General features: G+C 36.2%; 4 protein-coding genes, 1 long non-coding RNA gene and 1 other non-coding gene across 7 annotated transcripts; 2 read left to right on the top strand and 4 right to left on the bottom strand.

The window, feature by feature from the left end:
- Positions 1-11,710: 11,710 nt before the first annotated feature.
- Positions 11,711-12,196, bottom strand: LOC147493362 (uncharacterized). The gene has a single exon (XM_086567839.1). It carries the CDS (start codon positions 12,194-12,196, stop codon positions 11,711-11,713), a length of 486 nt encoding a protein of 161 aa, XP_086423965.1.
- Positions 12,197-16,525: 4,329 nt separating this feature from the next.
- LOC147493361 (Galactose oxidase/kelch repeat superfamily protein) lies at positions 16,526-19,956 on the bottom strand. 2 transcript variants are annotated; one of them, XM_086565796.1, is made up of 3 exons: positions 19,530-19,956; positions 18,604-19,445; positions 16,526-17,354 (listed from the first exon to the last, which is right to left on the bottom strand). In XM_086565796.1, exons 2-3 carry the CDS (start codon positions 19,131-19,133, stop codon positions 16,727-16,729), a joined length of 1,158 nt encoding a protein of 385 aa, XP_086421922.1. In that variant the 5' UTR covers positions 19,134-19,445; positions 19,530-19,956; the 3' UTR covers positions 16,526-16,726. The 2 variants fall into 2 exon arrangements, with proteins under 2 accessions (XP_086421922.1, XP_086421923.1); XM_086565797.1 differs by having other exon boundaries at positions 19,535-19,956.
- Positions 19,957-47,500: 27,544 nt separating this feature from the next.
- On the top strand, positions 47,501-51,077 carry LOC147493359 (elongation factor 1-delta-like). The gene is made up of 8 exons (XM_086563902.1): positions 47,501-47,635; positions 47,727-47,820; positions 47,905-48,021; positions 48,103-48,193; positions 48,569-48,692; positions 49,730-49,843; positions 49,953-50,114; positions 50,867-51,077. Coding segments are annotated over exons 2-8 (696 nt in total). The 5' UTR covers positions 47,501-47,635; positions 47,727-47,734; the 3' UTR covers positions 50,869-51,077.
- LOC147493360 (small nucleolar RNA snoR117) lies at positions 49,016-49,089 on the top strand. Its single transcript, XR_015200498.1, has one exon. It is a non-coding gene; the product is annotated as a small nucleolar RNA snoR117 (small nucleolar RNA).
- A 1,213-nt stretch (positions 51,078-52,290) lies between the features above and the next one.
- On the bottom strand, positions 52,291-53,790 carry LOC147493358 (uncharacterized). The gene is made up of 2 exons (XR_015197381.1): positions 53,702-53,790; positions 52,291-53,616 (listed from the first exon to the last, which is right to left on the bottom strand). It is a non-coding gene; the product is annotated as an uncharacterized LOC147493358 (long non-coding RNA).
- A 14,993-nt stretch (positions 53,791-68,783) lies between these two features.
- LOC147493357 (uncharacterized) lies at positions 68,784-70,885 on the bottom strand. The gene is made up of 3 exons (XM_086567834.1): positions 70,744-70,885; positions 70,077-70,180; positions 68,784-69,662 (listed from the first exon to the last, which is right to left on the bottom strand). The coding sequence occupies exons 1-3, from the start codon at positions 70,883-70,885 to the stop codon at positions 68,784-68,786; spliced, it is 1,125 nt and encodes a 374-aa protein (XP_086423960.1).
- Between the last annotated feature and the right edge of the window lie 1,204 nt (positions 70,886-72,089).

Raw genomic sequence — 72,089 nt, 5'->3', positions numbered from 1 at the left:
TTCTAGAAATATTACAAAGAGTTTGACACCGAATAAACATATGATTCAAATCTCTATCCAAACGAACGTGTAAGCCAATATATAAGGCACAAAAACATTAGTTTACATCATCTAGAAAAGTTAGTTTTTGCATCTTAGATCTAGAATTAAGAGAGAAGAAAGTTCAGACCTTTTTCAACATTACTATCAATAAAGATGATTCATTTTCATATTGTGTTCATAGCATAGTATGAGGAGCTAATCTCCTTTCTCTTGGGAGGGGAGATGAAATATTTTTCTTATGTTTTAGTTTAGTTCTTCTTCTATTATGTTTTAGTTTAAATCCCCCATTGAGTTTCTTCTTATGCATTCATTGATCTAATGATCCTTGTGGAGGTTAGAAAGTCTTAGGGTAATTCATGATTGTGTAGAGCCAAATACCACAAACCCTAGATTATTTTCTTCTAGTTTTTAGTGCTCTACTGTGATGATTGGATTCTTTATGGCACCTCAATTAGATGTATGGTTAATGCCACATGTGGATTTTCCATGGCACCTAGAGTTGTATATTGAATGCCACTTAAAACACAACTTGGTTAGATAGAAAATATCATTGGAGATTGAAGAAGTACTGGTGGTAAGATAGAAAACTCGTTGAAATTCAAATACTAACATCATGGTTATGAGCATAAGGTTTGTAGGTATGGCGAGTTTGTATTGGTGATTTATATTAAGCATGATTGATTAATTATTAGACTAATCCTATGATTTTGGTGGATTCATCTCTCCCAAGATACTCTCTCTCTTGATTCATATTTATATATTTAATTTAGTTTAGTTTATGCATAGTTTAAATCTCAAATCAAATCAACCATATATTCATTATTACTTAGCCACATCTTTTACTTGCATATATTAGACTAATTTAGATTAGGAATTTCTATTGTTATCAACTAATTATTTAGAGTAGGATTGATACCTTACTAGCCACTATACTAATCAATATTTAATAGGCTAAGTAAGATTTGCAAAAGAAACATAACACACACAATGACACAAATAATGCGAATTTTATGTCTTTTTCAATGGGTTCATAGCTTTTGCAAGGTTGTGGTAATTGTATTAAAGGGTTATGTGAGTTTGGTAAAAAAAAAATCATCACGAAGAAAATGGGTTTGTTCATGTAATGACCCGGCCCATCCTACCATGTCAATATTATCCCCACTGAGCCACTGCGGACCTCCGATAGTGTGGGGTTTTCGGACTCCTGATAGTAGTCACCCATTCTTGGACTACTCCTGCTTGAGCACGCTTAATTGTGGGGCTCTCACCAATCCCACAGCCAAACGATATAGAAAATGCCTTGACGTTAGGATTTGGTGGATCAATTACTTATAACCAGGATCTTTCAACATTTGCCTAAGCGAAGTGAGATCACACCATGGCGTAACCATCATCACCAAAACTCGGGCTAGGCGCTTTTCCATCATACCCCTTCCTTGGGCCACGCCCAGGGTATTACAGTTAATAAAGGCAATAATTTAATTACTACGCTTTTGAAGAAGCTAACAAGACTTATTTCAGGTAGGGAGCCAAAAGTGAGGTCTTGCGTTGCGCCAGTCTTGGCTAGTTTTTTGCAAACAAGACTTATTTACCATGGAAACTTGTATGAAATTGCAGGAGTCATCCTCGAGAAAATTGGTGATCCTGATACTTCTATAAAAAATGCATTCTTGTTTTTGAAGAAGCTAACATCTCTTTTTTTGTTTAATACTAAAAAAAATCAGGTTTTTGCTTTTTTGAGTTTATACCATGCTTTGTTACAAGTGCCTTCCATATGTACAAATTGTCATTTGTAGAATGTCTCATGTTTGGAGCCCTTAATACTCAACTGATTTTGTCACCATTTTAATCCATATCTCTGCGACAAACTTTCCTATGTCCATTAGTGTGTGAGTATAATAAATTGACTTGTATGCTCAAAATGGAAGAGCACTCATTAAATGTGAGGGTGATGGTTCGAATCCATATGGATCAATATTCGTTTTGATGGTAGTATATGTACAATTGATAGCATTTGTATGTGTTATGATCGAAATTTGTAGCCACAAATAAATGTAGTCAATAGAATCTATATTGTTTTTGTGTATTTTTAGTCATTGATATAATATTTAGGTAAATTTCTAAACTTGAAGAACATTGTATTGTTTATCTTAGTTATGTGATAAAAGAACTCGACATCAAGTGTAATGTGAGAATGCGACCGTATGACTTGAGTCTAATGTTGCAATAGTAATAGCTAGTGCAACATCCATGTTGTAGTAGGGTTCCCAATGTAACATCCATGTTGCAGTGGGAGTTTACAATGGTTGTTGCAGTACTAATAGACAATGCAACATCCATGTTGCAGTAGAGTTGATGATAGTGCAACATTCATGTTGCAGTAGAGTTGCTAGTGCAACATCTATGTTGCAGTAAGAGTTGGCAATGGTTTTTGTAGTAGTAATAGTTAGTGCAACATCCATGTTGTTATAGAGTTGCCAATACAACATTCATATCGTAGTGAGAGTTGACAATGTTTGAATTGTTGAAGTAGTAATAGATATTGCAACATCCATGTTGTAGTATAATTGACAGTACAACATTCATTTTGCAGTGGTTGTTGCAATAGTAATAGATAGTGCAAGTGTGCAACATCCATGTTGCAGTATAGTTGACAGTGCAATATCCATGTTACAGTAGTAATAGATCAACATCAATGTTACAGTAGTAATAAACAGTGTAACATTAATGTTGTAGTATAGTTGACAGTACAACATCCATGTTATAGTGGGAGTTGATAGTGATTGTTGTAATATTAAAAAACAGTGTAACATCCATATTGTAGTGGATATCCAGTTTGGGGGGAAATTTCGGGAGAGAAATCAAGAGAGAATTTTAAGAACAAAATTACCAATCGAAATTTCACAAAATTTCGAGACAAAGTTCACAAGAGAAATTTAAGCGGGGTTTCATATTTGACGTTATGTGTTTTGTCTTAAGGGGCAAATCAGTAATCTAACTAAAAAGTCAACCGGGTGGGCTTTACACAAATAAAAAACCAGGCATCTTTTATCTATAATTAAATTGGAACTGTGGTCTTTAGGCCCAAACTCGGATAAAAATACCACCATCTTGAGGAGGTCTAATTAAGATAAGTATTGTCCTCTGTGAAGTCATTTCGCCCCCTTCAACTATATGATTTGTAGAAGCACAAATGCTTGGTATATAGTTAAGTTGTTACTCTGGCCGAACTTCTTCATGTACAAAGTTGTTTGGAAAGCAGAGTCCATAATCAAATTTGCACTTGATGTATGTGCCTTCTGGACACGCATCTTAACTATAATAAATAATGGCTTGGCTATACTAAACAGGTGTGATGTGTAATGGCAAGTGAGAAAGAAACCATGATGTACCTCTTCAGTTGTACCTTACTTCTCAGTTAAGTTGCTACTCACTACTTCTACCTAATTCTTGATGCAGGACTGTCACATGAGCTATTTATCAATTGTCATAGTGACTTGGGTTCTGTGACTTAGACCTACGCAAAGTTTGTTGGTCAACTGTGGTTGATAAGTAATAAGAACATATTGATACCAACAAGACTACGATAGGATACTGATTATTAAGCTTTCTATGTAAAACTTTCTCGCTTAATAAACTCAATGTAGTGATCAAGAGAAACTAACTAAGATTAATAAGAATGAAGAACTAAAAATGGAAAGTAGAAATTGAATTAAACTAGAAATGGGTTTTGTAATTGAAAAACAGTATCGGTTACAATATTTTCTCTCTCTCTCTCTCTCTCTCTCTCTCTCTCTCTTCTTGTTCTAGTTTTACAGATTTTCTATAATGATTTCGAATGAATCCTTTTCCTCTCTTTCCAGTCTTTATATAGTGCTTTGAGAATAGCCTTCACCAATCATCAACTGCCGCGTGTCCATCCTCTTCTTCTTCCTCCTTTTCATGCCTTAAACCTGCAATACACAAACTACATTTGCGAAATATCGACCATTACATTGATATTTCTCATTAGTCACGATATATGGGCTAAAATATTGGGTTGACGATATTTGCCCATGACATCGCCCCCTCTCAACACTTTCAAATTTCGACCACGAAAAATTTGAATGTTTTGAGAACCAACATAAATTTAAAATTTTCAAAATTCAAAATTTCAAAATATCAAGCAGTTACATCTGAAAAATGAACAGTTATCACGAAATATTAGATAGAAAAGCTTCCAATCGCTTTCTCTCTCTTCATTTATTCACAAAAAGCTTGAGACATTCCAACCCCATCACCATTAACAAACTGGAAAAGCTTCAACTTGGATTTTTCTGCTGTCTCCATCGTCAAAACTTTCTGGAAATTTGTCTAGATTAGTTAACATAAACACTTAAAAAAGGATTTCCTGCAATAACTTCATTGTTGTCTTTAATTTCTTGACAAAAAACCCCTGTTTTCCTTTATATATTACTAGAATTTAGGGTTAGGGTTTTGAGCTTGAATGTGTTATTTGTGTGTCCCTATACTAACTAGACCTTGAATTATAATCTTTGACAGTATGGCTAGGAGAAAAACTTGTGTTAACTTTATATGCATTCTCTCAAAACAATCCTAGCTTCGACGTCAAGAACGTATGCGTTTGAGACACAGTTCTTCACCTCGAACCCCGACATTATCATCTCAAGACCTCGATACGTGCTTAGTAAATAATATACTATATACTTATACTAGATATAGCGATACTGGCTTAGATAAAGGATATAATTCTAATAAAAAATTTATTGTTTTTAGTGATACCGACATGTCGAACAAAAGTATTGAATCTGCAACTCAAAACAACTCGTCCTCTTCAGCTTTGTCATCGCAAAGGACTGAGACTGACGAACCAGAATAGCGCGCCACTTATCTGGCTGATGGCCTAGCCTGCCATCCCTTTGAGACCGTGGAATCTGAATCTAATCTCGAAGTTATGGACGATTATAGTATGTGGAGTAGTAGTTTGAACCCTTGTTTTCCAAAAAGACCCAACTTAGACATAGTTAGAGTTGCCTACTAAATACCAGACTCTGTCCATCTTCGACATTATGCTGGAAGTACAAAAGGAACTCGATGCCAAAGTTGCGATCTTAACACCACCATTATTACTATTGGGCAACTAGCTGCTGGCTTGCGCCTTCCCTTATCTAACCTCGATCGAGAAGTACTGAACTACCTGACCATTTCTCCTGGCCAAGGCACAGGCAATTTTTGGAGATTGCTGTACATTTGTAATTTCTATAATTCTCACCTTGCACCTGATGTCCGGTCATCCAAACGAATTCGTCTTATCGACATCCAAAAACACCATTCCTTTATTGAACGTAATGAGAAGAATAAACATGGTATAAAAGAACCCAGTGGTTATTTTTATCCCCAAAAAAGAATGAACCGCGTAGGCATTATAAGGATAAATCGAGATAGCAATTTCAGATGGCCATTATACCCTATCGTTATATCTGGGCAATGGGAATCATCTGCTGCGATCGCTGTTCCATCCTTGATACATCCTGTCTTTAACACTAGAGGTATGTTATTTTACGACATCTCATCCCTCCTCTATCTCGGAGCTGCTATCTAACTGGTCTATCGTTGTGACTTTGTTTCAGTGCCAAAACCAGTCTCGATGAAAAGTCTTGGAGAATCCACTAGAGTAACGGATCTTCTAAAAGGCACTGATGAAGAAATCACTGCTCGAACTGGCGCTGATAAATACGGCAATCCAAAACTGACTGTCGATCTTCCAAATATCGACAATTATGTCGCTCCTTTATACTTCTTAAAAAGTATCGTCCTATGAGGTCAAGATTCTTTACCTCCCCAATCTGTTATGCCATGCAAAACTACTTCATGCCCCTTACAGCCTTGTTCCTCTGAAAAAGTATTAAGAAAAACTTTTGATTCCACTGAATTACTTGCTAATACTCCTTGATGTTATTTTGAATATATGATTAATTGTTTTAAAATGACTGACGATCTTTTTCCTCAAATCAAACAAGAGATTCCCGATTTCTATAATTATCCTCTTTTGCACGATGTGTTTGACCACCACTGCTTATTGTTCATAGATATGGCATCTCGCATTCCCCAAGTTCCAGTCAAATCATCAAAATCTCTGGACAAGTTTCTGCTCAAGAGAAAACCAACAGATGGCAGTTCTTCCCAAGCTCCCACTTCTTCCAAAGATAAAAATGTCGACACTGGTCTTCATTCAAAAAAAAAGAAAAGAACCTTGCCATATTTCAGCACCACCAGCCTAGAAACCAAGCAAAACTGCAAAAACTACTACTAACATTGCCCCTGTTAATGTGCCCTCCAAATCTTCAACTATTTCAGCCAATCCAAAGACTACTGCCTTTGATTCCTTTTTTTCAGCTGGCGATTTCGAGGTTAAACTCGTCCTTCAAGATCAAACCAAAGTCCCCAAAACTGCTTCTCTATTTTCTGAACCTCCGATACCAGGCCTCGGAGAAGCTCTTATGCTGAATATTATACTTCCTCGAGTTAGGACAGCCATGACTGAGATCAGTATAGATGAACGATTCTAATTTCTGTGTTCTTCTATTGAAAAAGTAAGTATCTATCATTCCCCTTACTTTTATCTTAATTTACTTATTTTGTATTCATTTAACTATATATATGTCAATCCCAAGTTAAAGTTGCTGCTATGGGACAATTTGATAGCGAAATGGCCAGCTTCCACCGTTATAGGGATGAGAACCAACAGTTGAAGAAGGACAAAGAAAATCTTCAACAATCCCTTGATAAAGTTCAGAAAGATCATGCTGTCGAGTTGAAGAAATATTTTGCCGAACACACGGCGCTGCACCAGAAACTGCAAAGCTCTTTTGAAGCTATGGAGAAAGAACTTGCCTAAGCAAAAACCTCCCTTGCCACTGAGAAAATGGAATGGGCAGCTGAAAAGATTGATCTGGAAGCTGAACTGGAGAAGGCCCATGCTAAACTAGCTACCAACACTGAGCATATGCAATATTGTGTTGATACTATGAAGAGCTTCAGATCCTATCTTCCTCCTGGTGTTATCAAGGAGTATAATCTTGATTTTGATGACTAGAGTGAGATGCCCTCCGACGTTGCGGCCCATGACGTGGATACCGATGTTGTAGACTCGACTCCGCCTACTGCTGACTTTTCCAAGATCGACACGGCTACTCCCGTCTTCAACCTCGACTCTCTCATCAGTACACCGAGCTGCCTAGATGATCCTGAAGTGCAAGATGGCCTTAACACCCTTCTTGAGACCAGATGTCTTGATGTAAAGCCTACCAAGACCTCCACCCAGCTCTAGTTTCTTTATCTTGATGTTTTGTAATTGAAAAATTGATACAATGATCTGGCTATCTCTTGAAAATGATCTTGATGTTGAATATTGAATATTGATGTTGGTTAAAATGATCTTGTAACTGCTTAACACTCCTTTTGAATTATGGAAAATAGATCTTTTTGCTTTTTATAACCTCATTTTGTATGCAATACATCTGATATTTATCATACTTAAACAGGAAACAATCTCATTTTCGATACCACTCCTAATCAACATAATATTGATACTTCATATGGGTACTTAATATATATATTGAATTTAAAAATGAGTTTCGATACCACTCCAACTAAAAAACAGTATCGATACTTAACATATACTTGAATCTAAAAAACGAATTTCAATATCACTCCACCTAAAAACAATATCGATACTTAACATATATTTGAATATAAAAAACGAGTTTCGATACCACTCCAACTAAAAAACAGTACAGATACTTAACATATATTTGAATATAAAAAACGAGTTTCGATACCACTCCAACTAAAAAGCAGTATCGATACGTAATATATATTTGAATATAAAAAATGAGTTTCGATACCACTCCAACTAAAAGCAGTAACGATACTTAATATATATTTGAATATAAAAAATGAGTTTCGATACCACTCCAACTAAAAGCAGTATCAATACTTAATATATATTTGAATATAAAAAACGAGTTTCGATACTACTCCAACTAAAAGCAGTATCGATACTTAATATATATTTGAATATTAAAAACGAGTTTTGATACCACTCCAACTAAAACTAGTATCGATACTTAATATATATTTGAATATAAAAACTGAGTTTCGATACCATTCCATCTAAAAATAGTATCGATACTTAACATATATTTGAACCTAAAAAATGAGTTTCGATACCATTCCATCTAAAAACAGTATCGATACTTAATATATATTTGAATATAAAAAATGAATTTCGATACCACTCCAACTAAAAGCAGTATCAATACTTAATATATATTTGAATATATTTCAACATCAACATTGTATTAAAATATCACTTATAAATACATACCTTACTAATTTACCTCACATTGCTGCTAGGAATTGAATATTTGATTCTAGTCAGAAATTGGATATTATTGACCTGAACTCACATTTTGCCAAGAACAGGATTTTATTGACCTGGTATCGAGATGAGGATCTACAGATCACCAGGATATTTTGACCCGAACTTGACATTTCTGCCAAGAACTGGATTTTATTGACCTGAACTCACATTTCTGCCAAGAACAGAATTTTATTGACCTGATATCGAGATGAGGATCTACAGATCACTAGAATTTTTCTTGACCTGGTACCGAGATGAAAATCTACAAATCACCAGGCTTTTGCTTGACTTATTATCAATCATATAATTCTAGAGATACACATATTTTGTTATACATGTATAAATATTGATTTCGAGAATGACAATATCTTTATTGAATATATAACCTTGATAACAAAAATTACACCATGATATTTGAAACATTCTTTATTGATAAAATGCTTTTAAATTGCTTACATTTTGAGGCTTTGGTAATATTACACCTTCAGCCGTTTTTAAGTAATAAGCTCTATTGATTCCGACCTTGTGGATGATATAAGACCCATCCCAGCTTGCTGCTAGTTTGCCAGCCCCTTTTTCTTTAGTAGCTTGAGTGACCACTTTCAATACCAAGTCACCTTCCTGAAAATGCTTTTCTCTTACTTTTTTGTTGAAAGCTTTTCTAAGCTGCCTATGATAGGTGTCGAGCTTTACCCTTGCTTGATCCCTTGTCTCCTCGAGATTTAGAACTTCTGAAGCCATCTTTCATTATTTTGACCATTCTCTATCATCTTTGTTCTGGATGTCGATACCACCATTTCAGATGGAGTTACTGCTTCCATACCATAGGCAAAGTAAAAGGTGATTCACCTGTAGCTGTTCGAGGTGTCGTTCTATAAGCCCATAAAATGTTGTTTAGCTCATCCACCCAAAGAGCTTTCTTGTCTTCTAATTTTTTCTTGATATTATCCATAATGGTCTTATTTGTTGCCTCTGCTTGCCCGTTACCCTGAGCATAGTATGGCGCAGATGTGAAGTGCTTAACCTTGTAAGATTCCAAGAAAGCTTTCACCTTTCCTCCTTCGAACTGCGGGCCATTATCTGATATAATGGCATAAGGCAATCCATATCGACATATGACTCGTTTAAAAAGGAAATTTATGACATCCTTTTCTTTGATATGCTGTAGAGCTATGACTTCTACCTATTTTGTAAAATAATCTGTGACTGCCAATATGAACCTTCTTTTGCCTCTCCCTAGTGTAAGCGGACCGACAATATCCATACCCCATAGAGCAAAAGGCCATGGGTTTGAGACACAATGTAACTCTTCAGCAGGGACATGTATGGCTTTCCCATGAACTTGGCACTGTACACACTTTTTCGCATATCGAAGATAGTCCCTTCGCATTTGATGCTAAAAATATCCTTGTCTCGTGATTTTATTGGCCAACGATCTACTAGCTGAGTGGTTTCCACATTTTCCTTCGTGAAGCTCGACAATGATTAGCTGCGCTTCCTCATACGATATGCATTTCAAATGTAGACCTCCAGGATTCTTTTGATACAATTCATTATCAACCAATACATATCATTGGGCTCCCGACTTAATTCTTCTACATTGATAACATCTTTAGGCTCTTGCAGCATTGCGAATTCTTCTTTTTCCATGCCCCAACTAGCATCCTCAGATGGAAAATCAGCCAATTAAGAAGTCGGCCAGTACCTGACTCTTTTCTGATACGCGGTTTCGATACTCGACTCCAAATTCATTTATTAGTATAGACCATTTAGATATCCTTCCTGACTTAGCAGTTTTCGCCAGAGTTTGCTTTAATGGGAGATTTGTCATCACGATCATCGAATATGCTTGAAAATATGGCTTTAATCTTTAAGACGAGAATAAAAGTGCCAAGGCATACTTTTCTATCATTGAATATCGAGTCTCAGCCTCGAGTATTGTCTTACTTTGAAAATACACTGGTCTTTCCAATCCATTTTCTACTTTCACGAGGACAACACTTATCGCAAAATCTGATACAGCCAAATAAAGAAGCAAACCTTCTCCCTCATCTAGCTTTGTAAGAGTTGGCATTTCTTGCAGATATTTCTTTAATTCAGAAAATGCTTCTTCACATTCCTCCTTCCAACATAATTTGACATTCTTTTTAAGCAACTTAAAAAGTGGCTTACAGCGATCAAAAGTTATGGAGATGAATCTATTGAGCGCCGCTATTCTCCCCATCAACCTTTGTATTTGCTTTCGAGTTGTAGGTGATGGCATTTGTTAAAGCACTCGTATTTGATCAGGATTAGCATCAATACCTCGCTTCGTAACTATGTATCCCAAAAACTTGCCAAAACTAACCCCGAAAGTACATTTTTCAGGATTAAGCTTCATATTAAACTCTCTCAATATTCTGAATACCGTGTCGAGGTCCTTTACGTGATCTCCAGCTTTCATAGATTTGATGACCATATCATCGATATAGACCTTAACAATATGCTTGATGAGTTTCTTGAACATCTTCTCCACTAGTCTTTGGTAAGTCTCTCCCGCATTCTTCAATTCGAATGTCATTCTGATGAAGCAGTATATTCCTCCATTAACCACAAATGCCATTTTTAACTAGTCTAATACAGCCATTAGAATTTGAAAGTATCCTGAATAACCATCGCAAAAACTTACAACTCGAAACCAACAGTTTGGTCGACCAATTCATCAATTCTAGGCATGGGATAATGATCCTTTGGACACTTTTTATTTACATCGGTAAAGTCAACACAAATTTGAACTCTACCATCTTTCTTGGGTACAACCACTATGTTTGCTACCCATTCAGAATGCTCAACTTCTCTGATGATGCCATTATCTAACATCTTTTGTATTTCCGCTTGCATAGTTTCTTCATACATTGGCCTCACTTTTCTATGCTTTTGATGCACTGGAGTTACGTTTTCTTCCATATTCAGTTTATGCGAACATATATCTAGATCGATACCGGTGAGATCCGACATCGACCATGCAAAAACATCTTGATTCTTTTTCAAAAATATCACCAACTCCTTTCTTATACTTACAGACATTTATGTACCAATGAACGTATGACGCTCACTTTCCCCTTTACCGATATTAATCTTCTCCACCGCCTCTATGGTTTTTCTTTCCCATGGTGGTTCTTCATGTTTGTTCATCTTTTGAGTGAACTTTACCTGCTCCTGTATCTGCATGTTGGTATCGGCAAGTAAAGCTTGTTGTAACTGCTAAGTAGATTTTTCCAAGACGCCCCCAGTGTCTTGGCTTTTCCCCTTCATCATTCCCTTTACTATGACGAAATTAAACTTTTCTGATTCGAACTGATCACCCCTAATCTCGTGCAATCCATATACATTTGGGAATCTGAGAACTTGATAAAATGTACTAGGCACAGCACGCATTTTGTGTATCCATTTCCTTTCCAATATGGCATTGTGATCAGATTGGTGCTTGATGACCACGAATTTCGTCATCACCGTTTGAGGCCCAGCTCGAACTGGCAATTTTATCTCTCCAGCAGGTTTGGTAGAAGTTCCATTAAAACCATATAAATTGAACTTTGGCGGTTTTAAATGTGACTCATCGAGACCAATTCCTTTGAACGCTTTCCAAAATAAAATATTAACTGAACTACCACAGTCCACTAATATCTTTTGTACACCATAGCCCGAAATACGCAAAGTGATTAGCAACGCATTATCATGTTGTAACATTACCTTAGACAAGTCCTCCGGTACGAACATGATTGCCCCAGGAATGCTAGCCGATATTAGTTGTTAACTCACTGGTACTGGCTCGATATTGACTTCGAGCACTTCTTTGACCGTTGAGATCTTCCTTATCTTATCTCGAAAAATCTTTTTCTGAGGAATTTCCCCCTTGTAAATCATGTTTATTATGCCCATTGGCTTCTCCCTTATGGTCGTTGTCTCTGCTGGTCTAACATCAGCACGAAACTCTCTCAGCTTCCCATCTTTCATGAGCCTGTCTATCTCTTTTAATAATTGGAGACACCTATTAGTCTCATGGTTCTCGATCTTGTGAAATTGACAATAAGGCTTTCCTTTCATTTTCCTAAGAGTATATTTCGGCCACACCACAAAATCTTCCTTTGCTATCATCCGCAAAATATCTTCCGGAGTGGAATTGAAAGCTATGAAATTGCTAGGATCGAGCTCCTCTTTCAATGTTCTGTCATACTTTCTTCGTTGTTGTGGCTGATTTTCTCGATTTGTATAATGCTCCTGAGGTCTTTTGTTATCTAACCTTTAGGAGTCTCGATTTTCATAGCGATCATTATTATCCTTATCTTTTTTCCCCGCATCGATGATTTGTAATATTGTTTGCACAGTGGCGGCTCTCAACACCTCCTCTACTATGATATTTCTATCCACCTTATCATACAACTCTTGCAATGTTTTAACCTTTTTCCTCAACAGATACTTATGTATATAAGATCCTAGTATTACCCCAGCTTGAAAAGCTATGACAGCTATCATTTTTGATTCATCCAATCTTTCCACTGCCTGCGTTTTAGCCTTAAACCTTGTTAAGAAATCTTTTAATGACTCCTTCTTCGCTTGCTTCAATTGGAATAAGGCTGATACCTGCTTTGGCTTCACCCTTTAGTGACCATAATTAGTGAGGAACCTTTCTTCAATCTCTCTGAAGCATGAAATGGATCCCTTTGGAATTAATGATTTCCCTTTCAAGCTTGACGAAAATGATCGACATAGTACAGTATCCCAATATTCGGTGCCCTGATATATCGAGAACTGGTGTCGATAACTAAAAAGATGGTCCATGGGGTCAGTAGCTCCTTCATATTGGCTCAATTTTGGGTTTTCTTCGGAGGTAACGAGGCCCTCTCTATCTCATTTTTTAATGGATTTCTACCAACATCATCTGCCAGCTTTCTTATCGACGCCGAGACCTTTTCCAATAACTGATCTCCTAATTGCTTCTGCATCATTTCTTGCATCATCTCCTTTATGACTAGTGTTTTACCTTCTTCTTCTTGCACCACTTTCAGTGTCGTTCTCGCTACAGATTGTACTTGTTCAAGATGACTCCTTCTCCTCTCCTCGAGATGACTCTTTCATACTATTGGAGTTCCAGAACTCGACTCCTCATCATCCTTCTCATACATAACATCTTCAGCATGCTTCTCCTTCTCCTCCCTTATTGCTTTATTCTCAGCCATTAACATCTGATTTTGCTTTTCTAACTCATTCATCCTTCTCAACAAGTCTTTCAGAGATACTTCTTTTTTTTGTATTTTCTCTACTTCTTCTATCATTCTACTTGTTGATCTTCGAGTTTTTCGCTCCTCATTCTTAGACACAACATGAGAAGTGCTTCCCTCATTCACCATCATTGCTTTACTTGTTGTAGTACGCTTTGGAGGCATCTTGATTACTTTCTTTAACCCTTCACTGACTTTACCACACAGTTACTCTTTATCACCAATATTTCAATCAACGGATTCGATCAAAGAAAAAAGAAACGAAAGACAAAACAATCTATCTTTGTCTTTGAACCCAGACGGCGCCAATGTAGTGATCAAGAGAAACTAACTAAGATTAATAAGAATGAAGAACTAAAAATGGAAAGTAGAAATTGAATCAAACTAGAAATGGGTTTTGTTATTGAAGAACAGTATCGGTTACAATATTCTCTCTCTCTCTCTCTCTCTCTCTCTCTCTCTCTCTCTTTTCTAGTTTTACAGATTTTCTATAATGATTTCGAATGAATCCTTTTCCACTCTTTCCAGTCTTTATATAGTGCTTTGAGAATAGCCTTCACCAATCATCAACTGCCGTGTGTCCATTATCTTCTTCTTCCTCCTTTTCCCGCCTTAAATCTGCCATACACAAACTACATTTGCAAAATATCGACTATTACATCGATATTTCTCATTAGTCACGATATATGGCTTGGAATATCGGGTTGACGATATTTGCCCACGACACTCAACATTTTATTTAGTGCAAATTAGGTGAGATAAAATAACGGGTGTGCAGAACTACCATTGATTGAGATTCACTTATTAAATGTTCAGTTATACTTGGTTTCGCATCATTTTAGGTTTGTGGAGTCATCAATTCGTACAACTATCAACCGAATCAGTCATCCTTTCCCATTTTTTTTTTCCTTTGCCCGTTCTCTTGGTGAGTCTTGCACTCTTGCATAGTTGTTGAACTCTTCATTGTTCTTCAACTTAACTGCAAATACCAGGGCTACGATTGAAGCACTTAGTAAGCAGTTCGTTTTCCTTGCTGAAAGAAGATGGACGGGGTGCTTTCTTCTTTTTCCAATCAGGTACTGCAGGTTTAAAAGGTCTGCCAGTCTGCCACAAGCAGTATTAAAGTCCCATTGAGGAGGTCCTCAATACAACAGAATGGCACACAACACTACCTGGAGTAACATGGTGCTTTGGTTATTACTAAAACCCAAAGCAGGACTTACTGTGCAAATGCATACCGACTGCAGATCACTTCTTGCTGGACACTTGGCTCTGTGAGACTCGTCAAGCTGGTTGTCCGAAAGCAACATCATTTGATCTTAGACGTGGTGTGGCGTGATAATACACCATTACGTTAATACTCTGGCTGGCATGTCGTAAAAAGGAGGATGTGATCACCAACGCACCAAGGACACCAAGAAAGAAAAGAAGTAAGAACTGAAGGTTCTCTTGTAATGATATTGAACACGGACAAGGAATCAAATTCAATTATCATATCCAATGGTTAGATTAGGAACCAAGAGCTTCAGACTCAACCACCAACACACATGCTGTAGCATGTAGCTAAAGGGATTGAACTGCCAAAGATAAAACCTCCATTATCATCATGCGAAACACAGTAGTACACACCAGCACAGCCAGGATTGCCACGTAAAACAGAAAGCCCAACTGAGTGCTTATAAGCCTGGTCCCTCTGCTGATGGCTTAGCATCTCCTCTGCCAAGTTTGTAGGTAGCATAAATTTTCTTCTAGTTTGTGATGTAAGACACATTTAGCTAGCATAAATTTAATTTTTTTTTTTCTAGTTTCTTTTATCCATATCTTCCATAAAAATGCAAGATAGAGCGATAGAATATACTCATCATCAGTTTGTCTTTCCATTTTAGGTTAGCAATGATTATTCCAATTAGTCAGCCACACTGAAGAATTTGCAGTAGTGTTTCTCAAATTAGAGAAACCAGATCTGTCCCAGACCAAATAGCCTTTGCAAAAAGACATTGCAAGGAGAAGTGCAAGGCATATAAATCTAACGTACCAACCACCTTTCCGACACATTGCCAAAGAAAAAAACGAATCTTCTGGGGAGGATCGTATAGAACACTGCTTTCAACCAGTTCTGCTCAATATACTTAAGCATGGTCAGTCAACCAGATTTAACACTATAGAAACCATGTTCATAAGCAGCAAACATTTACTTCATTTTGCCGTCCATCTACAGTTTTTTACGCTTTAGTTTCATGTGTGATCATCGCGTTTTCTCGATCCCCTATGTGCAGCCAAGGTCCAATCTGGTTCTTGGTAGAGCATACTTGGATTTACTCCTCAAAGGACTTGGCCTGATCCGCACCTGTCATTGAAATCTATCCTATAACAGAACTTATTCGAGATTAGCAGAGCTTGTCAGTAAAACAAAGGACAACAAATGTAATCAAATAGTTTAGACCTTCTGCAATTGGTGCAAAGCAAAATAGGACGACGTATATTTCTCCACTGACAAGGAATTCTGCATTTTCTCTTGCAGAAATTGCATTTGATCTAGTTAATCCCTTGGAGGCCAGAATTAGTGAAGATGATTGGGTTTCAGGCTATATGCGCATGAGGATTCAAATCAAGGAAACTATGCTTTCTAGACATACCATCTGACAGGTCTGTCACCCAGACAACTATCAGTCAGAGCTAGCAAAACACAGGTACTAATTTGACGAATGTATGCCATTAAACAGCAAACCGGTGCTAAGTGACCCTACGATGGAGAATAAATGGCGACTCAACAAAGAGAACAAGTTAAAACAATGAATAAGGTAAAGCAAGACAACTGCTTTCCATTTAAAATTTATCCAATGCAAGCAAATTGTACATTTAAATAGGTAAACAAACAACCAGCAATAACTACTAACATCCAATCATGGATCTGTGCAGTTAATAAGCATACATTGTAGACCCTAATAGTGAGCATTAAATACGATAAGGAAGCAGACCAGAAGGTGAAAGATCTTATTCATGCCTTGATTGTCACACAGCACAAACACAGACCAGATTGTTTAATGGCAGAGGTCTGCCACTCAGATCCTGGTGCTGCATCTGGATCGTATAGCAGAGTCTGGTAACCTGGTTCTTCCTCCAAGGAAAAGAGTAAGAGCTTCTTATCCAATATGCCGAAACAAAACCCTACTCTTGAACTGCCCGCCACTGGAACTGGAACCATCTTCCACGAGTTGTCATCTGGATTGTAAATGGCAAGTTTCCTCTGGTTCTTCCATTCCATGCAAAACAGTTTATTGCCCATCACAGCATGTGCAGTGACCATCACACACCCATTTTTCATCTCACACCAGGAGTGGCACTCAGGATTGTAAATATCAACAAACCTCGAGTTTCCAATAGTGAAGCTAGATCTGCCTCCCATGACATAAAGCTTGCCCTCAATTCCACAAGCAAAGCAACCCCATCTAGGGCGGCGGAGACTCTCTATTAGGGTCCATTCGTTATTCTCAGGGTCATATACCTCGGCACTTGAGAGACTCTCGCCATTGGACCCATATCCCCCTACTGCATACACCATACCATTCACTTCTGCGCATGCGAAGTCATAGCGAGCCACATTCATGGTTGCCAATGTGCTCCAGCTGCAATTAGAGGAGTTACAGGTTTTTAAAAACTAATAGCTCCTAACTGACACTAGCTTACATGTCCTTCAAAGTGGAAAGGAGGTTCGCCTTAATCATGTGAACTACACATGTGTATCTAGTTATCAAGTAACTGAAAATGTTATTTCTGTTTGTTTGTATCTAGTTATCAAGTAACGTGGAGGCTGAGGCTCTAAAAATTCTAAAGGAAGTAAAAGGTTAAGTTTATAATGCTAGCAAGAATAATTTGGAAACATGTGCTTCTAGGAAGAGCATGAAACTAGATGGCAAGAAGCAACAGAACCTTGTCTTAAATGTCACCAGCTGAACTAATCTTGTTTATACATTTGTGCTCGACTAAAATCAATTTCATAAAGTCAACCATATAAGAAGGAAATGCCATTGTATGGACACTAAGGAAAGAAAGGAACATGAAGATTTTTGAACACAAAAGGAAAGGAAGATGCATGAGTTGGTAGGGCAAATCAATGAACTCCTATTTGATTACGGACGTGCTACTCCATTTTTTGTGGGAGTAAAATTTGTTGATTTCATGTGAAATTGGGATGGGCTAGCGAGACGAGAGAGCTTTTGGGGAGGTTAAGGGTGGTCGAGTAGCTCCTTGCTACTTAGACCCTTGCACATTGTAACAATATTATCTTTCTATGAATACAAAGTAAATTTAACAGATTTAAAAAATAAAAAATAAAAATTATGGACACTTTCGGTTTCTTGGAACAACAGTCTGTTGAGCTCCTCAAGAGACTTCAGAAAGTTATGGTCAGTAATATTATGTCAGCTGGTTCTAACGAGTTTGTTTTTAGAAGGATAGGATTTGCCATTCAGAAAGGACTTGTGGCGCAGCTTGTTGCATGCTTGTCCTAATTATTTGTAAAATTCGTTATCATTATCAATAAAATTACCACTAAAAAAAAAAGTATCTTTAGCGCAATTGAAAATTTTGAGAAAAACAAAAGACATTTTTTCAATACAATTAAGTGTTTAACCAACTTATAGCAGAGTTATAAATATTTGGTGAATTCACAACTAATTTACTAACCTAGTCAAACACTCATCAATCAGCTAATCACTTAAAAAAACTCTTGTTATGTATAGTTGAGGATGAAACTCGATGAACTGGAATAAACTATTGATCATTTAATCTTTTCAAAGACGTGCAAAAATTATTTAGCAAGTGAATCTGTGCTGCCAATACCACATTGGATGACACCTGAATAAAGAAGCTGACCTGTTGAGACAGGAATCGTATTGATAAACATCGGTGGAGACACATGCAGTTCCTTCATCCATGAAATAACCAGCCACAATAAGAAGCTTTGCATCGAGGACAACCACTCCGAATCCGGCTCTTTCAGGGCCAGGCATTGTAGGAAGCAGCTGGCGATCATGTCCCAAACAACCCAAGATCTCCCAGTGCCTCCCCTTACCATGGGCATCCGCAGTTAATACATAAAGCCATTCCTCAAGCTTACCTATCTGTTTCCTCACTGACACAAACTCCTTGCTTTGGATAAATGACCTCCATGGCTTGCACACAGCACCCATGGCAGGTAAATTAGAACGAGGAACAAGTGCAAGGCAGTGCTTAGCTACATCATCAGACAAGCCAGGTAAAATGGGGTTGTAAAACTCATCAGAAGCTTGAGGAGTTAATTGGCGGTTCGTTTTGGGGGGAGTGGGTAAAACTTTCTGAACTTTAGTGGAGAAATACATCTCTGATTCTATCAACTGATTCTTTCCAGTTACAAAACCAGGCATGTCCTAATAAAATATTTCCCTCGGATTACAAATAACAAGAGAAGAGAAAAAGATTCTTGAAGAAAATGAGATGTGGTTAGATGAATTCGTGGTAACCATCTCCTATAGGAATTTTACAGGACCAAGGCATGAAAGATATCCCAGAATGATTACTTGTATACGACAAGAAATTTCTTGGTTTTGAGAGTTGTGGTTCAAATGCCATTATTCCAAGGCTTCTTCTGCTTATCAAGTAGTTCCCCGCAGCTGATCTATCAAGGTTTAAATCAATATTGTTGACGTAAGACCCGGTAATCATCGCCCTATTTTTACCTACATACATAGAGTAAAATACCGTAATCAAAATAAATAAAATTTTCGATATAGCAAAAACAAACATACGAGTGCAAAACATACTGAACTTGCACGATTCAGCCGCCTCTAACTTCCATTTTATGCAAGTCTTACATCATCTGAAACATAAACAAACTTTAACAGACAATCTAGCCCACCGGATCTGATTGCAAGTTAAAATTTAAGTTGGGTGGATAAATGGATAGTGGATAGAAAGATATGATGTGATATTTTGGATAGAGGAAAATGTGTATTTATAAAACCAAGACAAGGGCTTATTTGCGGAGAGGATAAAGGTGTCAGATCCTCAATGAGTCGGACAATAAGATCTAAGATTTATTCTATTTTTAGACAATAAAAGGCAGCGGCTCCCGAATATAAAGGGCTGTTAGAGATAAAATTCGTTTTAAATAAATTATGACTTGCGACTATTTGTTCATTTGTTTCTGGTCCAAGGTCTTATCTGTACTGCTGTTTCTAACTGATCTTCAATCGTTCCAAGTCCACCTACGTAGCCTAATAACAACTCTTTCCACTAGCTAAAAAGTTTATTAGTTTGTATCGGGGACAAAGAATGAAGGGCAATTCGCATCATTATGGATTACCCAACACCCGTTCAACAAAAATGTTATTTCTTTTGTGATTTTTATAGGGTATTCAACACATTATAGACTAGGTGTGATGGACATCCCACCAAGCAGGTGATGTGTGTCCACACTATCTCTAGTGGACTCCAAAAATATAAGCATTCGCTCACTAGTCAAAATTGGTTCAACATCAACGACTCGTCACTCGAATTCATCTCGTGACGTCATCACCTGCCACTCTCATCATTGCTATCATTTGCTCCAGGTCTTTACCCACTGCATCAAGTCATTACCATCATCACGCCCTTAAACCACACTCTCATCATCATTACATTCTTAACCACATTCAATCTATATCAGCTAAAACAACGTAATACTTGGAGCTACCGCACACGCAATCTGTGAGGGCGTGTCGCTTATTCTAGCAGCACACTAGTCCATACCACCACACGTGTTCTGCCAGCAACTTACTCACAACACCTATAAAAGTCACCCCCAGAACTACGTTGGCTTGATTCCAGCACACTTAATTCCACTATATTTAATTTCAGTCTCATTCCAAGGTGCTGGATATGTATGCATTTTTTTACTCATGAAGAGCAGTCATTCCCATCAACCAAAACCATCACCTTTCTTCATTTAAATTAGAGTTAAGTCATAAACACTTGGTGTAATGTCCCATTAATCCTTCGTGATAAAAATAAACATTTACATTTGGCGCCGTTTGTAATGGATTTCTTGAAAATCCGATAACTCACACATCTCTCTTCTCCGGTGATCAATATCCTTCACTATAACTTTCATAATGGGTGTTGATCTACCTCTCCCACTTACCACCAGTCACTTCAAGAGCAGTACGATGTATTCAGAGCCACACACCCTGATCCACCAGTCAACGATTCTGAAGCAGAAAACCATGGTGACCCTGCTCACAACCCAACACATACTTAAACTGCTACTGTAGCAGCACAACGTACACCCTCCTACCAACACAGAACCACACGGCAGTAAAGACATGTTTCAAGTTGTTCTCCAAATGCGGCAGAAATTCAATGATTCTCCTCTCACAAAAAATATCTAAGAAATAGTTGCACCACTACATTTCTAGCAACCAGATTTCTCGATGTATGATGGCTCCACTTGTACTTTCGAACACATCAAAAGCTTCCTGCAATGCTTGACAATGTACACTCACCTTGACGGGCTGTTATGCCGTCTCTTCCCATCTACCTTCAAAGGACCCGCTCTCAAATGGTTTTTTGACCTACCTGTTGCCTCCATCGCCAATTTCTACTCTTTCAAAACCATCTTTTCTCAAGAATTTTTCCACAATCAAGCCAAACAACCAACTATGCCCACCATCTTCAAGACTCACCAGCGGCACTCGGAAACACTCAAATCATACCTTCAACGCTTTAAAAAAGTTGTTTTGCCACTCGACCACACTGTCCCTAAATTCGTCATCATCATCGTTTTCCAAAACGGGCTCAGAGCATACCCTTTTCTAGCCTCAGTTGATCACTGTTGAAAGGCAACCCCACCACGTTGGGCGACAAATACAAAAAAGTGGATAAATACATCAAAGAAGAAAGTGGCCTCGCGGCACTTGTTGAAAGAAATGAGCTCGTAGCAATAACATCCACTCATGACACACACCTTAACCGCCCCAAAGAGCTCGATCATGGACCTTTCATCAACCACACCAAAATGCTGCCGTCACACACTTGGTCCCGGCCTCGAGTGTACACACCTTTAAATCGATCATTGTCCCAGATCTACAATCGAATCAAGAATGCCAGATGGTTCAAACCCGAGATCCGACAAATAAAAACTCCCTGATTGTGCTTACTGTCAGTTCCATAACATTCACTCTCATCCCACCGACCGATCCCACAGTCTAAAAAATTACATCCAAGACTTGATTGACCATGGCAAGTTAGGTGATTTTGTCGACTATTCGCAAGATCCACTCTGCCGTCTCTTACTAGCAGACTGCAACCACTCTCGGTCACCACCCAATTGTAGAAATCCTACTCCCGTCCATAGTCGTACTCATTCACCAAGATGACAACCCTTACCACCCCCAGCTCCACAACACAATCACAATCGACTTCCCTAACTCCCGCAGTCAACCAGGAAGACGATAGAGTCATCAACACCACCATCCAAGCTGACAAAGCCACATCAAACTACTCCCACAGCGACAAACATCAATAGATTGGTGATAAGAACCATTGCTTCAACCTTACTCATACCCGAGCTTCAGTCATCCTACCCGTCAAAGGCCTTAGCCCTAGCCCAGCCATATTGTACTTCACCGATGATTATCTCAACAAAATTTACACCCCACATAATGATGCACTCGTAGTCCAGCTAAAGGTCAAAGGCACCCAACTCTAGAGAATCTTAGTTCCTGCAACATCCTTGACTACAACACCTTCAAGCAATTCGGGTTACCGGAATCTGTCTTAATCCCAACAGTCACCCCAATTTACGGTTTCAATGGACTACACACCGATCCCAAAGGTGATGTTTTACTACCAGTCTCCATCACAGATAACACAGGTTTCAAAGTCACAATGAGGATCCGCTTCAACGTCCTAGACATTTCTTTTTCCTACAATGCCATTTTAGGGTGTCGTTGGATCCACAACAAGAAAGTAGTTCCATCAACCCTGCACCATGTCATTCGTTTCCCTAGTCCACACGACATTATGGAACTTCGCGGCGACCAAATCTAAGCACAATAGTGCAGCTGAATCAACACCGTCACTCCCGAAAAAACTCTTTATCAGACAGTGTTCACTCATCCTCCACCACCCGCCACTCCAGCTGAATTGACTCCCGAACAAGGTCAGACTTCAACACCCCAAGCCCCTAAGTTAAGCACTAATGTCCTAGGCGTCCAGGTCAATATAGGTACATAACCAAACCCTCAGCATGTATTCATTGGCTATGACCTAGGACAAACCATCCATGACCAGCTTATAAAATTCTTACGTGATAATAAAGATGTTTTTGCTTTTTCGTATACCAATATGCCTAGTATAGAATTGAAACAAACCTTTAGCATGTATTCATCGTCTCAATGACAACCCCAAATATCAACCCCGCACTTTATCACTTAAATACAAACACAAGGTCCATGACGAGATTAAACAACTGAAAAAGGTTGGATTCATCAAACTTGCCATCATGCCCAGATGAGTAGCCAATATTGTCGTTGTACCCAAAAAGAATGGACAAGTCCGCGTTTGTGTTGATTTAACAGACATCAATAAAGTATGCCCGAAAGATAGCTTCCCACTCCCCACGTATCGATGGCCTTGTCGATCAAACTTGTGGCCACACCTTACTCTCATTCATGGATGCATATAGTGGGTATAATCAGATCCCACTCCACCCAGATGATCAAGAAAAGACCGTTTTCGTAACTGAAGAAGGTTTATTCTGCTACACCGTCCTCCCATTCGGTATCAAAAATGCTGGAGCCACATTCCAATGGTTAGTTAACACCATTTTCAATGACATGATCAGTAAAACCATAGAAGTTTATGTTGACGATATGCTCGTCAAAAACATGGAAGCAGCTGATGCCATTAATTATGCACCTACAAGCTACTTTCGATCGACTCTGCCAATACAAAATGAAGCTCAATCCACCAACTAAAATCGTGGATTTAAAAGTTGAATTAAATGCTGAATTTTTGTAGATATGATCTCCCCACCATGGAGAACATGCTCACAAAAATTCAACTCATTCAAAGAAGTATAAACTTAGAACATGGTCACAAAACTTTTGAACCATTAGATGAAAAGTTTTAAAATGAACACTAATTTTTACATGGTTAGACATATTCAAATATTATAATTTTTTGTGAGAATGATCTTCATGGTGGAGAGATCATCACCACAAAAAACCAGTCATTAATTATTTTGTATGTCGAAAATGTGGTTATAATGAGCGCATATGAATGTGGCTCTATCCCTCCCCGTATATATACGGGCTGACTACGTCAACATACAGAAATGACATACGGAATTGACATACACAATTCTACCTACCTACACAATGAACTCCTTTGAACATGTCTAGCCCTACCAAAAATTGAGTTCAAATTAGAAATTTATTTGACAATCCAGAATTTTAATATTCTTTTGACAAGACTAGATACATCCAATTGAGCTGATTTTTTGTGGAGATACTATCCATGGTATAGAGATAATATCTACCAAAAATCAACCCTTAGAGCAATGTGCAAGTTTGCTTTTGGATTGCGTATGTCAATTCCGTATGTCATTTCTAAAAGGACCTTAAATAAGTACCAAATCTAAAATAACTCACAACTTCACCTACAAAATGATTTAAAACCTTAATTTTTGTGGATATGATCTACTAACCACAAATAATATCTCTACAAAAATTTAACTTGTTTGACAATTTTTAACATTGGCAAAAGATGATTGCAAAAACTAGACATTTCTGGATCGTTAGATATTTTTTCAAAAGTGGACAACAATTTTTATTTAAGTTAGAGGATATCAAATGAGTTGAATTTTTGTAGAGATGTTCTTTATGGTAACTAGATCATATCCACAAAAAATGAGGTTTTAAATCATTTTTTAGGTGAAGTTGTGGGTTATTTTAGATTTGATACTTATTTAAGGTCCTTTTAGGAGCCGGGCTGTATTATATATATACAGCCATTCTCTAAAAAGTAGTTATTTTTTCTTTTTCTTTTTTGAAATAACTAGGGTTTATGGTTCCCCAACTTTTATTTATTGCAAAATATCAAGTGCATCCTTCCTTCTTTATCCCCTTTGATTATGATAGTTTGTTTTCCATTGGGGATAAAATACATTGTTTTATTTGTTACTATAGTCATCACTAAGACTACAACTAGTGGTGCTAACTTTAGACAAATAGTCTGCCACCTGGTTTCCTTCCCTGAACACATGTCTAACATTGAGCTTTGCAAACTTGAGCCTCTCCAAGTTTATATGTGCTACCAAGTTCCTGCAGTACCATGGTGAATCCTTTTGTTTGTTCAAAATATGTGCAACTCTGAGTGAGTCTGCTTGGACTCCCACTTCTAATACATTCATCTCAGTTACACCTTAGATACCTTTCAAAACTCATAGCAGTTCTTGGTGTATGACTGATAGCTTTTTTAAGCTTCCACTAAAAGCCATTTGGACATCTCCATTTCGATCTCTCAGTGCTCCTCCATACCCTGCTCTCCCATGTTGGACTGAGCCATCTGTATTCAATGTCGGCATGTCTAAGTCAGTTCTCTCCCATTTTACCCATTTCTCCTTCTTCTGTTTAAAGTTAGTCCCGATACCCAACTTCATCAAAACAATTCTAACTGCCACATCATTTGTGACTATTGTTTCTAATGTCTTCCCCATGTACTCTTTCATATAGTTCAGAGCTTTAATTTCAAACTTACCACGTCTGGAGTCCTGAATCTCTTTTTCTTTAGGCACTAATTTCTCTCATTCCATATTGCTTGTACAATTGCACAAATTAGCGCTTTTATTACTTCAGAAGCTATCAAATTTGGTCTGCATACCCTTATCAAATAATATCACTCATCATGTGAATTTCAAACTCCTTCTAGTAATCCCATGGCTTTCTTGAAACTTTGCCACACTAATTTCGAGAAAGAGCAACTGAAGAATAAGTGTGCAGAGCTTTCTTCCTGGTTGTCACAGAGACAGCACCTCGAGGCCCCGATTACTTTCTTTACCATCAATCTATTCTGAGTGGGAGGACATCCTGAAAACAGCTGCCAAACAGTAAATGAGTGCTTGGGTACTGAGAGTTTTCCCCAAACAATCTTATTCCAGCCATTTTGCCTTGCTTCGTACATTTTTTAAAACTACATAAGCTGATGAAATAGAGAATTTTCCAGAACTGGAGGGGGTCCAAATAACTGTATCCTCTGACATGTACGAATTTATCTCTGTTTCCAGGATCATATTCTTTACATCACAATTCTACAGGTTTGTTATACACCTTCCCCATCCTCCATTGACAATCACCTCTACCACTAAGGCTTCATTTGGTACAGTATTTGAGAGAAAATATTTGGCTTGAGCATTTAAACTTAGTAGACCTGAACACCAAGGATCGTGCTAGAAGCTAGTACTCTTTCCATCTGATATATTATACCTCACATATTTCCATGCAACTTCTCTGTGCTTTAGAATTCATCTCCATACCCATGAACAATCCATTAGTATCTTTATGGTTCAGAAGTGTTTGCTCTTGATGTGTTGTTCCCATGACCATTTAACCCATAAACAATCATTTTTTTGGCCAATTTTACCACTAACACACAGTAGGCAGCTTTGTTCCAGACCCTCGGATCCACCAATCCCAGACTTCCATGTTCTTTGTCTAATCTGAGTGTATAATGGCTTGCATGGTGCATTTTCTTCTCCATCTTTGGCCATGCCCAGATAAATCTGTTGCATATCTTCGCTACCCTGCCGAGTATTGTTCTTGGAAGCACAAATGTCTTAGACCAATAAGTTTGAAAGGATGAAAGAACAAAATTCACCAGCTGCACTCTTCCTGCTCCATTTAAATCTATGTTCATCCAATTTCAAATTCTTCCTGTGATCTTTTCTATGAGAGGTAGACATTCTCTTATTCCAAGTCTTGTTGCAGTGAGAGGCAACCCTAGGTAAGTCACTGGAGGAGTAACCAGAGAAATGTTCATTGCCGAGGCTAATTCTAGTCCTTCCTCCTCAGTCATACTTCCAGTTAGAAGTGTTGTCTTTGCATTACTCAGATACAGACCTATACCCTTTGAGAAGGACTCCAAGATGTCTTTGATAGCTGTCACAGCCCGAATTTCTAAACAATTAAAAAAAATGAATATTTGAAATATAAATATATCAAATATCACTCGGTTCAATTGTCTAAAAACCCAGGCTATGACGGGGTGGATACAACACATGTCAAAACTTAAAACCCACATCATAAAGAATCTTAACAACAAAAATAATCTCCAAAATTCTCTTTATTATTTTATAAAAGTCTATCTTCCATCCAAAAATCATCAATATAATATTCTAAGAATAATAGGTCCTCAACATCGTATTCTCATTCCATGATGAATATGAAACTACGTTATTACATACTTCCAAAAAGAACAGACCTAATAAAAGAACTAACGGACTGCTCCAGATCAAATCCAAATCAAACACCGCGGTTCCACTGCCTTCCACCTATGTTTCCAAGAACACACCCACGTTGCCAAAACAAAGCAAACATGGGTCAGCAAAAATGGAATTTGCCGGTATGAGTAAACTAACCACATAAAACCATTATCATACTTTAATTATCCAAACGAACACTTTATATTATCCCATAACTTAATCATTCACAGCTTGGAAGACAGGTAGTTCCGTCATTTTAACCGGCATAATTTCTTCCCAAGCAAGACTTCCATTATATAACTCATTATAATAACTCGTTTTAATATCTAAACTATTGAATTAAAACTTACCGATATCCATCATTTGTATAAGGGTAGGACCGGCGTCCTACACAAAATGTTATTAAGTCCTACCCCCCCGCAAAGAAAGTTAGAACTTCTATATAACATATGTAGATATTATATTAGGTATTCAAAAGAAAACCCAAACACTCGCGATAATCAAATTAATACCACTAACCCAAGGCTAATACCTTAGTTCCTCTCTAGGGGTGTCCAAAACAATCCGGTCATTCATGGCACATTCATGAATACCCGGGTCATTCATGACACATTCAATGAATACCCTTATATAACGCTAACGGGCCATTTATGGCACATTCAATAAATGCCCACCTAACATATGACCTCAATAGTCATAAAACTCAATTCCAAAACTTGAGGCGTGGAGAGTTCTAAAAGAGTGCGGTAAATTGTTTACGTATTATTGAAATTTATTACATATATTATTTTAGAGAACGAAGGAGTATCTTGATTCATGTATTTTTGGTTACGCGTTATTAATTAGATTGATGTCTAAGTGTCATATCGTCGTATATAAAACTGAAATATCACATAGTATGTAATACACGTACACACGTATATATAAAGAGTCTTAGCCTAAAGCCAAGCATGCTAATAGCCCTATACCTATCCTAATAACCCAAATCATAATCCGAGTTAAAAGGTCAAATTGGGTCAACTGGTCAAAGTCAACCATGGTCAAAAGTCAACTCTGGTCAAAGTCAACTCTGGTCAAAGTTAAAGTCAACCTGCCAAGAGTCAACAGCAGCCAACTAGTCCCAAACTCTTATAACCCAAAAGCCCAAAGTCTAAAACTAAAAATCCAAAAATTGAAATTTAAAACACTCAAGCCCAAAACTGAGTTCGGCCCAAGCCCAACTATAAACAAAAACGCACTGTTCATCTTCTTCCCCCTCACCAGCGCTACCACCACCAAAACAGCCACCGCCGGCCATCCATCTCCACAATGAACCCAACGGTTTGGTTCATGGAGAAAAACCCCATATACCTGTACCAACAATTTGTGATTCTCTTATATAGTGAAAATCTCGATTTGACGCCATTACTGCTCCTCCACCGATCAGCCACCACCGGATCAGCCACTCGCCAGCCTTCCCTACCTAACCGAAACTACTCCCCTTCAAAACCCCTATAACATTAACCAAAGCAAGAACCTAAATTCTTGAACTCGAAAACTTTCAACCAAATCAGATTTGGAATTCTCGCCACCATTAACGCTCCTCCGGAGCTTCAACAACACACCCAATCTCAACCCAACCGCACCCAATTCAACATCAACAACACCCAATACAATATCAACAATCAAAATCAAACTAACAGCCCACACAACAACATTACAACAACAACACTATAACAATTCATGATAATTTGGTTCTTTTGGCGAAAACGCCAAAGCGCATAGCCAACACATTAAACCGACCAAAATGGTTTACAGCAACCATGATCGATTTATTACCCTCGCTGTATTACTGGATACAGACAAGTTTTCAGAGACAGCCGGTCCAGTTGTATACGCAGAAGAGCAGATGAGCATGTGAACAGTACTGTGCGATCTACAGTAAACGAGAAATCAACAAAACGTAAAAATCTACTCACAGTTTTTAAAACCGAACAGCTTCCCGAAAGCGATACCCCGAAAGATCGACGTCGACTGTCGCACGAAAAGACGATCTTCCTCGTTCAAAACCTTTTTCAGTAAAACTCTCTCTTTTTTTCTAAAACTCCCGCTGTGTTTTTCCCTCAAAAACTCTACGTGAGAAACTCACCGAAAAACAAGGACAACACTTATCTATTTACCTACGGGCTTTTATCCGTAACTGCTGGATATCCTATATCTATTTTATCTATTTTCATTATTATTATCTTTATTATTATTATCTTTATTATTTTTATTATTCTTAGGAAAAATGAAAGAATAAAAACACGGGGTGTTATAATAGCTATGATAGACTCCATGTTTCCTTTACAAAAAAAAAAGCATGTTATCCGCAAAACAAAGGTGTGAGATTTCCAGTTTCTTGCACTTTGAATGTGCTGAGATCCTTTTGGACTGTATGCCTTGTAGAAGAAGTGCACTCATCAAAACTTCCATAACAAGGAAAAAAAGATACGGTGATACAGGGTCTCCCTGTCTGAGCCCTCGTTTCCCTTGGAAGTAGCCTTCAGGTGTCCCATTAACCATGACCGAGAAATATAGGGATGTATAGCACATAAGTAACCATTCTATAAACATAGATGGGAACTTGAATTTATGCAGAATTGCGTCTAGAGCTTGCCATGAGATAGAATCATAAGCTTTCTGAATGCCTAGCTTTATTGCACGTCTTTTCTGCCTTTTCTTCCTTGAATACCCCTAAGGAGTTCATGTGCATGTGCCAGTAACAGATTGTCTTGAATAGACCTCCTAGGTACAAAAGCAGATTGAGAACATGATATCAAAGATGTAATACAATTCTTCATTCTATTTGTTAGTACTTTGGATACACATTTATAAATAATATTATAACATGCAATAGGTCTAAAAGAAGCAACATGTGAGGCATTTTTCATTTTAGGAATTAGGCAAAGAAAAGTGGAGTTTATACCACCCATGAGTTGCTTATGCCTATAAATATGCTGGATGGCTTTTGTGAAGTCCTCCCCAATAATCTCCCAGCTTGACTTGAAGAAAAATAAGTTAAAGCCATCAGGTCTTGGTGCCTTGTTATCCTCCATAGCAAATAATGCTTCTTTGATTTCCACTTCATTGATCAGAGCTATCAAAGATTGACTTGTGACCAAGTCTAGTTCATTCACATGTAAATTATTCCGAAAGTCTGCATCACATTCTGCACTCAATTCCACTCCTAGTAAGTCTCTGTAGTAGCTCAGAAAAGCTTCTACCATTTGGTCCTTCCCTTCTATCTGTATTCCTTGTGCATCAGTTACACTCCAGATGTAATTTCTAGTTTTCTTCTCCTTTAGGACATTGAAAAAGAACTTACTACATCTATCTCCAAAGCAAAGCCAATCTATATCTGTCTTATGGTACAGTTCAACTTCCTCTAGTTTTAAATATTTATAGAGTTTTTCCCTCACAACAAATTCATATAAACTGAGGGAGTGATCGATCTAGAGGGTTAAGGTGGAGTTATTCTTGAATCACCTTTAGTTCTTCTCTTGTATCAACCACCAATATCTGAACATCATTACTGAATGCCTTGCCTATCTTTTCAACACACTTTTCAGATTCTTGAGTTTTCTTGTTAACATAAAGGAAGGGCTCCCGTGATCTTCTATATCCCAACACTCTCTCAAGGAAGGCACAAAATCCTAGTGCAGAGTCTAGCTGTTACAGAATCTAAATGGAGGATGCTTTCTGAAATTACTCATGAAGGTCATGATCAGGGGGAGTGGTCTGATAGTCCTTGAACTCCACCTTTGATGCTATCTATCAGACATCTATCTATCTTTGACCACTTCTTGATACTAGCCCCTCCACTATTCCATGTATAGAAACACTCAGTAGCTATGTGATCAAACATACCAGCTACATTCAAACACGTTGCAAAAGGTATTGTTTCCCTAGGATGTACATCTTTGTCCCCAACTCTTTCATGTGAAAACAATACATTGTTAAAGTCCCCCATGACACACCATGTTCCTTGTATACCTGCACTCAAGGTTTTCAGCGTATCCCACAAAATTAACCTTTCTTGACTTTTATTGCTGGCATAAACAACAGTGAAGGAGAAGGCAAATTCATACTGCAAACTTGTAGCTTTGCAATGTATAAATTGCCCTCCTTCAACTTCTTTCTGAACATCTAAAAAATTCAAATCCCATGTAATCCAAATTCTCCCATCCTCATCACTAGCATAATTGTGCATGATTGCCCAAATTAGGCAAACTATTCCTGCTATCTCCTGATACTTCTCCATCCTAACCTTTGTTTCCAGGAAGCACATACAACTTAACTTGTTATCCATAATATATTTATTCAAGGTTTTAGCTTTATTAGGGTCATTTAATCTCCTTACATTCCAGCTACATAATTTATCCATTGACATAAGAATATTTTAATGTCCTCTCCTCTTTCCCCGCCCTTTGGGTCTTCCCCTACCTCTTTTTGCTAGTGTTGTTGTTTGTTGTTCTGTGTTTGTCTTCTTCTGTGCCCTAGTTTGAACTGAGGTGTTCTCCAAAGTCACTCTAAGAGGAGGAGTGGTAGACATATCTCCAAATAGTTTTGGCTCTGCATCAGACAAATCATTATCCTCCAGATCAGCCAACTCCTCAAACACAATTCTTTCGGCTGTAAACTGCCCAGCTACAGGATGCTTAGGCCTTACTTGCTGTATTAGATCTTGTATCACTACCAAAGCTTGTTCTGTAACTAGAATCAACTCAGAGAAGGTACATTCAACCCTGCCAGGGCAGACCAAATGGATGTTACTCTGTGATTCCCTCTCCTGTTGTTGCTCCTCATCATGTCTTCGTGTCTCTTCATCTCTCTGACACTCTTCATTTATATGGATATATATACTAATTTCAAGCCCACTACAATTTTCTTTTGAACTTCCTTCCCTCACACTCACATTTTGAACTAGTGTCTGCCCTTGATTCCTAGTACTCCCAATATATAAGCATCCCTCTTCTTGCCCTTGAACTGTTTGAACCCCTGCTTCTTGTTGCTCGTGTTATGGGTACCGACTGATTCAATTCCTTCCTCTACTTACGTTAACTTAAAATAAGTACGTAGATAAAATTTCACCTATAAAATGAATTCAAGCCTAATTTTTTGTGGTTATGAAGCACTCACCATAAAGATCATCTTCCCAAAATTTCAACTCATTTGGAAACATCTAACATAGATAAAAATTATTGTCATTTTTAAAAAGAAATCTGACGGTCTAAAAATGTTGAGTTTTTGCAATCATTTTTTGCCAATGATGGAGGTTTCCAAATTAGTTGAAATTTTGTAGAGATGATCTTTATGGTGAGTGCTTCATAACCACAAAAAAATTAGGCTTGAATTCATTTTATAGGTGAAATTTTACCTACATACTTATTTTAAGTTAGCTGAAATTAGTTGAAATTTTGTACTTATTTACGTACTTATTTTAAGTTAACTTAAGTAGCTACTTAAGCTAATTTACAGTCATTCTCTAAAAAGTAGCTACTTAAGTTAATTTAAAATAAGTACGCTAGTAAAACTTTACCTATAAAATGAATTAAAACCTAATTTTTTTGTGGTTATGAAACACTCACCATAAAGATCATCTTCCCAAAATTTCAACTCATTTGGAAATCTTTAATATAGATAAAAATTATTGTCATTTTTAAAAAGAAATTTGACGGTCCATAAAGGTCGAGTTTTTGCAATCATTTTTTGCCAATGATTTTGCAAATTAGCAAAGTTTGCCAATGTTTATGGTGGTTTCATAACCAAAAAAAAATAGGCTTGAATTCATTTTATAGGTGAAATTTTACCTCCGTATTATTTTAAGTTGAAATTAGTTGAAATTTTGTATTTACTTCATTATTTATTTTATTAACTAATAGCTACTTTTTTAGAGAATGATATCATTAGCCAACTTAAAAAAGTATAAAGTAAAATTTCACCTAAAAATTAATTAAAACCTAATTTTTTTGTGGTTATGAAGCACTCAAGTAAAGATCATCTTCCCAAAATTTCAACTAATTTGGAAATCTTTAATATAGATAAAAAAATATTGTCATATTTAAAAAAGAAATCTTTGTTAAGTTTTTGCAATCAAAGTTTGCCAATGTTAGAGGTTTCCAAATAAGCTTTTGTAGAGATGATATTAATCTTGACATATCCACAAAAAATTAGGGCTAATATTTTCTATAAAGATTTATATATATTTTATAACATATATATTTTTATATATATATATATATATATATATATATATATATATATATATATATATATATCTAAAAAGGACCTTCAATAAGTACCAAATCTAAAATGTCCACAACTTTATCTACAAAATGATTTAAAACCTAATATTTTGTGCATATGATCTACTAACCATAAAGAACATCTTTACAAAAATTCAACTTGTTTGACAATTTTTAACATTGGCAAAAAATGATTGCAAAAAATAGACATTTCTGGACTATTATATATTTTTTCAAAAGTGGACAACAACTTTTATCAAAGTTAGAGGATATCAAACGAGTTGAATTTTTGTAGAGATGTTCTTTATGGTTAGTAGATCATATACACAAAAGTATTAGGTTTTAAATCATTTTGTAGGTGAAGTTGTGGGCATTTTAGATTTGGTACTTATTTAAGGTCCTTATAAGAGCCGGGTTGTATATATATATATATATAATTAAAATAATATATACATGGTAGATACATTTATTTAGGATTCACCAAATAATAATAATCGTAACCATGTAGCCAACAATAACCAAATAGTCATAAAAAAGTGAAATGGATAGTGTCAAGTGCCAACATTTACCACTTGATTGATTACTTTTTCGACTTTGACTTTCCTTTTGGAAATTCCTTTTCAATTTCCTTATGCCAAACTTGGTGTTTAGCAAAGTCAAAGCCAGTTCCCGAGAAGTAGTCATCGCAGCCCGAGCAATAATGATTATCCATTGGATCTTCTTCAACTGCAAATGATGATCCAAATGTTGTTCTAGCTTTCCTCCGTAGGCGCTCGCGAATGGCTAATATTTTATGTTTCTCTTCGTCAATAGGAAACTACTAATACAGTCAATAAGTTTACATAGAATATGGAATTTAATTTGAAAGTGCCAAAAGCAAATCAGTAAAACTATTAGATTTCAATTCAAAAGAAAATAAGCCGAATTATTAGCTTACACGGATACTTTTGAAGCCTGGCTATTAGGAAACATTTTTTTTTTGAAGGGTTAAAAAAAAAAAAAAACAAAAATTGCAGTTGTCCAAAACCATAAGAAAATTGTATTCAGGCTTCCAACACTTTGGAGTAAACTTTCCTACATTTGCATTATACACGGGAAGGGATCGAGGATCTCCCACGAATGAATATACACCAGGCCAATAGCCAACGAATAAAAATAATTTCTTTGTGAGGCTACATACTTTGAGTTCCTCATGTGTATGAAATTTCTGGCTCCGTCGCTAAAATTGCATATCTATTCCATCTAACTCCCTCTAATCACCATATCTATTTTACATTTTTCAATCTAATCCTCACTCTTCAATTAGGTCCTCTCTCCTTTCAATAATGTTAAATAGAGTTTCTAACTATTTCTACAACATCTTAGAAAGACCCCTAGCTCGCCATCTAATTTCCATCACAGTTCCGTTAGTATTCCAAAGTTACCCTTCAAAAAGAGTCATTACTACATTTTTTCTTTTTCTTATGGGTCGGGTTCTAGGGACATATCTGCTTGACATACAAAATCACTAACCCGGACAACCACATGATGTTGAGAGTTTAAAGGCTGAAAGATTGCCACGTGTCGAGTCAAAATGGTTGAATCCTTTGCTTACTAATTTAGCTCGAGCCAAGCCAAGCCAAGTGTAGTAAATCCACACACTTGTCCCATCACTCACTTTGGTATAGGAGTCTTTTTCTTTCTCTCTTTTCACTTAAAAAAGTGGTGATGCAAGCAACACAACCAACAATCGGCAACTCATATATCACAAAGAAGTTTCACAGCTCATTTTTTTTTATCTCATCAATATTAATTGCTAGATTGTACAGAGAAATCATCAAACTCTAATTACAGTTACTAAATCACCCTTTTATTTTCATAATTTTATTGATTTTGGGACCCCATTTTTTTTTTCAGGCTTATATAAAGTATAAACACAACCCTTCGTCAAAATCTCATGGAAACTCAAAAGAATAAGATAAATAACTTATGAAAAGACAGGGCATGAGAAAAATAGTATAACACCCCTATTTTTATTTTTTTAATATATATAAAATTAAATAATAATAATAAAAGAGGATAAAGATAAAAGAGAGACACAATGTGGGGAGAGAGAAGGGGTTACAACCGAACCCTATTTTGCTCCATTTTTCCTATTCTTGTGGGTTTTTTCAAAAAAAAAAAAAAAAAAAAAAAACAGAGATAAACGTACAAGAGAAAAAAAAAAAAAAAAATGAGAGAGAGAGAGCTATTGCTTGAAAGTGATTGAAAGAGAAAGGGGCGGAGGAAGACAACACCTTACCGTTGGTTTTCAAGTTCGCCGGTTATTACGCTTTCACTAACGTTTTCGTTTTTCGATTAACTTCGGGTGAGTAGATCTAGTTCCAAAAATTTAATTTTTGATTTTGTATTTAACACCTATTTATCTATAATGGGTCTTTCTATATGCTGTTGTAAAACTTTTATGTATATTATTTGTAACGATATGTGAATATAGACGATAAAAGATAGAACTTAAATTATATGGTACCTAATGGCCTTATTCATGCACTAGCCTGACTTGTGTTCATATGTAATGTAACTAGTTAGTGCTCGTGCCTTCGGCACGGAATATCTTCAAAGATTCTTAATTTGCATGATGTTAGAAAATGAATTAATCATTTTTCTACACTTGATGGTTACTGTTTGCTAATACAATATTAATATATGAAATGAAAAACAAATATGAAAATTAACATTTCAATGGCCTTTAAAAAAAATTGTAAATGTACGCCAACTCCATACAACTTATGCATTTGACAGAATGAAGATAAAATCAATGACCATGCATGGTATTTTCTCCTTCATTTTTTTTTAATAAACTCTTTTCTCCTTCCTGACAATGCTTATTGTCTATCCAGAATCTTTAATTAGGAGGCGACACCATAGCCATCTACTTCAGGGCCCATTGTGCAATTGTGAGCTGATGAGGCGAGCATAAAATATTTCCATCACCTATCATAAAAGTCAATGAGTTTAACATATATAGAAATTTAAAGGAAATACATGTACCTTAACCAAATGCGAAAGATGTAAATGGTGCGCATTTCTGTTTTTGAAAAGTATTAGGCATGCTTGTCCAATGACATTAAAAATATGTCTCCTCACCAAATGGCACATTTTCAAAGAAATCTGTTTGTCATATGATAGATATATGTCGGATTGAACACTGCACCACCATTTCCATTGCTTATTGTTATGTCAAAACCAACAACAAATAAGTGATGAATGCAAATGATACCATGCATGGTAACCATTTTAACATACAGATGAAGATGAGAAGGGATAAAGAAAGGTGCCCAGAATGATACCTTTAATAACTTCAATAAGTAGAATACCATAACTCGCTTTACACTAAGTCGTTAGTACAAAACCACATGTCACTAAAAAGACAAACATTGGTAGTATTATATAAACTATGAGAATTGAGTAATAGTGTGCCTTGAAAAAATAAATATCATTGATTAGAAGTCATACATGAGTAGCCAAAAAAAACTTTGGGGGGGACTATCAGGTGCCATACGTAGTTAGTTCATCTCTACAAACTGCATCTTTAACCTCTACCCTAAAAGCTTCTTGGAAGCACATATTCATAAAGGTTAAACTGAATAGGTTAGAGTATAATGCTACTATTATGCAGATTCCACCAATGCTAATTGGACTCAATTAGAAACTAACATACCTATACAAATTACAGACCTTCGATAATGGAGGGTCACATGGATGGAACTCTTCAGCAGCTACTGACCCAGCCATCCGGCACGGAATGGATTTATTATACATGTAGAAACTGAATCATGGTTCAACTTCTCTTGGTCACAAATGTTTTATAATCACATTCAGATATTGTGGTCGAGGCATTGCACCAATCACGCCACTTGAATCAAGTGTACCAATTTTACAATTATTTGGATAAGGCAACCAATGTGTAAATATATAATACACTTAAAGTAGCATGCCTAAATCAGTTAGAATTATTTCGTGGGAACAATATAAGCATTGTTGCAACAAAGCTACATCCCAAAACCTCATTCCCCCTACGTGAGCACTACATGGGAAGAGAGATGATGGAAACCATAGAAAGATCATTAACAATAACCACGTGGTACTTGAACATTTAAATAAAATAACCAAGTTTTAAAAAGTAATATGTAGTAAGACACTAAGACAACATAATTTGCGATTCTAAAAGAGACAGAATGATAAAAACATCAAAATATCAAAGAGCCAAGAGGAACCAAACAAAGGATTACCTTTCAAGATGATGGATCTCAAAAATAATATCCCAACACAGTTTGAAAATTTGCATGAAATCATTAACACAACCCTCAAATGAAGACTTGGCATGTCACGTCCCACCTATCACAACCATCGGATGGTCCCTTTAGTTTGAGTTCTACTATATACAGAAAAATGAAAACTCTGGTTAGGTTATGCTTATCAGTCACCCACAACAAAGATAGATCCAGGAATGGTCGTATGGTTCAAAATAGAATATTTGATGATCAAAGTTGTAGGCAATGGATGGAAAACCAAATGGAAACTAACAAAAGGAGAAAAAAAAAATTAAACTAAACCAAACAAAGAACAAACTGTGGTCAAGAGAATAATGGACATAGCACACAATAAAAACACTTGCCTACAATAAACTCAACCCTAAAATTACCTAACCAAAATTCAACAAATCAAAATTAATCAGCTGAAAATTACCCGAGAGGTCTTCACTTAGTTTATGCACACCTAAAAAGGGTAACATCATAATGAAGAAAGAAATAAATCAATGTTAGATGAGTAGAGAAAAGAGGACATAGCATATTAACCTTATAGAGAAGAACAATAACTGAGAGGGTTGCATTGCCGAACCATCTTCACTCTTCAATACCTGTAAAATTAGACATGTGACATAAAATCAGAAGTTTGATAGTCCGAATATACAACACATTAAAAAAAATGTGCACACTTTAACATTAGTCAACAATTTTAGGTATACCTCGAGTTCAATTACCTTATGCTCTTCAATTTGCTCAGACATACTTGTCTGAGGAGTTATAAAATAAGAATGAACTTAAAGGAAACAAAAAGTGATCAGAGAAAAATTTGTCACAACTTGCGTTTGCTAATCAACCAATTATGTTGCCTTTTCTATTTTAGCTAATCCTTCAACCCCCTATGAAAGGAAGTGAATAACCAAATTGCCATTTAGTTATTGTACAATTATCATCACTACGACAATTCTATTATTGATTGATTCTGCTCTTATGTTGCAAGTTGTACAACAATAGTTTGAACTATAATATGCAGGAGATCGATACAACAAAAAAGAAAGAAAGAAAGAAATAAAATATATACATAAAGGAAGAGAACTAACATACCTTGAAGCTTTTGAGGGAACTGGAGCAACTAATTAGTTCATAATTCCAAGGAATGGATAGCAATATACAATTAATCCATATCTACATGGAAATTTTTGAGATAACAATTCACTCCACATTTACGCATAACTTGCTTTTAAAAAAAACTTAAAAAGGGTGGAAGAACTTGGTATCACCAACCTTGGCCATAAGGACAACACATATTTGTATTTAAAAAGAGGAGCATATGAGAGCCAAACGCCACCCAATTCACCTTGATAAAGCCTGAATTTTTTTTTTAAAAAAATAGTAAGCCACTATTTGGTCCAAAATATAAAAACGACAATAAAACAAAAGTGTAATATGCCACTAAATTAGTTATTTAAATTGTGTGTGGCGTGTGGGGGTGTCTTTGTGCACAATCACTAAAACTTAAAAGTTCCACAATGACAAAAGAACTCAGCCAGTTTTATGCCGCATTCATCAAGATCAAATAAAGATTAAGAAACCAACCTTTTAAGCGCAAATCATCAAGGGAGTTTATTTAGGCTTCTTCCTCGTGTCGTGATGATGTTCTTCCCTAAAATGAACTCAAACATATTTGTAACAGAGATAACCCTATTTTTTTCACTAAATCTCAAAACCTAAAATTCTTCAAATGAAATTGAAAAAATGATGATTGTATTTGCAATTGGCAATATTGTGAACTAAAAGAAGTATTACCTACAAAAAATTGCATTGATGCTTTATAGTAAACCCACAACCATTGAAATGGTGAAAGGTGCAAACTAAATTCTCTATATAATTCATTGCATATACCTGAAAAAGGAGGAGATACCAATCTGGACTGGGACTCTACTACTTCCCCACATCTTTCTAAAGCAATTCGCCCAATTTTGTGCAAGTGAGTGGAGCTGATGTAGTTATACCTGCGGAAAGAAATGAATTAAAGCAATCAATCGAAGAATGGGTAATGGAATGGAAATCATGGATCCATTACACCTAAGCTATAGAAACAATTGGAACAGAGATAATACCTTCATAGGTCGAAACCTATAAATGATCAGATGAAGAGAAAAAGAAGAAAGATAATCTACTGGGAGAGGAACCCTTCGAGTTACGTTAGTTGAAAGAGAAAGGGTTCTTTTGGTTATGAGGGGTAGAGAGAAAGAAAGGATAACCGAAGGGGTTCGAAGGCTTTCAGAGTTCTCACAAAAGAATTGTAATCATAGTCTCATACGCTGTTGTCGACGCATTATAGGACAAAATCACACAGATTAATCTATCAAGATATGAAAGCTTAAAATGATCACAAAGACAATACTGATTCACGCTGATGATAAAATATTCTAGATAGGGATATCATTATATAGTTACCACTACTATTTATCAAAGCAAGAAACAAATCAACTAAAATCATAGAATTAAGTCAATATCAAATTCAAAATAGAACAACTTTAGATAATCAAAATAAGTAGATATATTTGGAAAAGGAACGTCTGCGCAAGAAAAGAATCTTGCAAAAGATAATTTTGGTTTTAAAAGGTAAATTAAAAGTGATAATAGAAAAATAAGAATGAAGGAAGACTTATTGGAAATAGAACTTCATGCTCTATTACAAAACTTTGAAACGGAACTGAAATTCAATAAAAAATTACTTAACAATGTTAGAAATGGGGTTAACACACTCTGAAAATGCGGTTTGGTCATACGAACAACTAAGCATCAACAAAAGAGTGTAGAAATATCGATTTACAATGTGTATACCAACATCGTTATGGGTGTTGCTTGCTCCTTTTAAAGTTTGATTGTCGTTCGTTTAAACATGAAATTCCCTTTAGGTAAAAAAAAAAACACACACACACACACACACACAATCTGGGGAAGAAGAAGTAAATGATTAGAGTTGATGAGAGATACCACAACAACAACTAAGCAAGTCCAAATTTTTGCATGTATTGTGAAGCCGTATAATAAAGCTTCAAAAATGAAATGCAAAACGACACAAAGCAAAGCCAAAATAATCCTCCAATTTATTGCATGGGCTGTGAAGCCATACAATAAAGCCTAAAAAATGAAATGCAAAATGAAGCAACATACCTTAAAAAATCCTAGACCATTTTGAATGGATTAGACACTGATGGAAAGGGTCACTTTTTGACAAAACAAAGTTTTCTTATGATTTACCCATAAAATTTAAAACGTAATATGAGGAAGAAGAAGACGTAGGAGTTAATACCTGTTGAGAATGTGAAGTCCACTGCTGGGAATTGCTTTTAACTCTAGCAAAGGAAGTGATCAACTCTAAGTTTCTTCATCTGAAACAAAGGAAAGAGATGAGTGAAATAGAAGGTATAACGACTTTGAATCAGACCTCTATTTAAATAAGCCTGTGAGCTACAACTGAAAATAATTAAAAATCAAAGGAAAGGTTTCTGTACTTTTCCACCCCCGATTAAAAACCCATTGGAAGTGTTCCTGCTACATCGCACTTACACAGTTACACTCAAATTTTAGCAATTACATAACTTTAAATTTAGAACCTAAATTAAAAAAAAAGAAAAGAAAAGAGCTTATAGATCAGAAATAAGTAGAATTCACTGCTCGCTAAGGAAAAATAAAGGAAAAATAAAGCAATAGAAAAGAGCTTGAACACAACTTACATAGATTCATGGTGGTGCCACAACCCAAGCGAGAGGGGTAGATGGAGAATGAAGAGTTTAGTTCTCGGGCCTTTTAACTTTCGGGTTTTGTTTTAATGAACTTAGTTCTAATTGACGGTTGGGTTTTTTTTTCATGTGAACTCTAATACAAAGCATCTAATTTACTAGCCTCTATTTTTTTTAATCGAAAGAGGGAGGAGACGTAAAGTAGAGAATTGAGAGGGAGACAGAAGTTTGGAGAAACGAAGGGTTTTTTTTTTGTTTAATTTCCCAATTAAGAAGGTAATTAATTTCTAATCCAACTCACGCTGTCATCGTGGCACTCGTCCCGACCCTCAATTTATACCCCCTAAAATCGAATCCCATCCGCGAGTCAGGAAACCGAGCTATTTTGTTAAGTTGATGTTACTAGTCTTTTGGTGTGGTGTTCTAGAGTTCTTGATGCATGCTAAGAATAAAAGTCTTTACTACCATGTTCTCATGTCATGCAAAAATGTAAATTACATTATTACATCCTTCCAATAAGAATCAGACCTAATAAAAGAACCAACGGACTGCTCTAGGCAAGAATCCAAATAATACGCCGTGGTTCCACTGCCTTCCACCTATGTTCCCAAGAACACACCCACGTTGCCAAAACAAAGCAAACATGGGTCAGCAAAATGGAATTTGCTGTTATGAGTAGACTAACAACATAATTCATTCCAGACTTTAATCATCCAACAAACACTTTATATGTACCCATATCTTAATCATTCTCAGCTTGGAAGATAGGTAGTTCCGTCATTTCAACCGACATAGTTTCTTTCCAAGCAAGACTTCTATTATATTAACTCATTATAATAACTCGTTTTAATAACTAAGTAATTGAATTAAAACTTACCGATATCCACTTCTGTATAAGGGTAGGATCACGTCCCTGCACAAAATATTATTAAGTCCTACCCTCCTGCAAACGAAAGTTAGAAATTTTATATAACATATGTAGATAAAGCCTAAACACACTCACATAATCAAATCAATTTCTCTTATCAATTAATCAATTACTTTTCTTATACACCCACCCTTTAGTACCTACTCCACGATTTGCATTCCACACATTTGCTAAATCACACATTTCTATGTGTCTCTCACCCACCGAATACCACAATATTATAGCCATCTTTGGGCTTTCATAAACATATTTCACAGCCTCTTTGGGCATAAAACTCAGGTCATTCATGGCACATTCAATGAATACCTTAGGTCATTCCCGCTACATTCAAGGAATACATATTATATCACTAACGGGCCATTCATGGCACATTCAATTAATGCCCTGGGTCATTCCCGCCACATTCAAGGAATACCCAACTCTACATTCCCGTACACTCAAGGAATACAACTAACCCGCAAGGCGAATACCTTACTTCCTCTCTAGGGCAGTCCAAACAATCTGGTCATTCATGACACAGTCAATGAATACCCATTTATAACGCTAACGGGCCATTTATGTGTCATTCAATAAATGCCCACCTAGCATATGACATCATCAGTCATAAAAACTCATTTCCAAAACTTGAGGCGTGGAGAATTCTAAAAGGGTGCGATAAATTTGTTTACTCATTATTGAACTTTATTGCATATATTATTTCAGAGAACGGAGGAGTATCTTGTTTCATGTATTTTTGTTTACGCGTTATTAATTATATGGATGTCTAAGTGTCATAACGTTATATATCATAAAAGACTGAAATATTACATAGTAGTTAATACACGTACACACGTATATATAGAAAGGTCTTAGCCTAAAGCCAAACATGCTAATAGCCCTAGACCTATCCTAATAGACCAAATCATCATCCGAGTTAAAAGTCAACTCTGGTAAACTAGTCAAAGTCAACTCTAGTCAACAGTCAAAGTCAACCAGTCCTAAAGTCAATCTAACCAAAAACCCAAAGACTAAGGCCCAAAACCCTTGGCCTTTTCCAAGCCCAATCTAAACTTAAGCCCATGAGTGAATATCCAAAAACTCACTCAAGCCCACTTGCCTGATTCGGCCCAAGCCCAAACAAAACTCACTGTTCACCTTCTTCTTCCTCACATCACCTCTCCTCCACCTCCAGCTACCACCGGCCATTCAACAAGACTACTTGGTTCGGCCCAAACAACAATATGAATGGTTTGACCCAATCTTAAACCCAACCAAGGGTCGTCTCCATCACCAGCACCATCAGCTCTTTCCACCGATCAACCACCACCAATTCCCATCCAACCTAACCAAAATTAACCTAAATCAAAACCCCTACTATTTTAATTAACACAAAAACTCAAATCATTGATTCACTAATTCCTCCATCAAAACTGGATCGATATTTCGACCTCCATTAATGCCTGTTCCAAAGCTTCAACCTCACACTCTCCAGCACCCAATCCATCATCAACAGTCAACATCAAACCAATAGTATAACATCACAACAAAATTCAAACAAAACAAATCATCCAAACAAAACAAAATAGGACGATTTGGTTCTTTTGGTGAAAATCGCGTAGCCAATACATAAATCGACAAATTTGTTTATAGCAACCATAATCGATTTATTACCCTCGTTTTATCACTGGATATGGACAAGTTTTCCGGAGACAGACGGTTCTTCAAACGATAGTCAAGATGTATACGCAGTTAACACTAAATAGTATACAGTATAAAATAGAATCTTACAACAGTATGTGAACAGTAAAAATCATATATTTTCCATCCTCATGCAATCTACATTAAATGAGAACTTTATAAAAACATAATATATCTACTCACCCGTAGTACGCTTCGACTATCAGCTAGCTATCAGAAAATCTTCCTTTTCTTTTTTCAATAAAACTCCATTTTTTTTTCTCTGTATAAAACTCTTTGTGTTTTTCCCCAAAAACTTTACGTGAGAATCTCCTTTTTTTATTTTTAAAAACCCCCACCGAAAAACAAGCTAAGGATGAAAGTTATCTATTTACCTAGGAGGCTTTTATCCTTAACTAATAGTTACCATATATTTTGTTTTACCTATTATTATTATTATTATACTAGGAAAAATAAAAGAAAAAGAAAAAGATGGGGTGTTATAGCAACCTTAAGACATGAATTCTTATTGTTCTTTGACTTTGACTATGTGGCTGATAAGAACTACGAATGCTTGATTCTAATCTTAAAAGATTTGGATACATAGGTGGCTTTGAGCAAAAGTGCAACCACTATACTATATTATATATTAGTTATTAGTTATTGTGATAACTATATGTGTACAACATTAATACTTAATTATGTACGTAATTGTGGTGGTTTAAAAGGTTTTCATGAGGCATTTAATTAATGCGTTACTCATAATTGAGAATTTTGATATATATGGTTAATATATTTGATATTAAGGCGAGTTAAATGACTATTGTGTTTTGAATCTTTATTAATGATCTACTGTGTGAGAAGATGTTTATTTTATGATGAAAATATTATAATAAATGAGAACTCTTGAGTGTTAAAATCCGGTATGAAAGTGTTTGTAAAAATTTAATGTGTCCCCACATCTTTAGATCTCTCCATGCCCCTTTGATGAAAAGAAAAGAAATAAAATGTTTATGAGTAATGATGTCATGTGAAAAGCTGCCTTAGAGAGGAACTAAGGCATTCGCCTTGTGGGTTGGTTGTATTCCTTGAGTGTATAGGAATGTAGGTCTGGGTATTCCTTGAATGTAACGGGAATGACCCAAGGTATTCATTGAATGTGCTATGAATGACCTGTTAGTGTTATGATGGCCGGGTATTCCTTGAATGTGGCGGGAATGATCCAAGATATTCATTGAATGTGCCATGAATGACATGTTAGTGTTATGAAAGGTATTCCTTGAATGTGGCGAGAATGATCCAAGGTATTCATTGAATATGCCATGAATGACCTGACAATTTATGCCCAAAGAGGCTATGATTATGTGTATGGAAATCCCATAGATGGCTGTGACTCACAAGTTATGAGTTTACAAGATGAAAAAATGTTCCTGGAGGCGATATCCCCACTTGGGACATATGTCTTGTAGTGGTGCTCGGTGTGAGTGAGGCACACGGGTATGTGTGATTTGGCAAATGTGTGAAGTGCAAATCGTGGAGTAGGAACTAAAGGTTCGGCAGTGTCTATTAATAAATGAGTCAACAAAATAATTAATAAGTAAAGTAAAATATTGATTTTATATATGAATGAGTTATTGCATATGAATATTTACGTACTATGATGTACATGATTTCTTACAAGAAATATATAAGTGGTTTGTGTGAGTTGATACTCACGAGGGATGAATGTACTCCTTGGTTGTGATATTTCCTCGCTCTCATAAGTAGATGAGTGGTTTTTAAGTAAAATATTGGCTTTAAGTATGAGTGAGTTGTTGGATATGCTTGGTTGTGTATTATGGTATAATGCATATAATTTCTTGTGAAGGAATGTACGTGAATGTGGTTAGCGTGATATGATGGATATGGTGGTGTGACATGAATGTTAATATTGACGATATATTATATCAGATTATGTATACCCATGATGGTTGCAGTGAGAGTGAAATAAATGTATATTTTAAAGGAATACGTTTGAGAAATCTAACTTTGTTTTGCATGAGGGTTGGACTAATTAACTTTTTATGCAGAGACGTTGTCTTACCCTTACACAGAAGCAGTTATCGGTAATATTTAATTCAATTACTAAGTTATTAGAATTGAAATCTTGCTTGGGAAAAAACTACACACCGTTTTGGAAAATGGAACTATCTTGTCTTCCAAGTTGAAATGGTTGGTAATGTTTTATTTTTTTATTAGAAAATTGAATGTAGTAATGTATATTTTATTTTAGTCTTACTCATACTAGCAAATTCAATTTGCTGACCCATGTTTGCTTTCTTTTGCAACGTGAGTGTGTTCTTGGAAACATAGATGGTAGAATGTAGTGGATGACGACGTTTGATTTGGATTCACTTTTGGAGCCTTACTGGTTTAAGTTTTCTGAAGTGGAAAGTTTTGATTTGAAACAAATGTAATAGAATTGGTTAGTAATTTTTCATTTGTGAATAAAGAGTTGTTCTTTCAGTTTTAATTTGATCTCATTTTTTTATATTGTGTTTGGTAATGGGTTGTTAGGGTTTCGTTTCATCCTGAGTTTTCAGAAGATGGAATAGGGTGACGATTGAGATAATTATATCATTGATAATTTCCTATTTTAATTTTCTAGAAATTTGGGGTGTGAGAAATAGAGATGGGTATATGATTTTCTTCTGTGCTCATTGATTTTGTGGGAGCATGGGTGGTGATGAGGTTGCCTGACATGGCTTTGAAGTGACCGGATTTATATTGTGTAGTGAAGAAGACAAATGGACTACCTATTTAATTAAGTTTTGTAAGAGATAAGAATGTTGAGAAGATTGGAAAAATCTATTCAATTTGAGTTAATGAAATCTGGGAAGGGGAAGAAAGAAGAAGACTTCAGTACCGAAGTGAGAGGTGTGACAGGTGTGTGGATTTATATCACTTGGTTTGGCTCAAGCTGAATTAGAAAGCAAGAGATTCACCATTTTGGCTCAACACGAGGCAATCTTTCAGCCTTTAAACTTTTAAGATCATGTGGTTGTCCGAGTGAGTGATTTTGTACGACAAACACATATGTCCCAAGTTGTCGCTAGTTTATAATAAACCCTCCACATTTGTAAAATTTGATAACGGGTCTTTTGGAGGGGTATTTTTGGTATTAGGTGAAATACCAATTGGAAGTTTGGAACTGGGATAGAAATCAGACGGTGAATATTTTATTTTGTGAAGGGCCTATTGTGAAATCTCATTGTTGAATTTCTGACTTACCATGGTATTTCAGGATTTGTATCGATATATCATGGATAATTGCTGCCAAATGCTAAATATTAAAATATATCCCGCCCCGTGATATTTAAACATATCGTATACTGAAATCCTGACAGATATCGTGAATTTGAACCCTGCCGTACGATTGCCGGGCACGTGATATACAAACCCTAGTATACACTCTTTATAAACAATCCTTCGACAACTAAATATCTCTCTCACGCAGAAATTCAGCCCCTTCCTTAAAGCAGGTATACTGCTACTCTTAATAGATCTCTTCTTCTTAATAACAATAGTTATTCATCACTTAAAAATTGACATAACTTATAATCTTTTTTGTAGAATACAAAATGGCCACCACATTCTTCAATGTTAACTCTGCACCTGGTCTCAAGAGGCTAGATGATTATCTCCTCAAGAGAAGTTACATCACTGGGTAATAAAAGTTCACACTTGTTTTTTATTTACTGTGTTTATTTCTTATAATTATTAAGGCTTATATATATAATTGAATGGTCAGATATCAAGCATCAAAGGATGACGTAACAGTCTACGGAGCTATTTCATCACCACCGTCTTCGGAATACGTTAATGTTTCTAGATGGTTTGCTCATATCGATGCACTTTTGAGGATCTCGTAAGTAGTAATTATTTTTATCGGTTAAATTGACTTGTATTGTTGTTACTTTACTGATTTTATGTATCGTGTTGGGTATAGTGGTGTGTCTGGTGAAGGTAGTGGTGTTACCGTTGAGGGATTTCCTCCTATTGATGACAAGGTTGCAACTCCGGCTACTACTGACTCTAAGGTGATTTGGACTTTTATTTTCATGATTTATGCGTGCATTATTAATATATATTCAAGTATTGGGCAAATTTATGCGAGCAACTATTTATTCGCGAACTATATAGGGGCAGAGAATGTTAATGAAACAGAGCTTTTTAGTCTTTAAAGACAACATTGTCTGTGTTAATTGGTGTAAGCTATCATGAGTGATTTCGAATGTTAATATACTTGTGGACCAATCCATATCTTCAATTATTTAAGAAAGATTTTGTATTGCAGTTTACTTTAATGTATAATTTATGTTGGGGTGCTAGGAATCTAGGCAAAGTAGAGAAGCTTAGACTGAAGACTCAGAGTCTTCAATTTTGCTCATTGTGCAACAATACTTGTGTTACAGGCTGTTGTTGATGAGGATGAAGATGATGATGACGTGGATCTTTTTGCTGATGAGACCGAGGAGGAAAAGCAAGCTGCTGAAGAACGCGCAGCTGCTGTTAAGGCATCTGGGAAAAAGAAAGAGTGTAAGTTCTTATTATCTTTTTGTAGAAATTACTGTAGACCGTCATTTGTAATTATCAAGGCTTAAATGATAATGAAAGTAATTCATTAATTGAACTTGTCTTTGCGTTTTAGGTGTTTGAACCTTTTTCACCTCGATCTGCTTCTAACTCAACCATGGCATTTTCCCCTTCCCCCTATTGGCTCAACAATTTTTTCTTTTAATATATAAACCGCATCTGATATTCTGCAAATTCTTTTTAACTTTTGGAAAATAGCTATATGTTGTAGGTTTTGGTGTGTGTTTCTTATGTTTCACTTCAATTAACAAAAATAAACCACGCAAGGCCTGTGATGTATGAAATTGTCCGTACCATCTGAGATCTCCTCTGTTGCATTCAAATTTGATGTCTGAAGCTTTCTTTCATTTTGTGGTTACAGAATCCATATTTTGTATTTTTGAATATTTCTCAGTTTCTCTTTTTTTTTTATTGTAAAAAATTATTTTAGTTCTATGGAGGTTTTTTACATATAGAGGCTTTTGGTGTCGTATGATTTTACCATCAAACTTTGAAAAGCTTAATTGGAAGCTTGTTAATGTCACAAAATTATTACTGTCAGACAGCTTTGTTTTTATCCAGTAACTTTTCTCTATTTCAAAGAAAGTATCAGGATTGATTTTAATATTAGATTGTAAAGAAACAAAAGAATTAAAAGGCAACAAAATAGAATCTCTGATTCGCTTGAATTGATAGTGTTTATCAGTGCTGTACGTTGCCAAGTATATATATTGGGTTGAGATTCTGGCATTAACAATGCATTTTATTTGTTAAAAGCATTCGGATGACTGATATTTCTTAAGAAGATTTTAAGTCAATCAATTCTCTTCTATTTTCAGCCATTGTTTGCTAGTCTTGTGTACTCCCGTTTCAGTAGATTTTTGCACGACAATTGGGTGATTGACATTTGTTTTGTTGTGGATTGTAGTATTTTTTGTCTATCTTCTGTTCTCTTATTTATTTTTGTTTTTCGACTCATTTTGTTAACTTTTTTTTTCCAGCTGGAAAGTCGTCAGTATTGTTGGATGTGAAACCTTGGGATGATGAGACAGACATGAAAAAACTTGAAGGAGCTGTCAGGAGTGTGGAGATGGAAGGGCTGACATGGGGAGCTTGTATGTGATTCGTGTCTTCCTCTTTGTCTTATCTTTTTTTATTCATTGAAATACTAGAGCACACTTTTTTACTTAGTAATGTTCTAAATGTGTTATATTTTCAATGCAGCCAAGCTTGCACCCGTGGGATATGGTATTAAGAAATTGCAGATTATGCTAACTATTGTTGACGACTTGGTATCTATTGATAACCTTATTGAGGATCGCCTCACTTCTGAGCCCGCAAACGAGTACATACAGAGCTGCGACATCGCTGCATTCAACAAAATCTGTAAGTTCTCTGTAGCCATTGGCCATTGCATTATCTGCGAAAATTGAGAATGTATTTGGGGTGCACTTCCTTTGTCTTGACTGAGGTGAAAGACTTTAGGAATAGGTTTTAGTCCTGACATAAAATACTGTAGGAATTGGTTCTAGTCCTGTATGATACAAATGCTATTTGAGCTGTGTTTTTCCTGTCTGGTTGAAAGTAAAATACTCTAGGTACTTGAAAAGGAAATCTATAGAACGTCAGGTTAATATAAAACATTTGGAATTCAGGAATGCTATTTGAGTTGTGTTTTCCCTATCAGGTTGAAAGTAAATTACTCCAGGTACTTGAAAAGGAAATTTATAGAACGGCCGGGTTAATATAAAACATTCGGAATTCAGGAATTGGATTAGTGGAACGTGGTGTATACCCTTTCCAATTTTGAAGTATATGAATTTGGTTTTGACTAGAATTACGAATAAAAAACCAAAATTGGCAGAATCAGTCTAGGTAGTCTGTATCTTCTTGTTTAACTGCTGTTTTTGAGCACCTTTCGCTTTGCATTATATTTGAACTCTATTGTGCGTAAACCCAGCTTGAAAGTTGAAACATAAAAAAACTTCACAGGTGAATCCTGTGGAGGGCTGTAGCTTCAACAGCCACCTGGCTCTTTTTTAAATGACATGTTTAGATGTTTTGAGCTTATTGATCTAGGCATTGTATTATACATCTAATTTCATATCTAATAGTCTGTTGTACTTCTACTTTTTCAGAGGTTGGAAGCATGGTTAGTGTCTGAGGGGTTCTGCCTGCCAGTGTGAGAAAACAGGGGAGTCTACTACGAGTATGGGTCATTGGTGTATGGAGACTATTTTTGATTTAATATTTTTTGCAATTTTAACATTATGTCATGGTCTCATGGGAGCCGAAGCTTTTACTGTTATCGTAATTTATAAATATTAACTAGAAACGTATGTTTTAATTTATCGCTGTGTTATTCTTGATATTCTCCTGCTTTAATGTCAGAAAAAGTTACTGAAGTAAAACAACTCAAAATATATTCGCTTTACCTGTTCACATAAAAAATGATGTAGAAACTCTTGGTCGCTCTGGAAAGAAGGTGATCGAATACTTAATTGGTTTAGAAAAACAGTAGAATTAGGGGTTAGGTTAGTGTATTCATGGAGAATGAATCCCACATCTGAATAATGGCTACATTTGATGATTTGGTTCCTCTAGTGTATGTGTCTTGTGTCAGTTGTGTGGCATGTTCAAGACACGAATCTGGTCATGCGTGTTGGAAGGCATATAGCTAAAGCACTTGAGCATGACTATCAATAAATATATTGGGTGTTGACATTGTTAACCCATTAGTGTTCATGTTAGATTTAGGAGAAGTTTTGAGATCCATATGACAAGGATGAGGTCGGGATAAAGATGAGTCCTCAAGAAACGGATTGATGTTCCTAGAGCATAATTGTTCTTGAGTAGATGTCAAACCCAAGTGATCGTGCTCATTGGATCTTGTGAAACCTAACAAAAGAGAAAGGGAAAAATCATGGAGATAGTTGATTTTCACGAGATGAAAAGCCTGTAAACAATATTGTTTTGTGATGCCAATGGAACTTGCATCAATCAAGGTAATTGTCACATTGATTCTCTCTCTCTTTTTTTTTTTTTGGATAAGGATGACCTGTGTCGAACATAGACATTAAATTCATTCATTCATAAGAAATTCCAAAAAGTCATTACAAGTACAGAAATAATTCTGTAGGACCTCTCCTAGCTGCCCAAGCAGCAATTTGCGTGCTTGACTATTAGAGACCCTTTTACCAAAATGAAAAGGAGTTCATGGAACTGAGATTACAAAAAATATTTGAACTTATTGGTCTCTATGGCCAAGGTGCAGTGTCAGGTCACTATGTCATAATAGTTTATTTAAGACTGCTGATATCTGTCAAGATGTGTGTGTGCTGAGATACGAGATGTGTGTCTGAACCTGGTTATAGAGGAACCGGACTCGCTGTCAAATATTTAAATTAAATGGACAACTAGAAGAATGTGTTTTTGTGTATGGGTAAAGGCCACGTTTAGTGATTAAAACAACAGCTCAAAGCTGTCTAGTGTTGTGTCCACCAGCAGCTTCAGTACCAAAATAACTAAAATTTAAACTGCACTGCAATTATGAAACCATAAGAAAACTGAACTACAATCTATATATCATTCCAAAATGTATACATAGAGGAAGTATACCATATATATACAATAATAACCTTTCAAGTTTGACACAGTACCAAAATATTTGAACTCTTGTTACAAGATAAGCATTCAACAACTATGTAAACACTATCCAAAGACCAAAATTATATACCATGTACTTGGATTTACCAGGCACCCCCAAAGGAAGATGCATTCTTGTTGATTCATATCATATCTATCTCCATCAATGAAAAACCACGTAATTCTTTGGCCAAGTAATAATGTCACACACCAAGCACGATATCTCCAAGTCTTCCGTCTCTTTTATACAATGGTGCAAAATCATCAAGTATCTCATCGATTTGTACATTATACAAATTTGGAGGTGTCGGTAAATAGGTTAATAGGTGCAAACTGCTCCAAGTGCAACCACAGTTTAAGAAAACTTGAAATAAGAGCATTAATGGAAAAAAAAAACAAGAAATAACTATACTAGAAAATGGCTTCGGACAATCCTTAGCAATAACAAACTGGAAAGATTTAAAACTCGCAGAATCAATACTACAAAAGTGGAAAATTCTGAAAAATAGCAGACTCACCCAAACTCGACCGATATAGAAATGGTTCCGAGCACTGTCTCCAATCAACAATGGTACGACTGTATTTCCTAAAGCTGAAATTACCCCATAATGAAATAAGTCCGGCAAAAGAACTTTAACTACATGGGTTGTCTGGCCGTGGAACGTATAACAAACTGGAAAGATATAAAAACTCGTTGATTCAATACAGGAAAAAGTGGAAAACTGTGAAAAAACGCAAACTCACCCAATCTTGACTGATGTGGAAATGCTTCTGAGCACTGCCTGCAATCAACAATCTACGATTGTTTTTCCCAAACTGAAGTTACCTTAGTTGTATAGATATCCATTATTTGGTTTAAAATCAAGATCCTGACCAAAAAGTGACTTAAAAAGAAAAACACAAAAACACAAATTTAATAATAATAATAACATATATACTTGGGGCATGGGAAGATAAAGAATGCATTCCCTATAAGAAGTCGTGGGTTGCAAAACTTTTAATATCATTTCCTCAAATTCTCTCAAAAAGCGTCTATATCGCGAAATAGATAATTAAAGTAAAACGTGTGAGGAAGATGAACGGGCAGCAACAACTTAAAGTCACCAATCTCGGTAGCGGCCATAAAGCGTACATCACCCCCCTGCAAGACTTTTTTGCTGGTGGTCCCACATCCATTATCTTGGGTAGAAATTTCTTTCCCGTTGGTTTCATCTGGTGTTTCCAATATTGTACTCTGGTCAGACTGCATCGGGTCACAATTAGTTTGGCAAGCTAGGCTGTAGCGATATAACCTTTTAGTTAGCAAAGACAGTAAAAAAGTTCAGCACCTTAGTAAACTTTTCCTTAGATATTGTGTTATCAATGTACTATGGGAAAATCTTCTCTATTGTGAATGATTCATACTTTTCCTTGTTACTGTAGATATTGATTTTAACTTGGAAAATATACGCTCTTTCTTCAAGTCGCTGCAGTTCTTTTCGAAGCTGAAGAGGTCCATTTTCCACATAAGCCATAATCCAACAAACAATTTTAAACCTGGCACAATTTATTATAGCATGCCTTTTGAAATGTTTGTAGGAATAAAGCAGGAAAAGAGGAAAGAAGACAAAGGATAGGTGTCGAAAGCGGATTAGGGCAAGGTTGATCAGGGAGGACTATATAAAGACCAGATGAAGAAGAAATAGATTCATTCAATTCATTGTGGAAAAAACTAGAAAAACATGAGAGAGAAAGAGATAACTAGAGTGATTGTAAACTTTATTTTTCTTAATCAATAAAAATCTTTAATTCAACTCCATTCAATCTATCATTTATCTATCAACATTGTGTGATCCAAGAGCATTCAAAGAAAGGTGTTCTGGGCAATCACATTGGCGCCGTTTGTGTATCGAGAACAAGAGAATTTCAGGTTTTCTTCTTCTACGATCCAGAATCCAGAGTTTTTCGTACAGTTTGAGTGAAAGAAGGGTGATAGAGAAGTGTGAATTGGGTTATAATAGCTCCCAAGAAAAGAACAAATAGCAAAAGAATGGATAACGATAATCAATCATACACAAGAAACACAGGAGCTTCAGGAAGTAGGAGACATCAGGAAACAAATATCGATGTTGAGATGTCACTTCAGGAAGTAGTGAAAAAATTGAAAGAAGTAGAGAGGCAAAATGCTATTTTACTGAAGGAGAATCAAGGGATGAAGAAAGTAGGTTTAAGTAATGCGGTGAGAGATCTTCATGAGGAAGAAGGGGAGGATTGTAGTTCAAAATCAGATAGTCATTATACTGGAAAGGCATCAGTAAGAAATGAAAAAGCTGCAGAAGTATCGCCAGTATCGAAAACTCCGATACCACAACCCATCACCAAAAAGATGATACAAGAGATGCTCCAAAAGCAGTTGGGAAATCAGAGTCTTGAAAAAACCTCAGCTTCGATAAGGAGACTGGCAGATGATGTCAGCAGAAATCCGATACATCAAAGTGTTGAGTTGATGCCTATTCCACTTAAGTTTAAACTTCCGAAATACACCCAGTATGATGGAACATCAGATCCGATGAACCATCTCTTTGCATACATGCATCAATTTTCGATATACAAGGGAACATCGTATTTGGATTCATTATTATGTAAGTCCTTCTCTTCAAGCCTGAAAGGGAAGGCATTGAAGTGGTTTTGTTAAAATATCATGTTATAGGGAGATTGAAGAGAAATTTTTTACCAATTATGGGCATCAACGAGTAAAACCAAAGCAAGTGTCGGCATTGTTCCAACTCAAGCAAGGAAAGAAAGAGTCTCTCAAAGGTTTCTTGTCACAGTTCAAGGCAGAAGCGCAGCTAGTGGAACATTTGGACGAAGCAGAAATGACAACGGTAATGACTTTTCAAACTGGATTAATTCCAGCGTCTGATATGCACAAGTATTTGCTTCGAAAGGATATCAAAACTTTGAGGGAACTGTATGATAAAGTCGAGAAAGATGTGCAAGTGGAAGAAGGGGTTCTATCAGCTTTGGTTCAACCTGTGTTACAAGTATCAGAGGCGAGTAACGCAGCTAAGGAGGAGAATCATCATAAATCTGATAAGAGGAAAGCTAATGATTCTTATCCAAAATCAGAAAATCAACCTTCATAGAAGAAGAAATTCGAGAAGTCGTTAAGAGAGGAGTTGGACCCATCTAATTGCATTGCTATTAATACTACATTGAAAGATATCTTAAGAAGAGTGGGAAAAGAGCCTTATTTCCAACATCCGACTCACAAACCTCGAGAAATCGCAGATAAGCCTTTCTGTAATTTTCACAAGATAAAAAATCACGAAACAAATAAGTGTCTATAGTTGCTAAGAGAGGTTGATCGATTAATGCGAGATGGAAAGCTCAGAGAATTCAGGGCTAACGCTAGACATGAAGTGGTGGCAGTGATAAATGACAAGCCTTTAGGAGTGATTAACATGATATATAAAGGAGTTATTCCGCAGAATAAGATCATAAGGGATAAAATTCAAAAGATATCGACGGTCAAGGAGGTGCTGGAAGTAAATATCGAGCCGACACCAGTAGATCCTGCTCTTATATCGGCAAGCATACCGAGAGCTATCATGTTTGTACCTGACGATCTATCAAAGGTAATGTTACCTCATGATAATGCCTTGTTGATTACTTTAAGGATATCAGGGTATGATGTTCAAAAGATATTGGTGGATTGTGGAAGCTCTGTCAATATTTTGTTTTGGAAAGCATATACGGGTATCGGATTTGATGAATTTCATTTGAAAGAGTTGTAGTTTAACCTATTTGGGTTCAATGGAACTTCGACAAGACCAGCTGGGGAAATAAAATTACCAGTAAGGGCAGGTCCACAAACAATTATGACTAAGTTTATAGTCATAAAGCATCACTCAGATCATAATGCTATTTTGGGAAGGAAGTGGATGCATGCCATGAGAGCAGTTCCAAGCATAGTACAAAATATCCCGATATATCGCGATATTTGGGGATATCTATCCAGATTTTAGAGAAAGATATATAAATATCACGATATGTTTAGAGATATATACGACTATAAATATCGGTGATATTTTGACGATATTTACGATATTTGTGATATTTGAGGATATTTGGGGATATTTTGTGTATATAACAATTTTATTTAATATTTACCATTATATTTCAAATAAATATAAATAATGTATCATGATATATCAATAAATATCCACAATATCCACGATATTTGTCGATATTTTGATATATCCACGATATTTACATGTGAAACAATGTCAAATATCCCCAAAGAGGAGGATATATCCACGATACATATCCAGAAATTGAATATCGATAAATACCTATATCCTGATATTTTGTACTATGGTTCCAAGTACTTTTTATCAAGTTATCAGATTTCCGACAGCTTATGGTCCACATGAGATAAAAGGGGATCAGTCAGAATATGAGAAGTGTAATTTTGTCACGGTGAAAGGTATGATGAAGGAGAAGAAAGTAGATACTGGGGGCGTCTTGGAAGACCCCAAATAGCAATTAATAGAAGATATATCTCTGAAATCCGATATTAAAGAACATCAGCCAGATTTTAGATTTACATCAGAAATGAAAACATAGATGGAGATAGTTCCAAGCAAAACAATGGAGGAAGTGCATAGGGTCGATATCGGTCAGAATAATGAAGGTTGTTTCACTTTTATCGGTACAGAAATGAGTGCATCTGTCCGAAAAGATTTGGTGGATTTCTTGCAAAGGAATAAAGATGTATTCATTTGGTCGATGGCTGATCTGCCAGGCATTGATCCTCTTATATGTTCTCATAAATTGAATATGCAAGAAGGAGCAGTTCCAGTGCATCAAAGGCATAGGAGAGTCAGGCTGATATATGCAAATGCGGTACAAAATGAGATACAGAAGATGTTGGAATATGGAATCATCAAAGAGATTGATAATTCAGAATGGGTCGCAAATATTGTTGTGGTCCCAAAGAAGAATGGAAAAGTAAGAATTTGTGTGGATTTCACAGATGTTAATAAAGAGTGTCCGAAGGATTACTATCTGATGCCAAGAATTGATGAGTTGGTGGATAGAACATCTGGTTTTGAATTGTTGAGTTTATGTGATGGTCATTCAGGGTATTTTCAGGTTATTATGTCAGTATTAGATCAACTAAAGACAACATTTGTTGTTGAAGGAGGTCTTTATTGTTTCATCAGAATGTCATTCGGTTTGAAAATGCAGGAGCAACGTATCAGCGTTTGGTGGAGAAAATGTTTAAACATTTGATTAAGCATATTGTGGAAGTATATATTGATGATATGGTTCTCAAGTCAAAAAAGGCAAGTGGTCATGTTAAAGACTTAGATACGGTGTTTCGAATATTTCGACAATTCAACATGAAGCTTAATCCCGAAAAATGTACTTTTGGGGTAAGTTCAGGAAAATTCCTTGGATATATCGTCACAAAGCGAGGTATCGATGTTAATCCAGACCAGATTCGGGCTATACAGCAGATGCCTTCACCAAGTACTAGGAAGCAAATCCAAAAGCTTACAGGCAGAATTGCAGCCTTGAATAGGTTTATATCTCGGACTTCCGATAGATGTAAACCTTTGTTCAAATTGTTGAAGAAGAATACAAAGTTCATATGGGATGAAGAGTGTGAAATGGCTTTCTCTGAATTAAAGAAGTATCTTCAAGAAGTACCAACTTTAATTAAACTAGAAGAAGGTGGCACTTTATTCTTATATCTTATTGTATTGGATTTCGCCATTAGTTCGGTACTCGTCAAGATAGAAGAAGGAGCTGAGCGACCAGTGTATTTTCAGTCTAAAACAATGCTCGAGGTTGAAACTTGCCTTATTTACAATCACACTCAGTGGTGGTGATGACAAATCTTCTTCTGAAGCAAACTTTAGCTAAGACAGCTAAGTTAGGCAGAATGGCGAAATGCTCAGTTCTTATTGATGAGTATGGAATTAAATATAGAAACAGAGTGTCGGAAAAAAGCCAAGTTTTGGCAGACTTTTTAGCAGATTTTCCTACTGAAGATGAAGATTGGAAGGCTGAAGAAGATAGTATTACATTTTTACAGGAGCCTGATAATGCAATGGATGAGGATGATCCATGGATGGGCTCAAATGGGTGGAGGCTATTCGTAGATGGATCATCAGGGAAAAAAAGGTGTGGTATCGGCGCTGTGCTGATAACCCCAGAAAACCAAAGATTGGAGTCAGCAGTTACTTTGGGTTTTCACGCTTCTAACAATGAAGTTGAATATGAGGCTCTAATAACAGGTTTGGAGATGGCTAAATAGCTAAATATCAAAGACTTATCGGTTTTCAGTGATTCTCAGTTAGTGATAAGTCAGATCAATGGAGGTTATGCAGCAAAATGCGATAACATGATCGATTATTTGAACTTTGTTAGATTGAAACTCAAGGATTTTAGGAAGATTAAGTTTCAGCACCTTGATAGGGGTGAAAACTGACATGTTGATGCTTTGGCATACGTAGCAGCTATGCTTGAAAATGAGGAAGGACGTCTGTTGCATATAGGTGTTTAGCAAACCCCAAGTATCGATATAAAACATTCGGAGGTGATGGAAATAGATACGCTGGGGGCGTCATGGTTAAGCAGCTATGTGTTGTTTTTGTTTGAGGGGAAAGTGCCAGAAGATAAAAATGGGGCTAGAAGGGTAAAAGCAGGAGCATAAAGATATCTACTAATTGATGACCAATTGTATCAGAAGAATCCAGGAGGTCCACATTTAAAATGTATATCGGCAGCCGAGGCTATACAAATTATTGCAGAAATGCATGAAGGGGAATGTGGGAATCATTCGACAAGAAGATCGTTGGCAAATAAGATAGTAAGACAGGGATATTTCTAGCCACAAATGTGACGAGACTGTCTTCAATATGCAAAAAAATGTATCCAGTGTCAGAAGCATGGACATGCCATTCATGTTCCAGCAGAAGAGTTACATTGTGTATCAAACCCATGGTCGTTTGCTTTATGGGGAATGAACATTGTTGGTCCACTAGTACCTAGAAAGGGGATGAAAAGGTTCATGCTAGCGGTAACTGACTACTTCACTAAATGGGTAGAAGCTATAGCCTTGCAACACGTCAAAGAACAAGATATCAGCGGTTTCCTGTTTAAATGAGTGGTTTGTAGATATGGGTTACCATATGTTATTATATCGGATAATGGTCCTCAATTTATCGGAGGAAAAGTAAAAGAGTTCCTAGAGTCATATAGGATCAAGCATTTTACATCGGCACCTTATTACGCTCAGGGCTATGGGCAAGCTGGAGTGACAAATAAGACCATCATGGATAATATCAAAAAGAAGCTGGAGGACAAGAAGAGTTTGTGGGTAGATGAGCTAAACAGTGTGTTATGGGCATACAGGACAACTCCGAGAGTAGCCACAGGGGAATCACCATTTACTCTAGCTTATGGTATGGAAGCGGTTACTCCAGCGGAGATGGTAGTGTCAACTTTAAGGACAATGATGGTAGAAAAGGGTTTAAATAACCAAGGAATGCATGCAGAAGTCTTAAACTTGGAAGAAAAAAGAGAACAAGCAAGAATGAGGTTTGACTCTTATCATAGATAGCTCAGGAAAGCATTCAACAAGAGAGTTAAAGAAAGAAGTTTTCAAGAAGGTGATTTGGTATTGAAAGAAGTCACGTAAGTAACAAAAGAAAAGGGAGCTGGAAAGTTGTCAGCAAATTGGGAAGGTCCTTACATTGTCCATAAGGTGGGAATAAATGGAGCATATTATCTGAAGAAAGCTGATGGTGAATTGCTAGCAAAGCCTCAGAATATCAATAATGTTAAGATATTCTATCAATAATGTATTTGTCAAGTTTTACAAGGAAGTGAGGTATGTACAAAGATGGTTCAATTCAATAAAAAAGTTCAAATTCAAAATAAAAGTTGTTATCTTATGAATGTTGTTATTTTATGATAAAAAGTCCTGGTATCGACAGAAATATTGATATCAGACATATCGTCAAAAGTCCTGATATAAAAAATCGTGGCAGATATCAAGCATAAGAAATCCTGCTATCGACAGAAATGTTGATATCAGGCATATTGTCAAAAGTCATGATATCAAAAACAGTGGCAGATATCAGGCATAAGAAGTCCTGCTATCGACAGAAATGTTGATATCAGACATATCGTCAAAAGTCCTGATATAAAAAACAATGGAAGATATCAGGCATAAAAAGTCCTAGTATCGACAGAAATGTTGATATCAGGCATATCGTCAAAAGTCTTGGTGGTAAAAAAAAGGGCGATATCGGGCATAAAAGTCCCGGTGTCGATAAAGAAATGTTGATATCGCGAAAAAAGTCCCCGTATCAACAGACGTGTTGGTATTAGGCATATTATCAAAAGTCCTGGTATCGACAGAAATGTTGATATCAGGCATAAAAAAGTCCTGGTATCAACAGACGTGGTGGTAATAGGCATATCGTCTAAAGTCCTGATATCAAAAACAGTGGCAGATATCAGGCATAAAAAGTCCTGAGATTGACAGAAATGTTGATATCAGGCATATCGTATAAAGTCCTGATATCAAAAACAATGGCAGATATCAGGCATAAAAAGTCCTGAGATTGACAGAAATATTGATATCAGGCATATCGTCAAAAGTCATGATATCAAAAATCGTGGCAAATATCAGGCATAAAAAGTTCTGAGATTGACAGAAATGTTGATATCAGTCATATTGTCAAAAGTCCTGATATCAAAAACCGTGGTAGATATCAGGCATAAAAAGTCCAGAGATTGACAGAAGTGTCGGTATCAGGCATATTGTCAAAATCCAGGATAAAGCAAGAGAGCAAAAAAGTTATGATACAATTTACAAGCAATGATGCATGAAAGATCATTCAAACGATAAAGTTATGTCGTTATGCTTTGTTTTCTATTGTAATAATGATTATTTGGTTCAAGGCATATCGAAAATGTCATTTTATGTTGATACAAGTCTAAGTATCACCGATACTCTCTTTTTGGTTGATAATATCAAAAATTTCATTTTCTGCTGATACAAGTCTAAGTATCGCCGATACTCTATTTTTGATTGAGGGTATCGAAAATTTCATTTTCTATTGATACAAGTCTAAGTATCGCCGATACTCTCTTTTTGGTTGAGGGTATCGAAAATTTCATTTTCTGTTGATACAAGTCTAAGTATCGCCGATACTCTCTTTTTGGTTAAGGGTATCGAAAATTTTATTTTCTGTTGATACAAGTCTAAGTATCGCCGATACTCTTTTTTTCGTTGAGGGTATTGAAAATTTTATTTTCTGTTGATACAAGTCTAAGTATCGCTGATACTCTCTTTTTGGTTGAGGGTATCAAAAATTTCATTCGTTATTTGATATAAGTGTAAGTATCAGCAATATGCAAGTTTGGTGGAGGGAATCTAGAAGTTCATGCAAGTGTTGTCGTTGATACATTCTTTGGGATTGAGAAATGGAAAAAAACATAATTGAAGCATTCAGAACCAATCAGAAACAGAAGGAACAAAAGTTACTAATAAAGAAAGAAAAAGATTGTAGCAGAATTGGTGCAGTTACAATTTTCCAGTACCACATAGTAATGTCGACTAAATATCAGCTTTAAGAGGGAGGGGTACTAAGGAGACCATCTATCTCAGCAAATTCATTATTGGGGGTGATATTAGCACAAACATGAGAAGCTGCAGTGGTTGGTACTTCAGGATTGATGGGAGGCACAGATACAGGGTCTTGGACAGCAACATCAAAGGGAGTGACTCCATGGGCTATAAGAACATCATGTGGTATATATGGTCTGAAGGCTGTTAGTTGGTCACCTAGAATATTCAAAGTAGTAACGACTTCATTAAATTCAGCATCAGAAGCATCCTTGTACTTCGCCTCCTCTATAGTGAAGTTGTCAATAACCTGCTTAAGAGTTTCGGCATGTTCAACAATTTTTTGTTGTAAAACCTTCTCGGCAGTTTCAACACTAAGTCTCAAGTTAGTCTTCAATTGATTATTCTCATTTTTTAACTAAATAGTTTCTTTGGTCAACCTAGTCACTTTTCGAGTTAGCTTGTCAAGTTCCTTTTTCTGAGCATCAATGGTTTTTTGAAAACGATTGATATCCAAATCTTACGTATAGTGGAGATCAAATTGAGCCAGGGCATTTACCTTAGCCTACGGAAAACATATAAGCAGCTAGGAAAATGTTGATTAAGCAATATTAGGAAAAGCAAGTATGAGTACCTTTTCAATGAAGTCACAAAAATTTGTCAAGTAATCAACAGAAGTCACTTTGCGCATCGCGAGTTTATCCATAGGAAGAATGCAGTTAATAGAGAGTGAAACACCCAAATCCTTAAGTGGATTTTCACCAAAGAGTGATGCAGTTAAAGGGATATCCTGTCCATTAATTAAATGGAAGACATGACTAAAGATGGTACTAGGATCAGCAGAAGGAACAGATTCAAGAGTTTGGCTAGGAGCAAGACCACTCTCTCCCCAATGAGTTTTGCGCTTCTTGGAACTAGTCTGACTAGGATTACTTTGGGAGGAAGTAGTAGATTTATCTTAGGGAGCAGCAGGTAGATTAACCTTAGCCGGAGCAGTCAGAGGCTCAGAGGAAGGGACAGATTGCTTGTCTTTAGGAGCTTGAGCTGATACAGGTTCAGAAGCTTTCTGTTTGTTCTTATCGGGTAAAAGGCAACCAATATTGGGGTTCACGGACTTTCGAGCCATATCTGTATACAACAAAAGATGCTGATCAAATATATTTTGTAAAATGGGATATTCATAAAAGTCAGGGACTTCCTTTTTAATTTGGGGAAAAAGATTGGGAGTCATGTCAAGATTGTTATCTAAATAATCAAAGAAACATGGGGGATGATGAGGAGGCAGTTCATGCATAGCAAAGGAAGACATAAGGAAAGAAGGGTCATCTGTGGGATTTTCCTAGGGAGATTGAGTGAAAGTTGGAGACTGGCCCATTTTTTGAAGAGCTCAACTCTTAAGAATGAAAAGAGGTTCGCGATAGTTTTTGTTATTAGGAAGGGGAACAGTGACTTTGGGTTCTTTTCTGCATCAGCCCAGTACGCGCATTGATTTCTTTTTCAGTCCCTTACAAAAGTTTGAGTACTCTATCTGAGTTCCCACGCGCTTTGTCAAAATGAGGAAGGAAAACTGAAAAGAGGCAGAGAGGTTGGGGTCAGAGGGGAATTCCGATATATAAATATCAAAAGTAAATCAAAAGAAGGGTATACCTGAAGTGTTGAAGACTTGATATTTTAAGGGAGGATTCGCCGGAGTGTCGGCACTTTCCCATGCACCCATAACAACGATAGGATTCTATGTCCATTCTTTGTTGCTTTTACGATTCTGCCGAAGGATATCCCTAATGTTTTTCTGGGTATATTTTTTGGGATAGAAATATCCAATATGCTTTTCACAAAATCTATAGTGCATAAGGATATCAGACAATCTAATTCTATCAGCTTCATAGTTTTCGAGGGAGAGATGGCTATTGTAATAATTACAGACAAACATTAATCTCCAAAAGTTACCCATACCCTGACCAGGGGAAATGTTTAGATAGTTTAACACTTCATGATAGAGGTTGGTCAGAGGAAGTCTTAAACCAACGACGATTTGGCCGACAATAACAATAATCCCTCGCTTGGTACCACTTTGACATTGGGTGAAGGTTCGGGTACCAGCATAATGTTGGAGGTAAAGGGTGGATGGAATTTGATAGGCAGCTTGAACTAAAGCTAAGTTGGGTCTTTTGATGAAAAAAGCGCTAAGTCCATGTCTCCATTGACTCTTATCTTCAATAGTATCACGCTCAGATTCAGAATCAGTAGCGGCGAAAGGATGACAAGGGACTCCTTCTATGACATAAGATAACTCCCAAGAAATATGAGGTCGTTCGGTGTTAGCAAAAGTGGAGGCAAAAGCATGGCTATCGAGTCTATCACCAGAAAGGGTATCGCCACTATTGACTCTAACATCAGAAATGGTGTCCTCACTTGCCATTGAAGGGGATATAAGCAAAGAAGGGATGACAAAGGTATTCTTTTTTAGTATCGAAAATTTAATATATATAACACATCATTAATATAGTATTAGAGTATCAGAAAATGCGATATGTATGGTGGGCATATCGGAAATATTGAAATAACAATTTCCATATTGATATATCCGATAGTCATAACAGTATGAAGAAAAATACATGATTAAAGCATCTTATGTAAAGGAAGATGCAAACTTTTACATAGTTAAAAGTTTAAGATAGTGTGGTGTACCATCACATAAGCACGAACATAAAAACATAGACAGATTTGGAAATTTTAAAAACCAACTTTAAAACCCTCCAAATGTCGTTTCGTTTTCTTGCAAAATAAGTATATATCAATGCTGGTTCTAGATAATTTAACCAAGTGCAGGGGAAAATAAATATACCTGGATGAATGCAAGAAAGAGTTTCTTCTTTGGAGAACAAGTTGTAATGCTGGAAGAGTGAAAAGTGAAAAGACTTGGAGTTGTGAAGAAGCGTCTCTAAGAAGCTAGGGAAATGAAACGGTTGATTTTTTTTTTAATGTTTATATTCAAAGAAATGGATCAGGTGGTTATATGGGCCCAAATAAAACCGCTTCTCGAAAAATTGAAATTCAAAGCGAGATTTCAAGTTTTCGAGAGGGGGCGATGTAGTGGGCAAATATCGCGCCCTCAAATATGTTATCTGATATTTCAAAACTTGAGATATCGACATAAAAGTCAATATCTCCATATATTTCGGGGTGGTGTTTAAAATGTTTGCAGGAATAAAGCGGGAAAAGAGGAAAGAAGACAAAAGACAGGTGTCAAAAACGGATTGGGGCAAGGCTAATTGGGGAGGACTATATAAAGACCAGATGAAGAAGAAATAGATTCATTGTGGAAAAAACTAGAAAAATAGGAGAGAGAAAGAGAGAACCAGAGCGATTGTAAACTTTCTTTTCCTGAATCAATAAAAATCTTTAATTCAACTCCATTCAATCTATCATTCATCTATCAACATTGTGTGATCCACGAGCATTCAAAGAAAGGTGTTCTAGGCAATCACAGTATTTATTTTTTTGCTCAAAAGAAATAGATGTGGAGTGTGGACGACTAAAGAGAAAATACAAAAATTACTTCATGGAAAAGAAAAAAATAAAATATTTTACACACCTATCGATCGGTCCAACATTACATTATGCACATACTGTTCTAGTGACAATTTTCTTACTATGTTCGCACGAAGTGTAGAACCACTTACTATTGGGGACGTAATTTATGGTGGCCTTGCAAGTGTACATTGCTCCCTAAACAAACGGAATAAAGTAATGATGGTTGTGTTTAAATGAACCAATGGATCAACAATAGTTCAACACGTCTAAATCATTTACCACGTGAATATTTAAGGTGGTAGTGTTTCAAATGGGCAAATGAATGAACAACTCGACACGTATGCATCACTAAGCACATACTCTACATGATCGATCCCTTCCCATTTCCTTCAATTTACCTATTTTAACCCTTCTATTAAACAGGAGCTCTTGCTCAGAAAACCCACCAGATTGAGCAAGATCCTCCAGTTCAACCACTATTTTTGTTGTATCAAAGTTGTAAGTAAATGCTAGTATATAGATCGAGCTGTGAAAAGTAAGAGAGAACGTTGACTGCCATTGGGAGAATATCATATCCCAAAAGCAACTAATCAGTGCACTATGCGCTAAACGCAATGCGCTGATCAGTGGATTCCCCTGAGCATGATTTCATATTTCATCCATAAGTCGCAGTTAACATATGTTTAAAAAAAATAAAAATAAAATGAGCATCCCCCAGGACTGAACTTCAATGGTAAAAAGAAAAGAAAAGCAAACACGCAAATACTTAATGTTTTTATTCTAACAAAGCCTGCTTACTACAGAAGTAAAATACAGCCTAAGTAGATATTGACAAAGTGAACATTCCATGTTTGGGTAACAATGTATAGCATTAAATGTAGCCAGCTCAATCATCAAACAAAGGGGAAGTTCTTGCTGTGAAGGACTTTACAATGTATGATGTGGAATAGAAAACCCACATCCTCCACTTGCCATAGCAACATGGTCACATTTTCTACAACAATACATCTCTACACTATATAATAGCCGGGTCTTTAGGAACCACACTTCTTAACCAAATAGGCTATTTCTAATCTCTCATGTTTTACAATTTAGAAACATCTCCCTCAATTATTCACTTCAGCTCTCTCCATTTTAAGTAATTTGCAAAAAACTCATTCACCTCACTGAAATTAGAATTAGCTTTCATATTATTTAAAATAATTTAGAAAATCTCCTTCACATCACTGAAATTATAATTAACCCTTCTTAATGTTTTTATATTGTTTTTTAAAGATGTTAAAGCAACAGGTTTAAAATTTTGAAAAAAGCCAATGCATAGCACGGTTCGCATACTTGTACTAAACTAACATAGACGCAAGAGTTTGTATAAAGTTGGCAAAACACAGGAGAGACAATATTATTAGAATTGAGAAAATCCCATAACATCACAGCGGAAAATTGGAAATAAAAAGTCGGCAAAACACAAAACACAGGAAAGACAATACTTTACCATTGTTTGAAGTCCTTCACATCTTGGATATCCATGTCTATATAAATCTTGGTGCCACTAAGAGATGAGAGCCCAATCTTGCCTACAACACAAAATTATTCAAAATAATTTGTAGAAAGTCATTTAAAATAACAATCAAGGAATGCTTTAAAAAAAAATGAAAAAAAGCCCAAAGCAAAATCACCTTGATAATTGCCTACTTTTAGTGACGTCACAATGATCACTACATTGGGTTGTTCTCTGTCATACCTCCCCACAATGTAACTGGCATCTCTGACCCACTTAAAAACAGGGAAATACCCATCATAGGCTAACCCAATACACGCATTGTGAAGAAATGAAGTCTTGACTAATAATAATAATGATAATAATAATAATAATAATGTTACCCTTTTATTCATGATCACGTACGAATTCTCTCAAAAGCTTCCCAACAACTTTTCCAACTTTTCCAAAAAAATTCAATACACCAATCACATCTATTATTTTTATATCAAGGAGAACATTAGAAAATACCCCAATTTCCAAAAAAAATAAAATAAAATAATAATAATAATAATTTTTTAAAAAAAATGGCATATTTGCATATAGTGATTCACTGGTTAGAAAAGTTATTTGGCGTGCTTTAATGGGGACGGTGTCAAATTCGAAAAATTTGAACATGTGCTTTGATATGTCATTGGTTGCTTCAGTTGTTATCTTGACTAACATCCCTTCTTTGAAATGGATTTTGTAAGTATACTTGACTGGGTAGTAGTGCTTTGCAAAAACAACATCAAACATCTTCAAGGTGTAGACATTTCCCGAGGAAGTCTTCTTTGACAACGAGTAGTCCTTTGCAAAAACAATGTCAAACTTCTCCAAGGTGTAGACATTGCCCTCCTAGACGAAGTCTTCTTTGACAACGCCATCAAAATAGTGGAAGTCTTTTTCGTACAAAATGGCGTGTATTTGATAACCCTAACCCCAACATGAAAATTAATCAAGGTGTAAACATAAATAATAATATATTGAACAAGAAAACTAATCCACCCATGGACAGTCTATAGTAACATAAATATACCCAACACGACCCACTGCCTCGATTTAGTAGAAATATATTTATGTCCAACAATTTAAGAATATAGGCGAGGTAGGCATGCGAAGTTATAACCATCACGGTCAGAGGAAAGCTTATAACAAAGTCAGAGCCTGGGTCGATAGCGTTCTATGTTGGTTGCTTTGACTAGAACATAGCTTCGTCCCAAAACTCAAGCTCCAAAGTAAAACTTAGCTGCGCTAATAGCATAAACTATTTCATTGTAAAGCTAGCATGGACAAACTGTATGTCGAAATAGTAAGTCTTTAAGCCAAAATTTTAAGGATATAATTAAAATCAACAAGAATTATGAAATGGAACAATATACGTATGCCTTAATCAACTCCAAGTCACTAACACAGGGCCGACCCTGAGATTTGAGAGGCCTTAGGCGAGCTCTCAAAGCGGGGCCTTAAGCTTTAACAAAAGAAAGAAAGAAAAAAATTATATAGGCAATTTTTTTTTTGTTATTTATTTTGAAAGTAGGGGAAATTAAATCTAACCACACCAAGTCACGAACTAATTACATCAAGTAAAGTATCATCGAAAATTTCCCCGTCTCACAGTTTTAGCTGCAAAATCAGTTATTACATTTGCATAGTCAAACTCCTCTGCCAAAGCTTTTTCAATAGATAACATAGCTAATCCATTTAATCTATCTTGCGACATGGTCGATCAAAGGTAAGACTTAATCATCTTCAACTTTGAAAAGCTCATCTTCGCAGAAGCAACTGTAATGGGTATAGTTAATAATATTTTGTAAGCAATCCACACATTTGGAAAGCAACTAGCCCTTAAGTTCAAATGGTTTAGCACTTCAATTGCCTTCTTTGCGTTATCCGGTAAAATTTCTTCCAAGAGTTGCAATTCCAAAAATAACTCTGTCTCGTCAATATCAGAAATGTTGTCATGTTGCAGAAACTCAGCTAAGTTTCCACAAGAAGCCTTTAAACTATTTTTGTCTATAGACTTCAGCTTTTCCAAATTAAACAAGAACCCAAAATGTTTCTCATATACTTGAAACTGTTCAAACCTACTCTTAAGAGAAGAAAGAGCTTGGTCAACAATAAAAATGAAGTAGTTGACTCTAAATGATTCTTCAGCTGACTGTGGCACTTCTTTATCCACGTTTTCATCAAATTGTCTATTTCTACGAATGTTACGTTTTTCACAAAAAATAGGCTCAATTTGCATAGCACTTGCAACTTCTTTAGCTTTTATCATTGCTTCTTCAAATTCGGTTTCTCTATACTTTTGAAAAAAGGAAATCAACCTTTGCAGTTCACTAATAGGGACATCAATCTGCATATCTTCATTTTGTAAGAGTTTGCTAACAACATTAACACCATTCAATATCGTGTGCCAAACAATCATACCAATCAAGAACTCAAAATTCTCAATATCATGTGTGGCTAGGGACTCAGCTTCACTCTTAGTCTTCAGATCATCACTAGTATCCATTAATTCAACTAAAGCATCTCTTATTTTTGGAGCTTGACTTCTAATCGCTTTAACACTTTCCACACCACTTTCCCAACGTGTTTGTGACAATGCCTTCAAAGTAAGATTAGGACCTCTTTTCACATGTTATTTGAAAACTTCCCACCATTTTGTAGAAGAAGAAAACAATATATATACACGTTGCACCACTCCGAAAAAGGACATAGCTTTAGAGCAAGAGTTAGCCGTATCACACAATGCAAGATTTAGACTATGGCAACCACATATAAAAAGCTATAGGATTTATTTCGAGCAATCTTTTTTGTACGCCTTTGTATTTGCCTTTCATATTAGATCCATTGTCATAGCCTTGTCCCCTTACATCATTAATATCAAGTTGAAGAGTGCTCAATACAACTTTTAGCTCATTAAAGAGTCCCAAACCCAATGTTTTGCCCACCTTCATAAATTCTAAAAAAACTTTTCAATCTTAACTAGATTTGTTGAGACATCCACACATCATATCACCAGCGACATTTGTTCTTCATAGCTTGCATCTGGAGTGCAATCAAGAATAACTAAAAAGTACTTAGCCGCTTGAATTTTCTTAAGAATTGCATTTTTCACCTCACCTGCAAAAAAAATTATGATAACTCTTATAGTGATAGAATGTCATGGATTATCTACCCAAAAGAAAATGCATTAATAACGTCACCTGCTAACATCTGAATTAGTTCATTCTGAATGTTGTGGCCAAGATAATGATAGTGAATTTCATGACTTTCAATACGTCGAATGTGCTCTTGCAATATTGGATCAAATTTTGCAATCATTTCAATCATGCTAAAAAAAATACCATTGTTTTCTTCTTTAATCTTTTTTTCTCGATTGATTTGTTGCTGCACACTCTTATCGATTGTTTCATTCTTTCCTAACCTATTTTCTAACTCACACCAACTATTCAAGTGTCTTTTGTGCTTAGTACTTTGTTCATGTTTTTGAAGCTTTTCACCAAGATTTTTCCAATTTAAACATCCTTCACTATCCAATTGAGAAAGCCTTCCTCGTTGCTTGAACAACTTACAACAAAAACAAAATACCCTGTCCACCGAATGAGAATAAACAAGCTACTTTCGATCCTGCTTCAAACCATTATCCATACGTCGTATGTAGTGGAAGGTTGAAAAATGTTTACCTTCATCATCTCTAGGAAAATCAGTAACATTGTCTCTTATTGGACCTTTTTCGACTAATAAATCCCTATATTTCTGATCAATCTTATCCCAATTTGCCGGATCAAAATAGTTTGTCGGTCCATATTCTCCATTCTCATTCATAGTTTCATTAAGTTCTTCTTGACTTTCAATATTCAATTCATTGTCTCTTCATCTTCAGCATTTACTCTCGCTTCTAATTCAACATTATTCATCTTCTCTTCAGCTTCAACATTTGATCTCTCTTCAAATTCATCATTCCCCCTCTCGTCATGTTCCATATTCACTATATTTTCAAGCTCCTCATGCACAATATCTTCATTAGAAGTCTCTATTTGTCCACTAGTAGAAAGAAATTTAAGAATACTTCCCGCCTGAGATTGAGCAAGTTCTTCTTGTTTTTTCTCTTAGCACTACCCGATGGATATTTTCTAGCACTACTCATGATACTAACCACTCAATAGAATTTCTGAACAACAAAGATTAGCAAGTAAGACAACTAGCTTAAAACACTTTTCAAACTTTTGAGTCATTCAAAATATAGCATACATAAAACGAAAAATTCAATCAAATTCATATAAGATTATTGCTATAAAAAAATTCAATCAAATTCATCCAATTTAAAAAGAAAAAACAATAAATAGAGAATTGAGAAGGGTTAAAGGTTAAAGGAACATACAAAGCATGTATATTGGGAGCACCTCTGTTAGCGTAGCAGTCTTGTTTGCAACTCTTCAAAGACTAGTGGTTCTCTCTTCTATTTGTTTTTTTAGTTTCTCTGTTTCTTTTAAACTAACCTTAAACAATTAAACCCTTCGGTTTTTTTGAAATAGAAAAGACGAAAAGAGAAGACCTCCAGGAGACTGAATAGAACCGTATTGTTTAGTTTTGCTTTTTGTTGGTTGGGCTTAAATCAGTTGGGTCAATCTAATGTTTGGATATGGGCTTTATTAGATAGTGGGTGGAGAATTGGGGCCTTTTTTTTGTCAACAAGTGGGGGCCCTAAGCGGTCACCTAGTTGGCCTTGCCCCAGAGCCGGCCCTGCCTGCAGCTTGAACCCCACTAGTTACGCAGGTTTAGACTAAGCTCCATTTGGAATCGGGGAGAAGCAGCTTATAAAATGGTTTTCACCACATTTCCATTTGTAAAAAGCAAGTAAAGAGCTATAAATCAGCAATTCCAAATGGGGAGCTTAACCAAAGAGGTGGTGGGACCATCCCTTTCAAAGTAGTGAAACACTCAAAAAGCTCTTTTCATTTTCATAAATTAATATGTAACGCATAAGCTGATAAGAGCCCAAAACTGTAGTTTTAACCCTATAACAGTC

The sequence above is a fragment of the Coptis chinensis genome, chromosome 6, assembly GCF_015680905.1.
Source record: "Coptis chinensis isolate HL-2020 chromosome 6, ASM1568090v1, whole genome shotgun sequence".
Classification (NCBI taxonomy): domain Eukaryota; kingdom Viridiplantae; phylum Streptophyta; class Magnoliopsida; order Ranunculales; family Ranunculaceae; genus Coptis; species Coptis chinensis.
This window is presented reverse-complemented; position numbering and strand designations above follow the sequence as displayed.

Excerpts from the sequence above, each read along its gene's own strand:
- LOC147493362 (XM_086567839.1), bottom strand. The coding sequence starts at position 12,196 with ATGTTACAACATGATAATGCGTTGCTAATCACTTTGCGTATTTCGGGC.
- LOC147493361 (XM_086565796.1), bottom strand. The coding sequence starts at position 19,133 with ATGCCTGGTTTTGTAACTGGAAAGAATCAGTTGATAGAATCAGAGATG. Across the intron at positions 17,355-18,603 it reads TACGATTCCTGTCTCAACAG|CTGGAGCACATTGGCAACCA; the intron begins GTCAGCTTCTTT and ends CTCTAATTGCAG.
- LOC147493359 (XM_086563902.1), top strand. The coding sequence starts at position 47,735 with ATGGCCACCACATTCTTCAATGTTAACTCTGCACCTGGTCTCAAGAGG. Across the intron at positions 47,821-47,904 it reads AAGAGAAGTTACATCACTGG|ATATCAAGCATCAAAGGATG; the intron begins GTAATAAAAGTT and ends TTGAATGGTCAG. Across the intron at positions 48,022-48,102 it reads GATGCACTTTTGAGGATCTC|TGGTGTGTCTGGTGAAGGTA; the intron begins GTAAGTAGTAAT and ends TGTTGGGTATAG.
- LOC147493357 (XM_086567834.1), bottom strand. The coding sequence starts at position 70,885 with ATGAATGAGAATGGAGAATATGGACCGACAAACTATTTTGATCCGGCA. Across the intron at positions 70,181-70,743 it reads TTTTCCTAGAGATGATGAAG|GTGAGGTGAAAAATGCAATT; the intron begins GTAAACATTTTT and ends TTTTTTTTGCAG. Across the intron at positions 69,663-70,076 it reads ATGAAGAACAAATGTCGCTG|GCATTGTCACAAACACGTTG; the intron begins GTGATATGATGT and ends CTTACTTTGAAG.